General features: G+C 42.3%; 1 protein-coding gene across 2 annotated transcripts; it reads right to left on the reverse strand.

Moving 5' to 3' along the window:
* Window positions 1-7,321: 7,321 nt before the first annotated feature.
* On the reverse strand, window positions 7,322-41,903 carry DBX2 (developing brain homeobox 2). 2 transcript variants are annotated; one of them, XM_085650620.1, is made up of 4 exons: window positions 41,398-41,903; window positions 20,647-20,739; window positions 9,689-9,876; window positions 7,322-8,122 (listed from the first exon to the last, which is right to left on the reverse strand). In XM_085650620.1, the coding sequence occupies exons 1-4, from the start codon at window positions 41,714-41,716 to the stop codon at window positions 7,766-7,768; spliced, it is 957 nt and encodes a 318-aa protein (XP_085506746.1). In that variant the 5' UTR covers window positions 41,717-41,903; the 3' UTR covers window positions 7,322-7,765. The 2 variants fall into 2 exon arrangements, with proteins under 2 accessions (XP_085506746.1, XP_085506747.1); XM_085650621.1 differs by lacking the exon at window positions 20,647-20,739.
* Window positions 41,904-72,089: the final 30,186 nt, after the last annotated feature.

Genomic DNA, 72,089 nt, shown 5'->3' on the forward strand with positions numbered 1-72,089 from the left:
GGGCATTTTGGGCATTTTGCACTTTCTTGAGGAAGGATTGGGCGGAGGTGTGGCACACCCCAAGGGCACTGCTACAGTACTTAGGCGTTTTACATGATGAGGGACGCTCAGTGGCGGCGCCAGGCGCCACGTAGCAGCGATAACTTTAGTCGCCCAAGCCAGGGACAAGGGACAAGGGGGACAGTTTTACAGTCAGGAAGGCTTTAAAAGGTTGGCAGCGCATCTAGGGGACAACACCCGATTCAAGGCGTCCAATAGGAATGGAACTACTAGCCGCCCTACTGGGGACGCTTGACCCTGTTTGCACGACAAAAGGCGAAGCTTTATTATTCAGGGCGGCCTTTTCACTAGCCTTTTATGGCGCATTTCGTGTTGGGGAATTGGTCACCCAGAACAAGCAGGACACACAGGGGGGTTTGCAGTTAGACCATGTAAAAATACATGGCGACACCCTCCTAATATCCATTAAAAAGTCTAAAACTTACCAAGAGGCCCACGGTGAGGGGTTAGTTTTGCATAGAGAGCATGGCAATCCATGCTGCCAGGTAGCACAATTGGAAGCATTTTTGGGGCAGAGATCTTCTATAAGCTGTGGGACTTTATTAATCCATGCAGACGGTACACCTCTCACCCGGTTTCAGTTTAAGAGGGTAATGGACATGGCAATTAAGCAGACAGGTTTAGATCCTGCTCGCTTTGGAACTCATTCGTTTAGAATAGGGGCTGCTACCGAGGCAACAGCAAGAGGGTTATACAGCAGCAATGTCAAGAGAATTGGGAGGTGGTCCTCCAATTGTTACAAACGTTATGTGCGGCTGCACATGTTGTAAGTGGGCCGTGTGCGCTGTACTGATGCGTGTCTTTCTGCTTAATCTCTACAGTTTCTCGAACCTGTCACGCAGGGGGGAAACGGGCGGCTCAACATCCACAACGAACAAAGGAAGGACATGCACCTCTGCCAGCGTCAGGAACACAGGTGGTTTGGATTATTGGCCATTCCTATGTGACACGTTTGAAGGCATTTTTCTGTTCAAGGAACTACATTCACAGGGCGGAGCAGGCTGGTTTAAAAGTCTCATTCCATGGGAGAGGGGGCCTTTGTTTGAGTCAATGCAGGGGTATTATAGGGGATTTGCTGAGTAAAAGGGGTTCCCGTCTGGATATCATTATCTTACACCTGGGAGGGAATTATTTGGTGAATCTGGGTAGAAGAGGGCTGGTGGAATCCATAATCACAGAATTAGGTTGGTTAGCAAAAACATGCCAAGGATGCACCATCGCATGGTCACAGATGGTACCTAGATGTCAATGGAGGGGGGGGAGTCTGTAAGGGCACCGAACCACTCAGTAAGACGTATCAACAACAAGATAGAGAGGTTGTTTAGGTCTCCTCATTTGCAGACTATCGCCCAGGGGTGTATCAGGGGGGACCCGTGCTTCTTAAAAGACGGTGTCCATTTATCAACTGTGGGGAATGCAATCCTCTTGGAGAATCTGCTGGCGTGGTTGTTGGGCTTGAGGGGCAGGGCATGACTTCCTAGTTAGCCTAAGGTTAGGGGGGGCCAGATAGTCGGGCAACTATGCTGGCCTGTGGCGGTAAGGTCATGATTGGTGAGCAGTAAATTTAAGGTCCTTAGGAGCCGGCGCCATTTCTTGAATGGGGTCGCCCAAGGGGGAGGGACAAGTCGTCCCTCCTAGTACTCTCCAGGGGCAGTTACAGCCGTTGTGGGTGTATGGGTGCGGGGGAGGGGGGAGTTACACTTTTCCTAGGCTGGTTGGCTGCCCCGCACGTGCACAATGGCGCCAGTTAAGGGCGCAGAACTGCAAGGGCCCCCGATGGAGATGGTATACAGGGCGTACGGGGGTAACTGGGGGGAAGAAGTACCCTCACGGTGAACGGGCCCTCTGCGCATGCACACTCAGGCGGGAGGGCGGGGTTTAATTGATAAGGATCTGACACCAGTTATTGACCTTGCCATAGGCTCAAACATGGATACGCAGAAAATGATTGCCATTATGATTATGAATGATGTTATGCTTAGATTCGGATAGGAATAACTTGTATTAGATTTATGTTAAGGATAGCCATCTGATATCTGTACATGTCAAATGTAATCAAATGTCAGTTATATGATTATCTGCATACATTTTTGTAAAAATTAATATTCATTGTTTGATTAATTTTGTTAATAAATACGGCCGGGGGTTATCTACGACCCCCTTTTCCAATTAAACTCTTGTTCCTGATATTCTGTGGCTCTGAACAAGGGAGGAGGGTGTATAGGTAGTACCAGGCCATATAGAAAGGTGGGGCCGGCATCGGACCTGCTGATAATATAGCGGTCCTGCCGGCCCCCAACGACCCAACGGAGGCGGGCCTGTCGCGCACAGTAGTGACGCGACAGGCTCGCCACCCCCCGATCCCCCCCCCCACCCATTGGCGAACCAGGTCGTGGCCCGGAAGTGAAAGAAATCACTTCCGGGTCACGCAAGTCGCCAGCTCCCGCCCCCTGAGGGGCGAGTACTCACTCGCCCCAAAATAAAAGGCTGGGGAGCAGAGGAATCTTCCTCTTTGCCCTCCACACTCCCCAGCCTTGTCGTGCGACCTCATAAGGAGGTTGTAGTTAGATTCGGATATGAATAACTTGTATTAGAGTTATGTTAAGGATAGCCATCTGATGTCAAATGTAATCAAATGTCAATTATATGATTATCTGCGTACATTTTTGTAAAAATTAATATTCATTGTTTGATTAATTTTGTTAATTAATATGGCCGGGGGTTATCTACGACCCCCTTTTCCAATTAAACTCTTGTTCCTGATATTCTGTGGGTCTGAACAAGGAAGGAGGGGGTATAGGTAGTACCAGGCCATATAGAGCCCAGCAATGAATGCATGCATACATTATTGTGGGAACCTCTGCTCCGCTCTGCTCTGAAAAGCTAAATAGGAAGGAGCAGATTACCTACAGGCAATCTTTATCACTCAGGGTTCCATCTATCCCCTCCCATTCCTTCTATGCTGAAGTAATCGGTAATCCTAAAACAGACAGACATCTTTTTTTTTACATTCTTTTTGTTTGTCAAAATTATAAACTTTCCCTGAAACTCCTCTCCTAGGTTGGAGTTACAGAGTATCCCATCACCAAACACACATTCTGATATAATCAAGCCAAAAAAAGAAAGATTCTTTGATAAGAAGACAATATAACTCTGGGAGGGAACTTAAGTATGGGGCAAGGAAGATGGCCCCAGGAGTAATGAAGATTACCAGTAAACAGTCTGCTCATTACTGCCTGGGGGCTTTTTCTTTTCTTGTTCCGTGTGTGTTGAGAAAATGGCAAGCTGGTGCAGGCGACCAGAAATATACATTCTATCACTAACTGTGCGACACATATATACCAACTCATGTTTAATGAACATATATTTAAACAACATAGAATCAAAATGTTGGTTTAGCGGAATTTTAAGACCCAGAATCAACAGATACACCCAGGATCCAAATCCATTTCTCTTTTACCTTCCACTTGAAAAGTTTAATGAAGAATAACAGTAGAAGTAACAGCCCAGGAGGCCATTTTGTAGATATCAACAATAGATATCTCTGAGTATCTGCTCAGGAACCAGCATACCTCTAGTGAGCCACCCTGAATGGCTGAAGGAAGATCATAACCTTCCAAAATATACCATGTAGGAAGTACAGATCTTCTCTATTCACTAAAGGTACGAACTGAAGAGGGCAATGAAGAGCCCTAAGTGCTATAGTATTATCCCACGGAGGTACTTGAGATCGAGAAACTGGTCTGACTACAGACGAAACCTTCAATAAATTAAGGGCATAAGGCACAAAAAGCTTCAATGAGTTTCAAGGCTCTCTAAAGGCTCTGATCGCACATCACTGCACCCTCAAGGCGGATATCACTAAGCTTATGTCAAAATCTTCTAAGCAAACTTGTAGAACCACACCTCCCACGAAATCCCAATGAAGAACATCTTTCCCTGAACAACAAAATCAAAAGTTGGACTAAAGATGATCAAGAGATCTTTGAGCAAGTTTCCTGAATGCCAGAGGCATCTGCACCACTTCATATTCCAACACTTTACCTACTGTTGCTCAGGTTGGCCTTGAAATCGTAAAGCTGACTCCTTCAAAGTCCAAATCTTTCCCTACTGCTTAGGTTGGAGAGGGTATAGCAAATGTGATCTCTCAAAACTCAACATTTTCTCTACTGTTGGTTAAGTTGGAATAGGAATAGTAAATCTGACCCCACCAAGGTCGAACATTTTCTCTACTGTTTCTTACATTGAAGTAGTAATAGTGAATTTTATTCCGCCAAATTGTAACCGTTTGTGTAAACATTTTTATGTTGATGTTTTGTTGTTATCGTATTGTGTTTTTCAGTTTTTGTTTTAGTCCAGTTCAATTGTTATTTTTATTTCAATTTTTATCAGTTTGTACTTTGAATGGTAGTAAAGTTTCCATTCTTTTTGCATCCATTTTTAACAATGTTGAAATAATGTTTTATGTTAGTATGTTTTAGTATTGGTTCTTGTTTGTTTTCGGTTTTTAGATATTTTTTCAGATTGTATTTGATACTATATTTGTATTTTAATTGTATATTTTCTAAATAATTACATTATTTTTACATTTTTTATTATATGTATTTATTTGTATGTGTTGTTTAAAACTATTATAATGTTAAATACTTTTAAATATATGTACTTACCTATATTATTCCAAAAGTTTTGTATGCAATATTTTTTGTACTCAAAATGTTTGTACTTTGCATTGTATGTAAAGTCAATATTTTTGTTCATGCTCTTTCTTCTGCAATATTTTTGTCCATGATATTTTTTCCACAATAGTTTTGTAGCATGATATTTTTGATCTCGATAATATGTCGTAAAAGCATCCAGGTATAGAGAAGCCAATTGAGCCAACAAAATGGCTGCTGTTATATCCCCTTGTAGCTGGAGACACCAAACAGCCAGAGCTTTGGACTGAGCTGTGGTCCTTAGCAAATCATAGTAAATTGTTTTGAATTATATCCAATGATGCAAACACTTTGCCCAGGAAGCTTGGCCCAATGTTGTGCAAGGTTTTGGACTTGAGTGAGATAGGTCTGTAGCCAATTTAACAAGGACTGTGTTTCTGAAGCAGGTTGCACATTAGAGATATGACTTTCTCTGTATCTTCTTGGGTGGCTGCATGTATTAACCAAATGTCAAAATATGGTGCAAATCAGTCTTGACCCTGTTCCTCATGGAATCAAGTTAGCCTAGCTTTCTTTGAGAAACATATTTCATTTATTTCTTGTTCTGGTACTGTCACCACTGCTTTTCTGGTTATTAGTTCCAGAACTTGTGCTTTTTTGCAGTTCTTTACAGTGTATCTAAAGGCATGGAGAAAATACGGACCCCATATATAGAGATTGCAATGAAAACACCATTTTGTAACCTTTTCAAATAATTGTAGGACACAGCATCTGAGATAGACTGTCACCAGGTGTTGAACAAGTGAATGATCTGTACACTCACCAGAAGAAAATAATTAAGTCAAGTTTTAGACTTAATGAAATTATTGTGATAATGTTGCTTCTCTGTGCAATGGTTCTTGGAGAAGCAGGTAAAAGTGGAAGACTGATGAATCACTAATTATTCAGTCTGGTGCCCCAGCACAGGTTGACCACTGTGTGGTGTGAATCAACAATTCCTATAAAACGCAGAATCAACAAGTTTTTTGTAAGTGTCATTTGTAATACCAATTGGTTTTGGTAAAAATCTTGGAAGGTGAATATGTTGATCTTGGGACAAAGGGGAAACATAATTGTTATTGGTACTTATAACCCTATCATCTTTTGTGTTAGAGGAGTTACTCTCTTTATAGTGATAGAAGAAATACCCCAGGACAATACTTGTTGTTCTAGTTTCTCATGACAAACCATTTTAGGAGTAGAGAATTGCATTGTGACAATTGTCTACATCTTTTTTAGCCATGAGGTAAAAAATACAGGAGGTAGTCCAATATTTTGTTTATTACTGTGGCTAGGATTATGTTTGCCAGTAAAGTAGATTTTAAACCAAGTTAAAACATTTATGTGTGGATCAGTTTTGTAAATTCGTGTTAGGTATCAGAGAAGAGAGTTGATAGATATAAGAGAGTTATTTTACAAAGCGCTTAATGAAGCAAGATCAAGCTTAGCGCATGACAGAACGAGTTTTGGACTCAATTTACTGCCCAACAGTTAATCAATAAAAGTACAACTAATTTGTTATTAAGTACAATTTCTTGAGTGCTTTGTTGAGCGAGCAATTCAAGACCCAGCATCGTGACCATGAATGGTCATTAGCTGAACTGATTTCATGTGTGATTCAAACTGGTCAGTGAAATCAAAAAGGATACCCAGATTTATTGCCTTTATCTATGTAGCGGGGTGGCCTAACTCACATATATGGGGTGGAATACCCCCCCCCCCTTGTCTACAACCCTCCCACCCCTGCAGGAACTGCAAAAACAGAAGTTGCTGTTCTGAATTCCTGCATCTCTGAAAGAATATTATAGGTTTTTGCAGAATGTTTTGCGACAAAATAGAGAAGTTCTCTTCTGAACAGCACTCTCCTATGGCAAAGCTACAGATATTTGTAACTTACGTCTATGAGAGGATGTCTCTCCGTGGTCACAGGAGGTGGGTCTCTCTAGCACTCCAAAGCCTGATTACAAATTGAGGCGTTATTTAGCGCACATGATAAATAACGATACCATGAGGTACGTTATTTATTGTGTGTAATGCATAACACCTATCACAAGTTTGTGGGGAACAACATGCGGATTTTGGTGTTTAATTCACCAAACTCCGCATGGTACGATAAGTACTGTACAACTTCCCCTGTTTAATTTAGGCAGGTTTAGCCTGCTGAAGTATTTAATGCATCCGATAATTATCAAATGAATTAAATACAGCCAAACTTGAAATTCCGACCCATGCATAAACAGGGGTTTAATCACGGGTCAGAATTTACCAGCCTACTCGTGATCAGGGCATAAGAGGAGTCAAACAATTATTGTTGTACTTGTATTCATACTGACGCTCTGCAGTCCTCTGTTCATGAAGGGATGTCACTCTGAGTTTCAGCACTAAAAAGTTCGCTTATATCCTTCTATGAATTAATTAACTAGAACAAGTAATTCACATGGTTATGGGAAGAACCATAGCTTTGTGAGCACTTACTTCATCATCAAGCATTTGTTATTTTATGCATCGTCCATCAACTAGGGTATGTCAGAAAGTGTACTTTGCTATTTAGATTTTATTTGCAAATTTATGTCCGTGACACAAGTATATACAGAGAAAAAGCAATATTGCAATGAAATCTTATAATCTAATATTAGGCATTTTAATATAGACACTATGCACATACATAAGATGATTCTATTACAAAAACAATAATCTAGACACTGTCTGTTTGCCTTCTTTTAGAATAATACAATTTTGATCAACTGTTATCAGAGACAAAATCCGAGTTTCAATTTGCATTGTGAAATATAACATCATATATTACTCCCCTGTCCTGTCAATTTCAAATCGGGTTACCCATGGGTAAAATTAAGCCAAAGTCTGCATTGGGCAAACGTTTTGAAGGGAGAAGTTGTTTATTCGTTATATGTTAAATTTCATATTCCAAAAATGTTAAGTATTTCACAAAGTTATGTCCACAAATTGTTGTGAATATTGAAAAAACTCTTTTTGATATTCGGGTTGCTCAATTAGTCCAAAGAAATATTGTTATTTGTGTGCAATAATGCGGGCATTTGTTTGTCTCCAAGGTCTTTTTCTGAACATAAATAAATTGTCCTCTGGCTCCAGTCCACTTTTTGAAATGGTCTGATGGGGTTGCCATAGTGCAGGAGTTCTGATGCTGTTGGAGGATGCTGTCTTCTTTGAGGAATCAATCTGTTTTCCGGCACCTTCTTTGTTGATGGACACGGAGAAAACAATTTCAATGTAGGGTTGGTTAGGTCTTTTTCTAGAGTGTCTTCCTCTAAAAAGTACTTGCTTGCAAGCCCCTCCTTTTCTTTGGAGTTTCGCCATTTCATCCTTCTGTTTTGAAACCAAATTTTTACCTGTCAAACATAAAAATTGAAACTTTATTCCAGGTATACCAATGGAATTACATTATCTTGATTCGTAGACGTGTTTTACAATGCCTTTTCCCCTATCAGAGACATCCCCAGGACAATAATGACAATTATTGACTAAGTGGAACATGATCAGGGTGACAAATAATTTTTGCACTTTTATAAGAGTAACAAAAAATATTTAAGATTCATGAGCTAATCACTGCTATGGGGAAGCCGTTTTAGGAGGAGCACTGTATTTGTGTGATTTAATAATAACATATGGAAGTATGATTATTGATCAAAATCAAAACAAACAAAATGGAGATTGCCAAACCCCTGCATAGAGGTTGGAGAGTCAATGATGTCTGCAATTAAATGATCCCTACAAGATTTGTTTTGAGTGCAGTGTGCAGGGGTTGTTGCATGAAGGCAAAGAATTGAAAATAATTTGTGGTAAAGTAGCAGAAGAGATACAGAAAGCAGAGAACAAAAGGGGCAGCAAGAATCTATAGTTGAAGATGAGTGAGTGGTGTGAGGGGAGTGGAAAAAATTGTGAACAGACAGATGTAGGGCAGAGACATCAAAGTTGATACAATGAAAGTCAAAATGAAATTCCTAAGACATGAGAAACACATGAGAGTATGGAAAAAGTTAACGTTTTAATGAGATTATGAAAGGATGTTGCACCCAAAAGCATCAAATAGCTTAGACAGTAGAAACATATTAAGCAAAAGAAATATTTTGGAGAGTCAAAATTCTCTTGATTAAAGCATTGTTAAATGGCACAGCAGGCAAAGACTGTCTTAGGTACTGCCAATTCATAAATATATCTTTTGAATGTTTTATATTTTATTTGATCCTGCGCCTAAATGGTGCACTCAAACCCATCTGCCCCTAAAAATAGGATAAAAGTCACATTATTGGTAGATGAATGAAAAAGAATAACGATTTGAGAGAAAAAAAATGGAAAGAGGAGCATTTCGAGAGGTTTGGCTGTTGAAAAACAAGCCCAATTTACTGTCGTTTTGGCGTAGAAACTATGTAGTCATGAGATCACGAGGTGTAATCTTGCACACTTAACATCCACTTCTTGTCAAACGAAATTATTGTTCATGATACATTTTAGTTATGAGTAAAGTGATTTCTAGATACAGGCCTTTTTCCCAACAGGGCTTCTACTCCGAGAAATTATTAGTAAAGGGGTGGGGGGCAGTAGGAGGGGAGTATGGTAGTATGTCCCATTCCCACCTGTGAAGAATGTGTAAAGGATTTTTTACGTAGTCTTTTTGTATTTTGATCAGGAATTTTTCCTCGAAGGTAAACTCATCCTTAACACTTTAAATCTTATCATTTGTATCTTAACCTCAACAGTTATTTATCAGAGCTTACTTGCATTTTCCACAACACATATGCAGTTCACTGTCTAAAATCACACTCAACCCATCCATTACAAATTGGTCCAGCTGATCCAATCTACACCATTTATAACTGGTCAACAGAATTTCTACCTTTTTACAGTCCTGTTCTATCCAAGTTTATTTATTCATTCTTTGTTTTACATTAACATACCTGAGTTTCCTTAAGGCCTAGATTGCCTGCGAGCTTCTTTCTGTCAACCTTGCTGATGTACTTCTGCTTCTGGAACATTCTCTCCAATGCTTTTCTTTGATCTTCTGAAAATACCGCCCTTCGTAAAATTCCTCTTCTTGCTTTGGAATTGACCTCTTGCGTCAACAGTGGCAACAGGATCTCTTCTCCTGGGTGAACGAGAAAATGAAAATTTGCTGCATGAAAAAATAACTAAATGCGGAGTACTGATGCACGGCAGTAAAGCCTTTTATGAGCAATAGCAAACACAGAAAAAGACAAAGGAAGCTATTGTCAAATTATTCAACAGGTTTCAGTGTGTTTAAAACATCAGTTCCGGGTATAAAACCTCAAAAATATTTTTTATCTGATTTATGGAATGTTTCCCATTGACAGCCTCCATCCATTTCTGTGCCCTGGTTGTGGTTTCACAAATCCGATACAATATTCTGCCTTCTATTTTAATTTATGTCTTCACAAATGGAATACAGTATGATTAAACCCAGAACTTTACCGAACTACTGAATTTAATTTTGTCATTCAAATTGATTGATTAATACATTTCCCATGGAAGAATTTAGACTTCAAAAAATGTGATGAGTTCTACAAGTTTAGGCATAGTATTTCTTCCATAAACTGAACGGAGCTCGGGGAGCATATGACCCGTGTTAAATTAAGATCTACCGCAGATGACATTTTGTAACTGTGCGGCTCTGCTGAAAAATGTCTTGATAGTTATAAACTATTGGTTCCTTGACACAGATGTGTGAGGTCCACTCGACCATGTGTCATTCTAACTGTGGATCAAAGTAGCCTCCTCTTTTGTGCAGCACAGAAATATGGCTGAACCAGTAGACATAGTGTGTTTTATACATGGATAATGAGTAATTAAAATCTGTGCAAATTGCCGTAAGAATTTTTGTAATAAAAATGAAAGCATATAAAACTCTCACAATTCTTAGTAAAGAAAGAGAATGATTAGGTAATATAGATAAAACATCATGGTCTAGGTTTTTTTTATATGTAACTAGAGCACATTGTATATGTCTAGATTTTATATAGCCCATTAAGAGGCACTTCCAATTTTAGCACATAAAGAAAGCGAGACAAGAAAAGGTAAAGTAGTATTCTTGGCAAAAAAAACAATTTCGTTAAGCAGAGGATCTCGGACTAGCCCCTTTGTAGGTGCATTTAATGATTTACCCATCAAGCAGACAAAGTTGTCTCAATGATGGTGTCAAAATATTAAATACAGCCTTCAACTTTTAAAACCTTCATGGGTGCTGATCTCCCTTTTTTTAAATTCACAAACATTTTCCAGGTAAGTCCTGGGACTCGCAAGTTTTCAGGTAAACTCCTGGATAACGTTTTTCATGTAATTTTTTTTACAGTAATATATTTTCACATATATGGAAAGAATGTGCATTTACAATTGCGCTTGATAACTTTTTTCATATTTTCTCTCCATGAGGAAATAATTGTTTTCAGTGGAGAAACTGCTTCCTCTACACTGCCACCATTTTAGAGGTTGCTCCTTTATTCTTCCACCTCCCACCCTGTAAAATGATTTGCTCCTGCCTTTGACAGAAGTAAATCTCAAACCTTGTCCAGGGATTAAGGTGTCAGAATCGATTTTGTGAATACCCAGGAACATGTTCACAAACACACATGACATTCCTGCCCTGTGATCACCCCAAGACTTTGTTTGCATGTTAACTCAAACAAAAACTTCAAATCAAATCAAAACATTTCTGCTTTTTTTATTCTTTCTGTTTTTTATTTATGAGAACATATTCTTAAAATGTACACAACCAAAATTGTACAGATCCCCGCTATGATGTCTGTGGCTTTACATAGCTTATAAGCATTTACTTCAGTGACACGAGAGAAACATCATACAGTACTACGTCTCCCCTGGTACAGTCTGAACCCCTACAGTCCACCAAGAATCCCGAGCCATCCATTCACGTCCAACTCCACATTTGTTTCCATGTCTGCCCTACATTCCTGTGTCCAAGGATGTGTAGTTCTAGCCACCCCTCAGATTTGTAAGATCTCAGCTCCATCTTGGAAATCTCAGTCCCATCTTGGGGCCAAAAGACTTCTGGGACGAGGGGCCATCCAGCTGTGGACAGGGGAACCTATCCAGTATCTCTACTCAGTAAGAAAGACCTCCACCACCTTCTTGTCCCATCTAGTCATTCTTACAGGGACCTCCTCCGTTAGGTCTCATTCAATGAGATCTCTTTCCCATCCCGCTGCTGTGAGACCCTGCAGACGTAGCCATCGTATGATGATTGTGCACCTTGCCAGACCATTCCCAAACTTATAAACTTGCATCTTAGTTTCCAATTTTGAGAAAGGGTGCTTATGTTAAGAAGGCATTGTGTGGGTGATAGTGCTGTTATGTAACCATGGTCCTACTGAAGCTGTCAACCCCTTTCCTCCAATATTCCGCTATCCCTGTGCCTGTTCATATCATATGAATGAATGAGCCACTCGCATTCCTGCATCTCAGACAGGCCAAGAATCTCCTGGGTTATAGTTTGCTTAGGTTTTACAGTTTCATATAAATGTAGAGTCGACAATTAAACTTACTTTGCTTAAATCATGCATTGTGGTAGGAGCTTTACTATCCTTCATGTCATAGCCCAATTTTTACCCATGATGGAGTCTTCTATGCCCTCCTGCATTTTGTGCCAAACCTTGAGGGGTGTTTGCCATTTGTCTGCTTTTGAAGCCCTTTACGATTGGGATACCATTCTTTGCCCCCCTCTCAGGACAGCGCAATGCCTGCAACATCAACAAAGGACTTTCCCACAGGGAACCCCGTCCAGATCCCAGATATTGTTAGTGTTTTGCACTTGAAACATTGCAGGAACTGCCAGATGCTGATCCCAAAGGCATCCTGTGCCTGTGCAAATGTAACAAAGGATCCCTCAGGGAATAGATCCTCAAGTGTGTTGAACCCACCTTCATCTACGCACTGAGATTTCATTAGCTATTGGTCTGAATGGTTGTAGTAAGTATAACCAGTAGACCTGCAAAAGGGAGTTTCAAAGAACCCTGGCCACAGATATCTCCCAGGCCTTTCATGTCTGCCTCATTATGAGTAGTGTCCGGGTTGCTTCACCTTCATAAGTGAGACATTAATGACTCGTCTCCCCTGGCACCCTGCAATACCTAATTTTCCCAATAGCTCCTGTCTTCTAATCAATTGATAGCATGTTGCAGGTGGGATGCAATATCATATACCTGTCCAAGACTGCCTTTCTGAGTGTCTAATTCCAGGGTGTCCATGCATACTCAGCTGTTTCAGCCCGCCCATACCAGGGATGCCAGAAGCTGATCAACTTTCTTGAAAGATTTTCTAGGCAATATACAGAAGGAATTCTGAAGGACACATAAGAGCAGTGCTTAATTTGAGCCGGTGGTTTCCGGTGCTCAACACCAGCACTTAACTGCCTAAACCTGCACTTATGACAGCTGCCACATGGCAGCGCTGTTTGTGTAATTTAAAGAGGAGCACAAAAGCAGTTGTTTGTTAATTCAATATACGTTAACAGCAACTACTACCTGCCACCCAAGCCATTCTTAAAGCGTTGATATCCTCGAACAGTCTGAATTGTCACCCTTAAGTGTGATGGTTAGTAGTTCTGTAAGTACAGTGGCAATGCATGGTGTAAATTGCAGTGGCCTCCTGACGAGGGCCCGCACCTATTTTTTTTTTACAAATTAAGCACTGCAAAGGAGTGACTCTGTTCGCGCAGTTGGTGATCCAATTGTTGAAGTTTCTGATGTTCTGTTGTGGGTTGTTTGATGAATTGAGGTGGGTGGTGTTGAGGGTATTGATTCAAGTGTCCTTTGAGACTCAGCTCCAGCATTGGTTGGGCGCGTTGGGCAGACTTGGAGTGTAGGTCATTCAGGGTTGAGGGTGTAGAGCTCTGCAATGGTGTATCTGCCCCCCGTGGGAGGGCCAGGAACCGTGGCGCTGGGTGTGGTTCAGGCACGAATGGGCACAGATGGGCTTGCCTTTGGTGTGTCTTTGGTGTGCTAGCAACAAAGGCGTGCTGCAGTCTGCATTAAGTAGTGGGCAGGCGGGGCTTCTGTTAGCGGGAAGAACAGTGAGCAGGAAAACTCGTGTGGGAAAACCCAGGCAGCGGAGGTGTCACTTGGTCAAACGGCAGCAGCTGGATCAGGCTAGAACAAGCAGGAACTGGAGGCCAGAGTGGCAGGCTAGGTGCCCAGGTGACATTTACCAAACTGATCGCTTTGGCAAGGGCAACTATCCTATTACTTGCAGCAATATCTCATGTGGACTCCAAGGGCTAACCAGTCTGCTCCTCCAATTCAAGGAAACACACAATTGGGGTTGCAGTAAATTATAAAATGATAAATGCAAGAGTTTGTAATTTGGGTTTTAAATACCACACTTTTGGAGGATTGTCATCAATCAACCTAGTCAAATTGGAAAATGTACTCCTCTGTTTCCTTCCACTTGTGACCTTCTCTAATCTCTGCAACTGCTCATATCTCCTAAGTAAGAGGAAGGGGAGATGGAGAGTGGCAGAGGAGAAGGCCAAAAAGGGAAAGAAAGACTCCCAGTTAATGACCCAAAGTGATATTTTGGGGATTGTAACGCAACGCAGCGAGCAAGTGACCTTGCTGCGCTGTGTTACATGGAAAGGGCAGGAATTAAATGTATTTATTGCAATCCAGTGCATTCCTGTCCTTTCCCTAGCACTGGAGCACAATGGGCTGACTAGCGTCAATGCAGGCACTCTTGACAATGGTGCAAGGCGTGCCTGCATTGCATGTAAGATTGTTTTTTTGCAGGAAGGAACACCTCCCTGCCCAAAAACAATCCTGAGAGGCATATTACTTTTTTGCAGCATACCTAGAAAGAGGAAGTAACGAGGAGAAAATTAAGATTTTGAGAAGGGGCATGGTTTGGCGCATCCCCAGATTTGCCACTTTTGGTAAATCTGGGAATGTGCCAAAAACCATGGGAGTTGCGTGGGAACACCCAGGCAACACCCATGGAATGCCTTCGCAGGGAAGAGTAAAGCAAAGCAGCGATTTGCACTGCGTTGAGTTACTGCAGATTTATGAAACCACTCAGAGCCAGGCAAAGTGGCCTAGAGTAGCTTCATGAATCTTATTTTTTAGTTGTGTCACTTTTACACCACGTTGTGTGGTGCAAGAGACACACAACAGGGCTCATAAATATGGCCCCAAGTGTCACCTCCCACTGGATGCTGCTAAGGATGATAACTCCACACCACTCTTAAAATCTATAAAGAGACTAGAGTACAAATAGATAATTTGCCTGCATATAGCACTCCACACCTTCCATTTCTTGGCACTATCAATAACAGATGTCTGCGTAGGCAATAAAAGCCTTCAACTTACTGAGCTACCTGTTGGCTGAAGATGGTAAGCGAATTTTGGTTACACCTATGAAGTTCCTACTGGAAGAAAGTCAGATGGTTTCACCAGGTTTATAGCCACGTTGCCTATATGTGAGAGGCTAGAACCAGCTGAGTTTATCACAATATCGTGGTGTCACAATGAATACATTCACCTCCATATGGAAGAGAAATATCCATGCACACAGCCTGTGGTATCAAGCAGTGATATAGCTCGCCACGCCAGGTACTATTGGTAAAGAAGCTTTTGACTACACTCTTTTGATGATGGAAATACATGTCATGTCATTCCGACTGTCCTGTTCTGACATGTGGCACCACTGGAGCTATGAAACAAAGTCATAAATATTGAATACTTAGAGGGCTGGTTCAATGTGGCCTCACTTGAGGCTTTCTGGGCGCAATCTGGAATCCCATGCTTGTGGCACCCACTACAGTTGTCTAGCATTGTCTTGTCAAGCCATCAGCCATGAATACTCCTTCAAGGCTGCATTGATTATGGTTGATGGATGGTTACAATCATCCATGAAGCCATAGGCTAACAATAGTTCAAGAGAGGCACGCCTAAATCATCCACTACATATACATGTACATTTGAGCCATTTTTCCGTACTACAGTGGTGTAACGCAACATGATGAGGGCCCCTTAGTCTGTCTTAGCTCACAGATATTCATGGCCTTGAACTGAATGGGAGCCCCTTGAAGGGGTGGCGGCTTCCTGCTGTATAACCCCCCCTGCACCGTAGGGGGCTACAGTGGCCTGCATTACACCCCTGCCGTACTATGAGCTGAGAGGACCATACCATAGGCAGGAATATGGGTGTCGGCACGTATTTTGTGATGTTGCTATGTGCACCTTAAGTGGCTAAGGGTATGCCCTGACATGGGTCCCTTGCTTGCTGCGCCACTGGATTTAAGCTAGCCTGGCTGAGGAAGGGTGGTATCCCGAAACCGGTCCCAGGATGCTTGCTTCTGGTCCAGGGAGGACCTGGCCTGGCAGTTCAGGTTGGACTGTTCCCATGGGGAGCAGGGTCAAGACGTTAACCCAATTTGGACCCAGCTATATGCAAATCAAAGTGACAATGGATTAAACCTCGATTTGTGACTGGGGTGAGTGTTTAAAGAATGTAAACACTCCGTCCACAGTTTATTTTGTGATGTTGACAATTATCGTCATGAAAGCTACAAATGACAACACCACTATGGAAGGTATGCACATTATATGGTAAGGGTTTCAAATACAACACACAGGACCAGGCAGCGATCATATAGGGTCAGAATATTTTTTATTGGCGCTGTGCTTTATCAGCGCCAATGAAGTCATCAGTTGGGGTAATCCCGACATAGGAAATGTCTCTAAAAGGTGCTTGTGCATATTCAGCCAGAGCTTCTCTTTCTGTTGGGGCTTAGACCCCAGAGTGGTGCTGAAGAGCTGGACAAGAAATAACAGCAGATATAAGAAATAGGTTGAGACGTGAGAGGAGAGGTTGTTTCCCTCTCGTGATTGATAGCACAAGGCAAAATTTAAAAAAAAACACTATTAGGAGCAGTCGATCTATGCAGCTAAGGGCTGCCCCAAAAAGCATGGAAAATTCTGGGTAAACTGGGCCAACTATAGGGGACGGACAGGCGGAGTGTAGGCCGGCGACACCGGAACTCCAAATACGAATCAGAAAGGGCAGCGAGCGCCTTGGAAGAAATGCAATTTGATGGAAATAGGGGTCTATGTGGTGGCGGTGACCTCCGGTAACTTTTTATTATTTCTCTCTGTACCCACGGCTGTGTCGGGAAGGAGGATGGAAGGGAACTGTGCTTTATTTATGGTGCAGAAAACCAATAAAATATGTTATAGAAAAATAAAAAACACTTTTAGGCTTTTACCCTCTTGAAATAATTAACTGATAGGCCCCCGATTCTGAGCCAGACAGAGAAAAATTACCACATGAAATTTCCCTCTGCCTAATACAGAGTGGGTACTTTTTTTCTTTAAATAGTTTTTTCCAAGTGTGGGAGAACCATCAGCGAATTTAAGAGCCCGTAAGTCCGGCCAGATGGTTGCAGCAGCCAAGCCACATTCCCCATTTTTTTGACCGAAAAAATCTCCCGTCCCTCCTTTAATCCCCTCATCTCCTACACAACCCTGCACCAACAGGTCTCTGCATACATCTACAAATTGTTCAGAGAAGGTAGTAAATGTATGCTTAAAAACCCATGGAAACAGGAATTGTGTTTATGACTGAAAAATTGGTCCCACGCGGTAATTCTCATTTCTGTGCAGTATTACTCATAATTGCACGGTATTGTTGCAGATTTACAACATGGTAATGGTGAAATTGCATGTGATTTAACTATTACCCAAGTTCCTTGCAGCTTGTGATCAGGCCCATAGTGTTCATCTCCCAAATGCAAGCTACATTAAAAAAAAACACGCAATCATTCATATCAAAATCACGTCTCATCGATACACCAATCACTCTACCACCTTTAAACAACGGTTCGGCCTGTTTTTAAGATCAGTCTGACAGTATATCCTGGTAGTTATTTTCATAAGGAAATTTGATTATTTTACACTACAATCAAACTTTAAATCAGACCCATAACAAACTGCTAAATTCCAGTCAATAAATGCTCCAAAAATGTAAAGGGAGCACAGATTCCGAAAGTGCTAGGCGACCTTATATATGATGGTATAGTGCTAAGCAATGTATGCAGCACATGTCTAGAATATCTATTGCTTTTTGTTCTGATTTTTTTAATCAGTAGAACTTCTCCTGCTTTTTTGTGGGACAAACCCACGTGGCCTATGCGAATCCGGCAGAAACAATTGGCAACTAGTCAATGAAGCTTCAAGAAGGAGTACTGATATAACTCACTAATTCTGTTCACTAGCCCTGACTATAGAAGCAATGCTACACTGGCAGTGGTTAAATCAGTATTGAAAGCCTAGGAAAGTGCTTCACACGAGAGATTCCTCCACACCAGCGGCCCTCTTTTTGACTGAGCCGAATGCTGCAGTGTAAAGGGCTGGGCGCATTAATGCCGCGGAGGGCATGCTTCTTAAAATGCATTTCTGCAAAACAAACGAAATCTGTCCTTTTTCCGATTTTTGGTGATAAATGTCTTCTTAATTTGTGCAACGGCCATCGTGCATCTTGCTGTAAGACCACCTCGAAGGAGCGAGTAAAGGGCTTAGTCACGGTTTCCATTTAATAACTGGGACTCAATGCTTCCCATTGAAATGGACAATTAATAGGTCACTCTCGAGATGGGACTGTATCACTCCTGGTTAGAGCACAATGGGCCGGCTGGATAATGGGCTCCGCGCATTCAGCGGGTCCCTGTGTGCATTCGCTTCATACACTACGTCCCTTTTCAGGTAGAGAGCGCTATATGGGAAGATGAGCTAAAAAGAGTCTATAAAAGTCACTTTCTTTCATCGCTTTATTCCACAGCCATCGGGCTCTAAATGGTGCGCAGAAGTTGGCTTGGAATGTGGCACAGAGAAAGGACTAGCGCACAGATCCCGGCATTATGGCGACACAAAGGGGCAGCTGACCCTTGTCCAGGCTTTTTCAGCCTGCCGTGGCTGCTAGAGTTCATGCGCACAGTGAAGGATTGTGGCGGGGTCGCGTGTGGATGAGTAAAGTGAATGCACCCATTGGTCACAGCGCTGTCCTCCATTGTGGGCTGGCCCGGTCCTTGTAAAACGCTCTGTGGGAAAGTGTCAGCCCCCTGAAGAGATACCCAGAAACCTTGCAGCTCATTAAATGGCCGGCGTTTAATGCCTGCCTAGACAAGACTCCTTTGGGCTCGCCCACGACTTTCCCTAAATGCCCTCAGTCCCCCCACAAGCAAGCAGCAGCGGTCCAGTCTCACAGAGGGCGCACTGTGCAAGACCAGAGCATCGGTCTATAATACTGTAGATTGCCGCTCTGGCCTTTCACAGTGCACTCCTACATTTCCATCTTATCCCCACATTGTACTAATCTAAAACATTTACAAGAGTAACCCAGAAATTGCCTTTCTTTATACGATCAGAAAAACATTCAAACATTGGCATTTCACAGTTTTATACATTTGCTGATTCATTTGTTGTGCTATTGTGCCACAGATACCATATTGATGGTGTCACGGTGCGTCAAGTTGCAATCCTCTATTAATAGTTGGTGATGTATGCGGGTACAGGGGGGTCAGCAGTCGGGCCTTCGGGTTGCAGGGGCCTCCACCAGTGGCAGAGCTGTACTGACCGGTAGACGCGTCTGTGTGGAGTAAGGCTTTGCACTGAGAATGGCTGATTTTGCCAAGGGCAGTGATCGCCTGGGGATTGGTTGTGGGGCTTGAGGGCACGAGACAACATCAGTTTTACTACCAGACACTGTGGGGTGTTTGTTGTTAATCAATGTGTTGATTGCACAGTACTTTTCGACCGTCACTTCTAAATTCTCGTGGTAATCTTCAGCGGCAGGATGTGCGAGGGGGGCCTCCTGGTTGCTGGGATCAGCGCAGAGTGAGTTTCGTCAGGGCACGTGAAAACGGCGGCAGTGCGCGCCTTCCTTAAATACCGCGCAGTGACGCCCAGAAGTGCCAATGGGGAGGGTCGGCGAGGGAGGCTGCGCGCAGCAGGATGGTGGCAGTGAGGACGATCACGGGAACCGGAGTTCATCTGTACAATTGGCGACAGTGCCGCTAGTGTGGAGCCCAGTTGCAGTGTGGGACAGTATGGGTTCCAGTGATGGCATCGGAGATTCCAACAGTGGCAGAGTGAAGATGCCTGAGGCCCACTGCCGAGAGTGCAATGATGGTGTGGCGCAGTGAGCAATCCGGTGCCAGCGACAGTGTGCTATAGCGTGGGCACGGGGAGGTGAGTGCTGCAGGGGTCACCATCTATGGTGTGGCACAAATTCGCACAATGGTGTAATGCGCAGCAGCAGAGTGCGGCACCGATGATGTGGTAGGGTGGTGTCCAATGATGAAGGACGCAACATAGTCCAGAGGGGTTGTGTTGCTCAAGGTTGTATGGAATTTGTGGGGCCTTCCGCTCAATGTGAATGAAACCCACATTTGCTGTGCACAATGTGTAAAGATGCATCCCATAAACGGAGGGAGTGAGGTATGGATGCGCTTTGTCAAATATCCTAAAGCCTGCTGGGAAATATGGCTTTTAGAATGTTTAACAATTCTAATATTATCTGCTGTCCTTAAACTAATCTTCCTTTTTCTTTTCATATGAAGGGTAATGTGGATACAGACCGGTCTTGTGAAGTGAAAGGCACTCTGACAGCCTGGCGCGGGATGGGGCCAGGCTCAAGCTGCAGAAATCCTGCCCGATTGTTCAGGGTACTTAAGGTTGATAAATCTCTGGAGGCCTCCTGAATGGGCGCCGCTGTGATTTTTATTGAGGAATTAGCTCTCTGCCATTGCACCCCCAATTAGCTTCCCGCAGCACATTAAAGCCTGCAGCTCGGGCTTAGAGACCAACTCAAGCATCACTGATGAAGCATAAAAACTTACTTGGAAAAGCAGTGGGGGAGGCCGGCTGCTGCCAGGACCTACCGCAGCAGAGGGAGCAGGGAGAGGCGCCCGGAAAGCAGGGCTTGCAGGCCGCTGGAAAGAGAGCAGAAGAACGTGCACAGTGTCCATTATTACAGTGTTAAGTCACCTCAATATATTCACAAATAGTCGCACATAAATGTTTCTTTGTTAAATCTTTTTTGTCTACGTAACAACTCATCTTAAATCTTTTTTGTCTACTTAACAACCGAACTTAAATCTTTTTTGGCTGCTTAACAACTCATCTTAAATCTTTTTTTATATCAATTGTGTATACAGCGAAGCAGGGAAAAATCCATATATTTTTATCATCCTTAATTAAGGTGATATTCTTGTATCTAAGATCCCATATCAGTTTATGGCTAACGGGTACTGTTTGATGCAACATAGATGCATGAATCTTGCTACATTTAATAGACTAGGTGTCAAACTTCAGAGTCAGTTCATTGTCTTACTGCCATGGGATGGCAAGATAGCTCAGTGAGTTGATGCACGAGTTGCAGGGATTTGTGTATTCTAAGGGCCACAGGCTTGGGGTCAATACATTGAGTACTGAGCCGTTTGGAGAGTGATAGTGCTATTTAAAATGATCATACACTAACTAGTCATTCAAATAAGTATTGTTTAGTTTAATTATCCATATTCACCATTGCTCTTAGACCTACACATTCATTGCTCTTTGTCCTACTCTTCTTCATCACAGTCTTTACAAATTGAGGTACAGTCCACCACCTAGGCAGGAACAACCTCCTGTTGCTAAAATTCTGTAGCTGGCCTTCCACATCTGCTATTGTGGTGTTAAAAAAGGGATGCAACCCCATAGTGATACTGCAGCCCCCAAAGCTCCCCAGAGGGCTTAAGCATGCACATCTCCTAGAGGATTGTGATGAGAAAGAGATAAGTATTAGGGGCAGTAATCTAGGCGCTACCGCCATGACCCTCTTCCTCATCCTAATCACTGCAAAGTGTGGTGTCCCCAAATAAACACATGCTTCAGAATGATAAAGCGTAGTGTAGCATAACAGAGTATTAAATGGCTTATCAAAACAGAATATATAAAGCACAGAAGCAATAATACAACCTTGTCTGTTGCAAATTGATCTAAAGGGCTTATTACACACACACTAATGAAAAGTTATCTCTGTATAAGGCTTAGTGTGAAAAGTACCAGGAAATGCTCAATGTGTGATATCATGCAGTTGACAATCTTTCCTTAAATGTTTTACTGATCATAAGCATTCCCTCTGTACTGAAATACATGGACAACAGACTGAAGTCTAACTTTCTCAGGTGACCGTGGCATCAACATAAAGCCTGTTCCAACATCCTTTTAAGTTGGTGCTGCACTATTTTTCTAAGGACAATAGTCCTCATGTGATAAAGAAACCTGTGTCACTCTTCACCTGTCAACTTTTCGGGCTGCCTTGTGAATTTGCTTCCAGTGGTCTAAAAAGTCTGTGAATGTACCAGTAGTAGCTCTCCTATTTGGGCAGCAGGGCTCTGCCTCCTTATTTCAGCCCTTTTCTTAGATTTTTAGAGCAGTAGTGAAAAATTATGTCTACCCTTGCTGCTGCCTAATGGAGTAAACCTGTCTGATGGCTGGTGCCGGTGCAGAGAGACTCCTGCACCAACAATCAAACAGATTGTCAAGGGTTGATGAAGTCATTCCTCAGGGCCTCCCCGTTAGTGAACTCTCCAGTGTCACTAGGATGGTAGCCCTGGGCATTTTAGGCTTAGACCTTGCGGTGCCCAGGGCTATCTGTCAATCAGATTTTCACCTTACCCTCTCTCGTCATGGGCGGGGGGTGGCGTTAGGAGCCTCACTGATTTAACCACATGACTCGTTGGGGGAGGTGAAAAAGAAAGAAACTGAAAGCTGGAACGTATGTATCAAAGTGCATACTCCATCTTCCAAATTCCTGCATCAGTGCCTGAGGCAGGAGGGATCTATTTTCCTGCCTTGATGGTCTATCTAACACTGACAGCTGAAGTGGAGTGGTGCAAGCAGCTGAAGGCAAGTAAACTCTCTCAAATGTGTGCATGCATGCGGGTATGTGTGTGAGAGCACGTGTGTGTGTGCATGTGTGTGTGTGTGTGTGTGCATGTGTGTGTTTGTGTGAGTGTGCGACGGGAAGTGAGCATGAATAAGTGAGAGTGAGTGACAATGTAACAGTGAGTGTGAATGGGAATCTCAGAATGAGTGAAAATAGGTGTGACTAAGTTAGAATGCAAGAGTGAATTAGAGTAAGAGTGAGAGTAGTGAGTAAAAGTGACATAGGACCTGATTTAGATCTTGGCGGATTGGTTACTCCATCACAACGGTGACGGATATCCCATCGGCGGAAATATAAATCCCATAGGAAATAATGGAATTAATATTTAGGCGGACGGGATATCCGTCACCGTTGTGATGGAGTAACCCGTCCGCCAAGATCTAAATCAGGCCCTAAGTCAGTGAGAATGAATGAGTGTGGAGAGAGAGAAAGAGTGTGAATGTGTATGAATGGCAATGAGGGTGAGTGAGTGAATATAAGTGACCATAAGTGAGCGAGGATGTGTGTAACGGGCACATGTGAATGTGTGTGAGTGTGTCAGGGAAAGTTGAGTCAATGAGAATGAAGAACAAAGGACAGATTGAGAATCCATCTAAGTCAGTGGGTGAGAATGAATGAGAATGTGAGACTGTGTGGGAGCAAGAGAAAGTGTCAGGCAGTGTAAGAGAGTGTGCAGTGGAGGAGTGAAAGCGAGGGAATGGAAGTGAGTGAGAATGAGCATGAGTGAATACATTTAACTGAGTATGAGTGAGGAGAATGTGTGTGGGAGTGTGTTATGCCTGTAAATTTGTAGCAAGAGGTAAATATTGGTTTATCCAGGCACCAATAGCAAAATGCTAGCATAGTGGAGATCATTTGACATGAAGTTACCCATGAAAATATGCTGTCATTGGTACACTAAGTGTAATTCTTGTCATATGAGGCAACTGTGTTAAAATGCTGGCCCTGGCATGCTAGACATAATTCTTGGCAAATAGGCACCCATGGCAAAATGTTTGTGCTGACATACTGGAGGTAATTCCAGACATTAGACAAACCGATGGTACTGGTACCCTAGAGGCAATTCTTAGTATATGGGATACCTGTGGCAAACTGCTGGAGCTGGCATACTGAACGTAATTCTTGGCATAAGGGGTTGCCATGAAAAACATCTACGAATGGCATATTGGAGGCACATTGGAGGTAACTCTTGGCATGTTGGAGATGGCAGACTGGACATCATTTTTAGCATTAAGAAAAATTACTGGTGCTGGTACATTGAATATAATTCTTAGTATTAATTTACCCATGGCAAAAGCTGGAGCTCACATACTTGTCTTAATTCTTGGAATAAGTTGTACCCTTCTAAAAGTCCTGGCACACTAGCGGTAATTCTTGGAATATGGGTCACCCCTGGAAAATACAGGACATATTTCTTGGCGTTTGGCGGACAACCATGACATATATGGGTGAAACTGAATTGCCAACCATAATAAAATGCTAGCATTGACATAACGGAAATAATGTTTAACATATGGGTCATCAATGAATATGTATTCAGTCAATAGCAAAATTCTGGCTCTGGCATATTGTAAATAATTCTTAACATAAAGGCACAACCATAGCATGTGAGGAATTTATAACAAAATGCAGCCCTTGGCACAATATAGCCAATGAAGCTTGCCGTGCTCTTGAGTTCCCTTTTAGAGCCTATGGAATTTGAACAAATTTATGGAAATACATGTGTTAAAAAATACTGTTTGATCGTTTTTTTAAATGGTCTCGGTAGAACCTAACGCAAACCCTCCTAGAAGATGTCGAGCTTGCTTGCTTCACTTGCTCCCTTGAATTCAGGGCAAGTATTATGCCCCACCATCACCAGCTGCCCACTGGAACAGCTTTTCCATGTTTTCTGATACTTCACCCAAAGAGCATCAACCTCTGCTGTCCAATTTGTGTGCCCAAAATGTACCTTCATCCACAGATAAGGCAGGTTACTGCCTCCTCTAACCAGGCTGTGGAGAAACTGGTGTTGGTTTTGGCTGATTATAATAAGAGCTACTAGGCACCGAATAGTAGAATGAGTAGTTTTAACCAGGGGAGCATACCACTGTTGCAATAAGATAAAAAGAAACATTTGATTTACGTCGTAAGGACAGCTAGGACACTAACTATCATGGTTTGCACTGGATGAGTGCGATTAAATCACAAGCGCATGACCACCCACAGTTTATAAGCATATACAGAAATAAAGACACTAAAACAGTATGCCTGCAGACATCAGTGCATGATTGCCTCGGAAGAAAATATTGAGTAGCAAGTGTTACCCTCTGACACCTGTAGCACACTCTGGAATGAAGAAGTCAGTTGCCATCTCAAAGAGATTTAGAAGAAACCCCATCAAAAGCAATCCACGTGAACCTGTTTTGCATTGCTATGGTGGATCCGTCCAAAGCATTCTCGATTCTAGATCTGCTCAGATCAACAATACCTCTAGGTATGAGTCCAACTAACAAGAACGCTCAGACACAAGCTCTTACACTGTGTAACTTAGTGTATTTGCCCTACCAGATTTTAAATATAGTGACTGACCAATTTGTTTTGATTATTATTTTAAGTATTATTTCAGCAAACAAATCTTTTGTCCCCAACATTCTTGAAAAAAATGTATTTACATAATATTGCATGACACATGGGTGATTACAGTTTTCTTAATACTTAAGATAACATAATGAGAATGACAAAAATCCTTAAACATTGTTTTCGTAGGAGTCCACCCTGTCAGATTTTGCCCTTATGAGACCCTCTGAACTAAGTACAAGGTCCAAAGATGTCAACTTGTATAACCCTGGAGATTTGTGCCACAGAACAAAGAGACTCATCCTCTGGGCAAGAATGAATGCAAGTGGACTGCCTGCTCACAACCAAGAACATAACCCCAATTATTTTAACTAAGGGGAACCTTGAAGAGGAACAGCTTTGAAAACTGAGACCGACCACCCAAAAGTACAGGGACTGCTCTTTGGAAATTGCTTTTCAAACAAAGTTGTTTTATATTCGTTGAAGTATGTATCACTGTAAGAAATTGGGTTACTGGTTGAGTGGGTGAAACCCTTCTCAAACAGAAATCATAATTCTCCTCAGGGTGATGTCAGAAGCAAACCCTAAAATAACCTGCGTTCAACCCACGGGTAGCGTGGCACAAAGCAGTTAGGCTTAACTCAGAGGCAATGTGTAAATTATTTGTGCAACACTTCAAACAGTACAGCAGTGAAAACACACCACAAAAGGAGCCCACCACAGAATTAGACAAATAGAGTGATTTGTAATAAATAAAACAAGACCAAAGTGATGAGAATCCAATAAGTAGAACCAGAGATATTCAATTTTAAAGATTTTAGTAAAAATAGTGCCAAAAGGCATTCAGTACCAACTGTGGATTTCTGGTCGCGCTGGACCAAGACAGAGTCAAAAGTTCAAGCTTACTACGATGGAGCACAAGTCGGCTACGGGAACCCAATTAGGCTCGCTGAACAGAGTACCTTAAATCCTGGTTTGCGGAGCATCGCGAGGTTACACGTCAAAAATGCATCACCCAGCTGAAGTGATGCATCGGTTCCAGGTTGCAGTGAGGGTGCACTACGAGGTCCTGCGTCGTTGTCATTGAAGATCCCGTCGACGAGGGCTTGCAATGCAAAGTCCAGAGTTGAAGATGTGTTGCCTAGCCGGAGTGATGCATCGGTTCTGAGGGGCAGCAAAGCTATGAAATGGAGTCTGGCATGATCATAAAGGCTGCCACAATGAAGGGGGCAAAGGCCCGCGCCGAGGATGTATTTTGTAGTGGCACAGGTCTAATGGTCTTTGTGAAAGTTCCGATCCACGCCGTAGTACTGGTTCTACTCCAAGTTGTGGTGCAAAGCAGAGGAGATGCATTGGTTCTGCTGGATCCACAGAGGCTGGCAGAGTATCTTAGGCACACTTCCAAGGGACCAGGACTGTGGTGGCACCACTTGGTAGGGAATACTCACAGATGACAGAGTCCAGGTCAAGGAGGAAGGTTGTTGGAGCCTTCTGTTCCTGAGGGTTAAGTAAGGCGGCCAGCCTACAAGCCCTTGGAGTACACTGGGGTTCTTTGTGCAAGAGATGCAGGTTCAGTCCTTCTCACCCATGCAAAGGGCAGCAGGTCAGCAGAGAAGGCAGCAGTCCAGCAAGGAAGTAGTCCAGTAGAGTTTCAGTCCTTCAGCAGCACAACAGTCCTTCTTCCTGGCAGAGTGTCCACAGGTCCAGAAGTGTACTGAAGGGTTGCTGTCTGAGGTACAGAATGTATATCCAGTTGTATCTTTGGGGGAGAAGCCACTAAAGGTTTCCCTTTGAAGTCCCCAGGCATCCTGCCTTCTCTTCCAGACCAACTACAATGGGTATGCAACAGTTTTTGTGGAGGCAGGACACAGCCTATTCAAGTGTAAGTAGAGCTGGGTCCAGCTCCGCCATCCCATCCAGCCAGAGATGGCCCATATAGGCATACCTAAGCTCTCTATTGTGTGTGGCTGTCTAGAAGGACTACACATGGCCCAACTGTCAGCTCCATCCAGTCATGCGTCCAGAGACAGGCTACAGGCACTAAATGGCTCAGGCAGAACATTTCAACTTTCTAAAAGATGCATTTTTAAAATTGTAATTTGAATCCCAACTTCAGCAAAAGTTCGGATTTTTATTACAATTCCAAAGACACCAAACATGAACTGGTTATCTACTCTTATTTGGAAATTGCAGCGCATTAAATCTAATAAGGTAACACTAATATTAGTCTATGGAAGAGGTAGGCCTCACAGTAATGGAAAACAAATGTAAGGGGTTTTCGCTATCAGGACATATACAACTTAAATGTACATGTCCTGCTTTCTAAATAAACTGCACCTATCCCGCTGGGCTGTTCAGGGCCTACCCTAGGGGTGACTTATATGTATAAACAGAGAAGGTTTGGGCCTAGCAAGAGGTTTATCTTGCCAGTCTGACATGGCAGTTTGAAAACTGCACACACAGGCTACAATGGCAGAGCTGAGACACGTTTAAAGGGATACTTAAGTGGGTGGCACAACAAGTGTTGCAAGCTCACTTGTAGCATTTAATTACAGGTACTGGATCCATATAAAACCACTTTACTTGGGACTTATAAATAAATTCAATATGCCAATTGATTATAAACCAATGTTACCAGGTTTTAAGGACTGAGTAGATGCATTTTAGTACTGAACAGCAGTGCCAAAGATGTCGTATTGATTTATGCACACACTTAAGATCACTTCGGTTTATAATTAAGAAACAAGTTTAGGTACTGAGTAGGCCCCGTCTCCTGGGTCTTTATGTGGGTAAAGCACCCTCATTTGTATTCCCCTAGATATATGGGTTCGATTCCGTGCCAGTAGTATTTGCTACTCCAGATTTCCCTCATCATATTACCGAGGACGATGATGAGGAAGAAACACAAGGATGTAGTGAAATTTTGAGACGCATCTAATTCCTTTACCTGTGAACATGCTGGCAATCTACCCCATGTCTACATATTATTTGTTTAATGCTTCAATAAAACAGAACAGAGGTCTTAACTGTAAATGTTTAGAACAACCTTCTTAAAATTGATTATTTATTATGTTGATTCAAACACAATTGCTACATGTTAGCCTACCAGGTAAGCAGGCTTCGATTTCAGTAAAATGCAGATTTTCGCATTGTACGATGGGCAATAATGAATTAAAAATAAAAGAATTGTTGTGAGCTCCTCCCACGCATCCGATACCATGAGTAGGGCGAATCAAAGTTAATCAAAACGCACAGGAATCCAAATTCACCTGTGTGTCGCTTCACATGATACTTGTAACCGAGCTAGTGTGCATGACACCGAACAGAAGAGCAACGTGTGGACATTTCTTAGTCAATACCCTTCAATTGGGACTTTCATCTCTTGCAGTCGATTCCTTTTGATGTAAAAAACAGAGCATTTCCCTTCTGTCTGAGTATAGCCTATTTTGCATTTGCATGTGCCCTTCAAGACAACTGTTCAAGGCAAATATGGAGGGTGCATGTTTTTGCAACTATTCACTGAACTGACCCACAATGCAAATCTGTTTAGAATTCTAGATGTTTGCATAGGTTCTGTCTACTGAAAACACAACCGCTAAAAATGTAGGTTCTTAAAACTTTTAAACATACAATAAAGGTGAGGATGTGTCTTAACAAAATTCATAAAGTATACTGTTCCGTAAAGGGTCCTAGATACTGTATTTAACCATGTGGATCCAACGAGGCATTTGAGTTGCATACTTGCAAACCCGATTGGCGACAAAAAGATCTGTTGCAAAGAGCCCCCCTTGAGGGGCCCATTGGGCACTGCAGTGCCGGCCCGACAAGGCGTAGGGCCTGATGATGAAGCATGCCACCCTTGGGTGGGTGAGGGCTTGTGCTCCATTGAGCTAATGCTTCCACTGACCTAATCGGATCTAGATATTTAATACACTATCTATGACCCTTAGCGGAACTGTATACTTTATTAATTTTGTTATATTTTGGGAGAGTGTATACTAGACAAACATTTCTGTCAGTCCTCCTTATATGAAGATTTGGATGTGTCAGTGCAAACCTACACACATACATAAGAGTGGTAACAATCACAAAAGCAGACATGAAGATGCTCGCACACAAACGCATACATCCACATGCACATTAATGGGCAAACAAAGAGATACACATAAACATGTCCATAAGCAAACAAAACCACAAATATGTAAGCATGTACACAGTCTTGCACAAGCACAAGGAAACACGCATGGATGCTTGATACAGAAATTTTAGCACCAGAGTATACCTCAAAAGTAAATGCATTCAAAGTTAATCAGGCACAAACTCGGTTTATGTCACAGGACATTTTCCTTTCGAGTCTGAAGAGAAGAGCTGTAGCAACCTGCACTGAAATAAAAGGGACAAATACAACAGCAATTGACCTGCATTAGTGATTTGTGCAAATGAACATACCGGATGAAACACACAAGGGAGATTTGTGCATGCATAAGATTTGCACACAGGTGCAGCAAGGGGGTTTATATATACACTGTTGCACCCCGCTATTGCTCCACATCCATAATTCATTGCAGAGATGCAGAGCAATAATGCGCGGCTTCAGTCCATGCACCTCTATCCTTGCACCACAGTAAAGGTGCGTTCGTGATCAGCATGAGTGCAACTGTAGATTTTTGGATTTGTAAAGATAGAGAATTACATTTTACAGATTACACGAAAATCTAGGACAATATTTCAGTCAATCTGTCATTTCAGCCCCCGACGTGTACAGCTAACAATCCCACAGTACCCACTACACAGTCCCAGTTATAATTTGTAAGAGTCAATGGGACCCTCAGGTGATACCCTCCATGTTATATTTACCAGTAGAGCCCTCTTCCGGCCAGTAGCCCCTCACATTCACTCCCCTTCTCACTGATCTACATCTCTCCCATACGTTTGGAAGTCTACTGAGATCAAAATAACTACATTGATGTGTAAATAGGGCAGCCATCTTTGACTTTTAGTTTGTCTTCTACTGCCATTTTACTAGCTAATATTATGTGGAAATCAGCAACGTTAACTAACATATACATCTTCCAGTTTTGATCCACTTATTCAGTTATTTCAGGGTAAAAGTCATACTTGGAAAATGTACAAATCAGGTCAAATCCATATAGATTTCAGTTTGTGTCTGGATGTTTGTTCAGATTTCTGTACTGGCAGTGTTAGGTTAGACTTTTATTGTGCTGTGCCGCTTATTGCCTAAAGGCCTATGGTAAAATAGTGCATTCCACGGGCCCACACACCAGCCCATTTAGCAGAAAATGTAAGTTCTTACAGATGAATGTACATTGAGCACAAGGCTCAATCATTGCACTTCAGAGCTTTTACAACTCAGACTAAAGTTGTTCTCTTACTAGGAAGCATGACCATACCTGTACATTTATGTTTACCTTTTCAAACACGGAAAATAAATACATGCAATACTAGTACTGTCATTTTAAGACCCATACAGGTAATTATGTCCTCTGTATAACAACTAACTAATATGCCTCCCCCTACCCATATTTTCACTGTCCCAGGTCGAGCATGTGTCACCTCCTTTTGGAATCTCAGTGATAATTTATGTGCTCTTTCAATAAAAGTCTTCTCCTCTTGACCAGCACTACCATACCTTAAATTTTTCACTGAGTTATCTATCTTACTGGTTCACTTGGCAATCAGCTGCAGTCGCGCAATCTGCATAGACATGTAACAGAGTGACTATCATTTACCTTTTAAATCCTTGCTATTGCTATTACCAGTATTGTGTATAAATCACAAAAGCAAGGTATTATATCCATCTTCCAGTTTAGACCCACTTCCTGACACATTTATTAAACATTAATGTTCTAAATTATTGCTTCACACCTATACGCACAGTTCACAAACCTTTGTCTGAATATTCATAACAATGGGCCCGGTTCAGAGTCCGCCGACAGGGTACTCTGTCGCAAGAGTGACGGAGTACACTGTCCACCAAATTCTCAGTCCACCTACCCAATTTTGAGTCAGGCAGACAACCAGGTTTACACTGACCTTCCTCTGAGGGCCATGGGTGGTAAGTCATCTGCCCGTCTGCGCTATTTGGAGTGAGCGATCAGATGATTTTATTTTTTTTGTAACTGTCCGTCTGTGCCAGGAATAGCTTGCCATATTTTTTAAGTGAGCCGGTAGGGGGAAAGGAAGCAGAACGCCAATCATAGAGATTGTACAGAGGAAATGCTCCATTGGAGGGACAAACACAAGATTGACAAGCTGGGTCACGAATATGAAGCAGGCAAATGAGAGTGACAAGGAAAGCCAACCAATGATTAGCAAAGGTGGGTTCCAAGCCTCTCTATCTTCTTGGTAAGCCAATATATTCCTCACAACCAACACCGCATGCGCTCTCTAGTAGTCACAACCTAAAAAATTACCCCCACACCATAGGAGAAAACTCCCAAGGTAATAGGGTCATTAGTATTTATAGTTTTCTAAAACACAAACTTCTGCTTTAAATTGTATTCCCTTGATGGAAATTAAGCATGCATGCATGCATGGCATAAATATCGCATAAATATTTTTTTCTCAATTGAGATGCAGGACCTCTGAAATCTTTTAGACTTGCCTGGGAGAACAGCTTCTGACAGTTCAACCGGTTTAATATGATTCTGGCGTTGCACTTCTGATATTCTATAAATGTACAATTCGTAAAAAGCAAGAATCTCTGCCCCATCGCAACAGAACTCTGTTCTTCAATATTATCCATAGAATTTCATAAATATCTTTGCCAGATCATCCATTCCCATGACTGGTTCTGGGTTGTTTATTCATGCAATATTATCTGCCTTTTTACTAGCTTTTATTTTACAAGCAAGGACATTTCCAACCTTGTTGTCTTCTTCAAAGGTTTTTTTGATGCATTGTCTGCTGATTTATGGTTTCTGTTGGCAATCTCATCTTTTTTACTTTCCCTTTCAGTTGTCCTACATCTCTTATATTTTTTCGTTAGAGGGATTGCAGGTTACCTGATCGTGAGCTGCACGCAGGAGTCCCTCCCTGTCTAGCATTTCTCTGGTTTTGTCCCATTTCTTCTTTGCCCCAATAGAAATCAGAATGCTCTTCAAATATGTGTTGAAGGCACACCATGTTGTGGTATCATTAGTAGATCCTGCATTGTTCTAACACATACTATGCTTTTGCCATATTGGGAAGACTATGAAGCTCCTCCAGTAGCGTTTAACCATACCGGCGTTTGATGAGAACTTCATATGAGTGGAAAAGAATTTACGTATTATAGCAGCTCCTCGCCCCCAGGCTTGATGGGGGCATTAGATTAGATCGATGCCCACTGGGGCAGTCCGCCGGATGAACTTGAAAGATCTGGCTATGCAGATGGAATGAAAAGATCTCAGAGGGAAGAAGTGCACAAACAAACCCATGGCACAGACCCAGGAAATCGCCTGGGAGGATAATTGCAAATATGCAAGAGTAATGTATGGGTGGGTTATCACTCCCTCTTTCATCGTGCCAGGACAGATGACTGCCACATTTCCTAACAGTTAGCTCGGCAGAGTTGAAGAGATCCTTGTGGTCCTGTGGAGGACCTACCTATGGACACTTGAGGACCTGCCCGTGGACACTTTTGCTTTACCAGTACTGCTGTCTTTGTGTGAGACAGAAACTCTCTTTCGGACAGGTGTGGTGCTGGTAAGAAATAGCGCTACAGTTGTGAGCTAAGCTTGAAAGACACATGATAGTGGATTCAGTAGTGAGAGGTCATGGAGCACTGACCCATCTCAGGATACTTCTTCATAGTGAAATATCCTGTGTAATAAGGATGCGTTTTACTGTCTGCTGGGAAAAGGATAAGCCCATTGTTGGTTTCCCCACTGGACTAATTGTGTTCTTATAGGGTTGAACAATGCCTCCTATCCTGCGCAGCGGACAGGAGAATTGGAAAGACAACTGCTGTGTGGTATCGATTTGTCTGCGAAAAGGGACCCCTCTTTAGGCCTACAGGTAACTATTTGAAGCATAATCTGCTCTCCACTGCCTCTGACTGGGTGGTGGTTGAACTGCCAAGAGGGAAGGTTAAAGGTGTCACAACTGCATTTGGGTTATGGAACGCACAACTAGGAGTACTGTAGTAATGGGGAAATCCAAGGTCACGTATTAAACGTCACACACAGAATAAGGACACCATTTCTTCCTCTGACATCCAGGCTATGGTGCCAGTGGGGGCTCCTCTGCTATGGCGGAGGAGCGTCGTCCCACTGCTTTCAAGCAGTGCGAGAAGTGGAAACATAACTTGATAATAACTTTCAGTTATTATCATGTTATGTTTCCTTTGCGGGCGGCAGGGTGGGTCAGGCTGTTCTGTTCATGGGGCAGGGGCGGAGTGGTTTGCCCACTACAGTGCGCAATTACAGTTTGGTTGGCCCTCTTGAGCCACCCAAAGCAGTCATGTGCACTTCCCTGTTCTCCATGCAGGCTGCATTACAGACTGCATTGATAACATGCCCACCCCTACAGCCCCTGGCTGAGCGCTATCTCACGGTGCTCAAACCAATCACAACGCTCCACTGGAGCGTTGTGATTGGCTTAGGGGTGGTAGCCTGGCTGCCTGCTCCCTGTTCCTGGAAGCAGACGCAGGAGAGCAGGAGCACAGAAGAGGCCGGGACCATCCTGTAAAGCCCGCTCCCCCCCCCGCACAACACCCCCCCCGACCTCCCCACGACACTCCCAGTAACCTCCACGGGGACCCGCACCCACCCCCCACCCGCAAGCCATGCTGGCCACCCCTATACGGTGCTGGAATCCCAGACATGAAGGGCAGATTGAATCAAATACTCCTGGCAGTATTTTAAATGCATACAGGCCTGGAAAACCAAATAACAAAATAGACACCAAGACCTTGGATATTGGACTTCTCAGTTTGCTGATAGAGGAGGACCAACTGAGGCAACACTAGCTATTATAAAATCTGCGGTGTTGCACTGAGGCAAACCCATCACTGTTTTGCAAAAAAGAGTCAGATTTCTGGAGTATTGTGCAGAGGCTGCTGAGACAAATTGGGAATTGCTGCCACCACACTGGTGACTAATGACATCATATAAACTAGATTAGCTTGCAGTGTGACTCTGGGGGCCCTTGTTTTCTGCTGCTGGGGATCAAAGAGCTGGGAATCATAGTTGTGCTCCTATTCTCAGGCAGGCTAAAACGCCATGTTTACTTTCTTGAGATCAGGTATATTGTTTGAGGGGGTAAATACAGGGGAACCTTGCAAGTGTTTAATCACCAATGTACATTTATTTTACCTCCTAGTTTTTCTAATATTGCGAGTGATGTTACCTGATTGGTGGCTTTCTCTATTTAAAGTCTGTTTGAGTCTTGCTTGTACATCATTGTTTGTGTTGAAGGCGTGCATTATTTTGATACAGTATATTTGATGGGAGCGTTAGAGTGACAGACACTTCACGTGTGGTGTAGCCAGTTTGAAGCATACTGGAACTTATATGCAAGTCTTTCTGTTACTGGAAGACCCATGAATTGATTTGGGATTGTTTTGAATTGGCAGCGGGCTAATTGGGGCTGCGAAAGGTTGGGACTCAAGCCTGCCACATAGTACATTATTGTGGAATATGAATGGTGTATGTTATAAAATTAAATGTGGACTGGTTTTCCAGTTTTCTCTTAGACAAAAGCCATTTCTAGTCTTCTTCCAGGAAACCCATCCGCTAGTGAATGAACATCAATTTGTAGGTAAGACCGTGTGCCCGCTCTTGGCACATGTGCATTCCCAAGAGAGCCCTGGGAGGTTGGGATATATGTTCAAAGGGTGGTTCATTGTGTTTTGTCATGGAAGTGGCTGGATCGCAATCGTCACTATGTCATGGTCGGTGATCAATGGAGTCACAATCAGGTTGATGTGATTTGTGCGACACCTGAGCTCAAAGCGGAAACTATAGGACACTTCCTGCCTGAGCCCTGTGATTCTGCTGACGGGGGAGATTTTGAATCATATCACAGCAGTCGACTGAGATGGATCAGGCCAGTATGGTGCTGTAGGTCCGGGTCTTACTAGGCTGCCCAGAATCGCCACAGTGATGGGCTTGAGAAATGTTTGAAAAAACATTTGCAAGCTAAATAAGCAATGCTTTATTAATGTTGGCGCTCACGACTCACATTCCAGAATAGATTAAGTAATAGAGATCCTGCCTAGGTTTATACCTCATCATTCACTTTACTGGTTACCATGGTAGGAAGACGTGGTCATAGGGGTTACAAAGGAAATGTGGTTCTGCTGTTCCTGTAGTTTATTTTTTACATAAACTTCACAGTGTTTGCTTAACAGAGTTTGAAATTTCTTCAACTTTATAAATTAAATTTAAGGGGGGCCGCACAATTCATGTATTGTACAAAAGACTCAACCAAGCAGTGCCACTCACACAATAATGTGAGACCATTTGGTGAAGTGTATGGTTTACAATTTTAGTTTGGGCGGAATTAAACATCATGTTTGGAGTATATCATTTTGAACACACATTCTTTAAAAAAAATATATATATTGTTCCATGAATATATGTTCATTTTCAGTTCTAATTGTAGCATTGAGAAGATCGTAGGTACATTTTTTTTCTGGAATCATATGTGTTGGGAGATAAATAACAAATAAAACATCACTGTTTGAAATCAATCATCTAAAATAAAATAGAGATGAATTGCTTCTGCATTTATTACTACATAAATGAGGCATTACAAGCCACGGCTACTGGGTCTGCCCTGTCTACCACACGACTTTAGAGATAAGTGACATTTCTGTCTGGAAAATGTAATTGTGAATCATTCCCAAAAAATGCATTTATTGACTCTCTAGAACTGAATGTTTCTCTTTTCCCAAAGAGTCATTATTAATAAAAACCCAACGAAAATGGAAATTCTACATGTGACAAGTAGAATAAAACAGAATCATAAATATTTGGAGGGATCCCAAATGATGGATGGAATCTTGTTGAAAAACAGCAGGTCACACCAAATCTTAATGCTATAGTTCTTTAGGCCCGTTTTAGACATATAAAGTTACAGGGATAATATTTTGAATAAAGGTACATAATTGCTAAGTCTTCTCTGCTATGCATTAATGTTGCTAAAGTAACACTTGTTGATCTCTGTTATTTTACTTAACGCTGTTAGTCCCCTTTGAAATGGAATAAGAAAGTTCTGTAAAAAGCAAGATACAGATAGTGGCATATAATTCTTTGAATGTCAAACTTCTCTAAGGGAAGCGGCTATTGAAAAGTAGCCTTTGAATTTGTAAACTTCTAACCTTTTCTACTGGGTACAACCACTGTGAACAAGCTTCAAATATGAACCTCATCGGTGGGATGCAACAACAGTGTAACACCTTAGAAGAATGGCTTGCTCCTCTCTTGGATAGACTCTAACTTTCACCAACTTTTACCAAGGCTCCTTAGAATTAAGTTCCCTCCTTAGTCTCATACAGTAATATAAGCTTGGTACAGCTATAGTTACCACTCTTATCGACTAATCGATGGTTTAATAGGATCTCACATGAGTGCGCAAAGACAACCTAGCGCTACCCAAGACAAATAAAAAGAGTATAAACTGATCAAGATGATTAAGTACCTGCCAGTACAAATAAAAACAATAAAATATAAAATACGAGAACATATTGTGACTGAATAGAATGTTCTTGCAGTGAATAATTAAAAAGTAACAATAGAATAACTTGTCTTAACATATTTAAAAATATATATAATTATGGGAAGAAAGTAAAAGATACATTTAATCCATAGGCCTAGAAGTGTTAGTGTTAGTAAAGACATATTCAAATAGAAAATCAGTGATTTTACAGACACAAAAATCAAAGAGAATGTCAATATTTAACAGAACATTTCGAAAAAATGCTCATTGTGTCTCTATCAACATGGGGAAATGAAATATTACTGATGCCTGATGAATTTATGTCCTCTCACTTTCATAGAAGTCTACATATTTCTCAGTTGTATTTACTATAAGAATGAAAGTTATTCTCAATCTGAAGAAACCAAAATGCAGATATCAAACATACATCTCATATAAACAGTTTTGTAACTTGCTTTGTAATTCAAGAGTGTACTTGGGAGTAGAGGTATCCCTCATCACAACACAACCTTATGTGTTATTCTGAATAACCTTACACACATGAAGAAAAGCTCCAGGCAGGGTGAGTAATAACTCCTAGTTTATTCCTGAGAAGAAACTCCAGCCGCTACCTTCAACTGCTCATCATAACTCACCAGCACACTTTCCGCAACTGCAATGTATATTCTATATCAGAACCCTTTTCCAAGGAAAGAGAGTTCATTGTGGAGACTAGGTATCCATGGATACACATATCCAAGTCCAGGTGAAACACAAACACAACTATAAATATGCATATTACCACACCTTCATTGTAGCCCCATCAAATTCAAAGGTAAAATGCTTAGCTAGTATCATTGAGTGCTTCAGGCTGGTTAGTCTGCGTACTCCATCAAAACGTTGTCTATCACATTGAGTAGTTTTAGCCACTCTGAAGTTAACTTATGATGCCATGGCAGGAAAGTCCAACCCGCTTAATTAAGATGCGCCTCAAATGTCTTACTTTCCATAAAGAACATAAAAGTAGCTTATTTTACTTAAGTTTGGAAATGTTACTTTGTTTGATGTGTTGTAAATTTCTATATCTCACAATGTTAACAACAGGAGAACACTAGATGGACGAATGCAACCTCCTTGAAGGATCCAAAAAGTAAGTAGGTGCAATATGCCCTCCATTCAGACCTATTTAGGGATGTTTCCTGAAGGTGGAGGTAAGAATGTTCTCTCAGTGGACTTAGAAATGTTTATGAAGGTTGAATAAAACTTACCTTCTTGACAATTGCTCAATTTGAACTTTTTGAATAATAGTTTTAAAAAAATTATAATCCGAACAAAATACAGATATAGTCCATGTTTGAACCAGGCCTTCGTATGCTGAAAGAGTTTGCATTAATTTTCAGAGTGTTGATTTGATGGGAATTTTCTTCCATGTGTAAATTGTTAAATGGTGAAGGACAGCATATTCTGTATTTGTGACAACTGCTTAATCCAAGAAGTTTAGATTGTCTTCTGTGGAGCCCCAAAATGTTTTAGGACATGTATGCCAGAATATGAATTATGAACTTGGAAGATATTTTTCAAGCAATAGATCCGATTTGTATGTTTCAGGGAAGGTTATTTTCAATGAATTGTGTGCAGATATGTTTTTTAAACCCCTCTGCTCACTTTTATTGCAGTGTGCATCGTGCCCGCCAGGGTTTCTCGCATTGAACCTTCGCTGTCAGCTCTTTGGGGTTCAACAGCTTGTCAGTACGCTGGGGCAGCAAAGCTCATAAGACATTATAATACAAGTGACGATCAATCAACCGTCGAAGGCCACATTAATCAAAATGTTTATGTTTCAAGCAACCCTTCTAGAGTTATAGGTCGCATTTGGAGCACGAGCAACAAGCCCGGCAGGACTCGTATCAGAAGGTGATATAAATGATTGTGAAAGAAAAACATCTAAATATCTTTTAAAAACCAAGCAATTAGGAAAAATGTAATTTTCTTAACTAGGACGAAATGAAGAAATCAGTGTAATGCTGTTCTTGGTGCTTCTGAATTAAGTAATGTTAACAAACTTCTTAACAAACTATATTACATGAACATTTTGCACCAGGATAATAATGAAGTAAATTAGTTTTGCACTAATATTGCTGTTTACGAGATAAGATGAAACACGCTTTTTCACAACCCTAAAGTCAGCTTTTAGCCTTGAAACTGAGTTCACTTTTATACCATAAACTAACTGAAGCAAGTCAAAGCACTCATTAAAAGTGGTATCATTAACTCATTTAATGATGTTCATTTAACTGACTGTGGAACTACCTGAATCTGTGACTTTCAGTGTTCACAGATATCTTCAGCCAGAGTGGAAAGAGTAATCCACTGAGACAAAGTACCACACAACCACTTATTTCTTTCCTTAATAAATTAACACCAAAGAATACAGCATCAGTTTGCACTAGGTTTGCACAGCTGCAAAACTATGGGTCGGATTCACAAAAAAAGGACTGTCTACCAATTCACAACTGTGGCATGCAAATGTAGACAGATAGTTTATTTTAGTGAGGATAAACAGTTGATATGATCCGTGATTCTATAATCATGGAGAACCCACAAACGAGGATCTATAAATGTAAACTTGGTAAGTTAAATATCTATGAAATTCCTCATTTTCATGAAAGTGGTGTCCATGTGATAGACAACTTTAGAAAGAATGAGTCATTGGTTCCCAAAGACCAGAACACATAAGATCTGTTGTGTCAGGCGGCTGTGGCCTTCCAGATGATAGGTAAAGACTGTTTTAGGGGCACCGGTTGGACAAGGTTCATGTAGTTCTAGCTGTAATGTGTGCTTCGGGTCTGGCCAGGAAGCACTGGATTTAATTTCTAATGAGTAAATAAGACACATTACATACGCAGACTCATTTCTAATGCACTATGAAGTTATCTTAAGAGCGCTGGCACCAGGAAAGAAAGAGCCAAAGAAAAAACTGAACTGCCCAGCAAAGAATGGATTGCCCAGTAAAGATTAATAAAATTAAAGGAAAGCACTTGTGGGGTAGATCTGAGGGCCCGACTTTGTGTGTTCACTTGCAGGTGTATCCGTGCTGACCTTCACCTCTATTTATCAATCATTTATTCATCAATATCTGGTTATTATTAAACAGCCCTGCAAAACAGATAAACCAGACATCACGCAGCCTCTTCCGCCTCCTAAATGCTGCAATGTTCCGCCGTTTGCCTCCCTCACATGTCCCTCAGTTCCCTGGGAGGTGTGTCCTTCCGGCCACCTACATCTTTCTTATCACAGTGGGGAAAAGGAGCCAAAGTAGTGAAGCATCGTTCTTGAACTGTCTTACATTTAATTAGGTTAATTCCGCCTTTTTTCATCAGCAACCCCGTTATTGACTCAGAGATTTATAGAATATGCATAAACGGTGCTTTTCCAGAAAGCAAGTGTGTTTGAATCCAGCTTCCTGCAACATCTCAGTCCACTCCACTCCACGCCACTGTTGCCCCTACCCCCTGCCCACCTCCTGTTGCCTACCGAGGGTGTAAGCTGATGTAGGGTGCTCTGACGCCCTAAAGTCTACAGGGTACCTTCATGCCATCAGAAGCACCGCAGGGCCTAGTTAGAAAGCATAACATTGCCTATTTCTCTTTCATCTCCGTGCCTCTAACTTTACTCTATTCGGTGTCTTCTTTTTATATTGAAAATTCAGATTTTCTACTTCCATTTTTGGGGAATAAAAATTGTGCATTTTTAATCTTAGCGCCGCCGTATTGGGATGGTGTAGTTCTGATTCAAGTGTCTTAGACTTAGATGGCAAAGGGGCTTTTCACAAACGAATTGCCACGGATGCACAATTTAACATTTGTAACAGAGGAAGGTATAAGAACTTAAAAGGCCTATTTCCTCTCTTTCTATGCGGTAGAATGTTTGAAAAAAGAGACATGTTTCAACCGCGTGTTTTAGGTGCAAGGTTGGCTCATCTGATGCCGCCCTTTCTACCACCGAGCTCCCTCCACTGCCGTTAAATGTAATGCTGCGGGGCCTGTATAGAGCGCGCCAGCAGCACACACGGGCCTGGTCTATGCTCAACCAGACTTCAAAACTAGCGTTTGAAAAAGAACACTACAAAAGTAAAAAAATAAAAAAAACACATATAACAAATCCATGACACGAAGGGAAGCATATTTTCACATTTCGAATTACTATAGCCACTCAAAGACGGAAAGAAGACAAGAAACGACAAGAATAAGAGAAAAAATGAAAATAAAATTTCCCTATATTAATATTCTTTGAGTGGCTGTAGTCATACAAAGTGTGGAAATATGCTCCCCTTTGTGTTGTGGATTTGTGAATAGAAAGGTTACCGGCCTCAAGGGGTTTGGAAGCGTTGCACGGGGCTGGACATCGATGTAAACTTAATTTAGTAACGAGAGGAGGATAGCTATCCGTTTCTCACCTGTTAGACAGTGGAAGCCTCCTTCCCCGTCTGCAGGTGAAGCCGGCAGCCGGCCGCCGGGGTTAACAAGCTGAAAGACCCATCTTGTCGTGTACGGACCTCCCGAGGGGCCGATTTGTTCCGCGTTGGGGCAGAGTTTGAGCGGAAGCGGATTGGCAGGCGCTGCGCGAGCTCCAGGGTCTCGCTGCTCGCCATCACCGCGCCGCAGCAGGTTCTCGATTAAAAAACTCTTGCCCAGGTTTCCGAATCCCGGTGTCCTGGCGAAGGCAGAGCATCCCAGGATATCCAGAGGATGGCTGCTAGCTGGCATCATCATCATCGTCACAGTCTCCACTGAAGAAGAATCGTCCTCCTCGCAGAGTTCCTCTCTTTTACTTTCCAGGCAGTCAGCAGCTTCTTTCACTCCATTGCCCAGCGACAATCCTTCTCCCAGCTGCTAATTGGAAATGTTCAATGTTTTGGGCACAACTCATTCAAAAGGCTTGCCTTGGGCGAGCGACTCCACTCTGTGCTGCAATGGTTCAGGGAATCAATGGCTTCTCTTTTGAGATAAGGCAAGTGGCCCTCGTAGGGTAGAAGGTGTGTCCAGGCCATTCATTGTGTGAAATGGACTAAAAATGATGGACGTGGGTAACAATAAACTGCAGTGCGCGGCTGTGGGGCTGCAGAAAGCTATCCTAAGCTTTTAAATGAACTTCCGCGTCACAATTAATCTAGTTTGTTTTGTGGTGGAGTTCATGAAAATCCAAATTCCAATTCTTTACGTGCTTGACATAAACTTTGAGAAACTATTTAAAAGGCATAAGTGTGCTCCTTTTCCCTAACATGGACTAGTTTTTGATTTAGCACATTTTTAAATGCAAGTTTTATAATTGCACCTTGCCAGGAAACGGTCTTGTTTCTGCTCTGTTTCATTTTAGATTTCTAGTACTTTTGCTGTTTTCATACAGTTTTTTGCATCAAGCATCCTTCATTACGTATTTAAGATTCCAGCAACTAAGACAACATCTGACTTTCTTCTTTGAGGGTGCAACTTAAAAAATGATAAATTCTAAAATGTTATTTCATTACATTTATTAAAAGTCTTGGAAAGTTCTGATATTAGGATGAGATGTAAATATGTAGGCCAAACGAATGACATTTAATTTAGGGAACCTATGCAATAAAGCATATGCTTATTTACACAGATACAAACATGTCCCTCTACACAAACCTGTATAAAAAACATCACCAGAAACACATAGATATATGGAGACGTATACATAAATACGCACACAGACACATAGAGGTACTCATGTATGTGAGCATATATATACATACACACACAGACACCTTTATCCCACACATACATGCTCACAAAGACAAACATGAATGTACTGGTGGCCAGCTTATTTAGCCCATGGTTCTTCATTACCTTCCATTTTCTTTACTATTTACATCTACGTGTTGGCTTTCTTAATCAAGTCTTAAGCAGCCCTTTTTCTGAGATTCAAGAGAAGATGCCCAGATGCTTAACTGCCATTCTACATAGTATGAGAATTTATTTAGGTTTTATGCCTCTAAAACTGAAGTAATTTACCCAGGTAAGGATCTGTTTGTGTTCTGAGATTGTTGGTCTTCTTGTCTTGATGATCATTCATTAAGGAAAGGAATTTAGGCTTCTGGTTGGACAGAGAACTTGGGTTAATCACCCAGGTAAACGCGGTGATACGAGATCGTGCCAATTACAAATGAAAATCTTGAAAAAAAAATATTTCCTTCATCTCACAACTCTTAAAACACTGCATTTTGAATTTCATCATCATCATCGCTAGGCTTGATTAGCCAAACGCCTGCTACTCAGGGCTCCCAAACACAGCTCTACCTAAGCTCCAAGGGGTGCGAACGATGGCTGTTTGACTTGTTGTTTATTCCAGGAAATGTTATAGATTTTCTGTTGCTTGGCGTAAACTGTATTGGCTCCCACTAGCTTAAATGAGTCAGCATAAGACTTTTTGCTCAGTTTACAAAGCCTTTTATGAAACCGAAGCCAGATTATGCCAATCTTTATTTTCAAGATTTTTTCCAAGGTGCCCAATTCATTCTCGATCTTTCTTCTCTCAGTCCTCCAAATTAGTAGATTGAGGGATGAGGACCCTATCGCTGTAAAGGCTTGTTCTGTATAGAATACTGTTCCTCTCTCCTTGTGTAAAATTGAGGACCACTGCAACTTTAGAAAGTCCCTTAAAACATATTTGTTCTGTTCAGGTTGCCTCTTCCCTCTGCTATTTGAGTCAGGCTCAGCATGAAGATGCCTGTGGGTGAATGAAGTGCCTATTTTGTAAAAATGTAAGTGCCAGAGCCTTAGGAGTTTCTCAGGAGGCCTCTGTGGTTGGCACTACCCACTGTCCCTGTCAGCACTGCCAAACACTAACCATCACACAATACAAGTTTGACATCTTGACCCTTCCAGCTCACGTAACGGTGTAAATAGGGTCAGGAATTATTGCATTTATGTTTTTTAAGTATACTGAATACATCGTTCATGAGATCTGCTCAAAAACATACAAACAGCATCCCCAGTACACTGTATACTAAATAAGTGCTGGTGTTTACAAATAAGTGCTGGCGCTAAGAACCAGCAAACATCGGCACAAATTAAGCAATGGTTGGATGCCATGCTTTATAATTACCAACTTAGGTTGATGATTCTTCCGACAGGAAGGCTGGACTGTGAGGATGAAGGGGGTTATTTAGAGATTCGCAGATGTGAGGTATGTGCTAAAAGTTGGCAGATGTTCCCTACGCATTATTCAAATCTATACTTGGCTATAAACTCTAAATAAAGAACATCTACCAATGTTTGGTGGATGTCTTGCACCCATCAATATCTAAATTACCTAAGTGTAAGCAGGTCTAAGCTGCACTGATGGCATCAGATGCTATTGATGGAGGGTTCAAGAGCTATGTGGTGGGTGGTAGACAGTATTTTCTTTGTGTCTTTGCTGGTGTCATTTGGAGCCAGAAACCCGAACTGCTAGGGCACCTGAAGGTGAGTGTGAGCTCACCTCACCCCCCCCCCCTTCTGCTCACCAAACCCATACTGTCATAGTCTTAGCTGTGAGGTCAAAAGGAAAAAGTCAAAGGGATCCATAGAGTAACAAAGGAGAATCTTTTTTTTTTATCTGACCCAGCACCATCCACCAAGAGAATAGTGAAACTAGGAAAGTCTTTTCCTTTGTGCGGTGGTAGGATATTTCTTAAAGATCAAATATGCTATGGCTGCACCAGATGGCAAGGAAAGGTAGAGTGAAGGAGTACACAAAATGTGTATCTTGGAACCAAGAGAAAGGACTCAATACTTTAGGGTCTAAATAATATATCTTAGAAGTCTTCTTCATCCGGGAGAAGCAGTGTCACACATGTTGAATCAACAGCACAGAGTTACAAGAGACTGCTCTCCATCGGATTCTGGGACCTGGAACCAGAGAGATGCATTAGGATTATATGGTGGATCAAAGGCCTAGATTGTTCATACTTTGTTTTTAATTCTAGATTTACCTTAATTTATAAATAGTACTGTTATCCAGTTCATATTAGTTGTTGTCCCTTTTTATTCCCTCCCTTGTTTGATTTTAACTATTAGGATATATGTGTGGCGCCTGCTATTGTCATGGTCTAGTAACATCTGTTGCCTGATGTCTTCTCCACCACTAGGTGCACCTACTACCAGCTCTCTCTTCATTCTCAAACTCTGACACATGGTTAACATCATGGACATAATCAGTGAGGCGGTGGCAGGGCCATAACTGAGGTGTAGCCTGCCATTGCTTTCTATTTTCTGTCCTTGAGCCAACCCCAGACTACCCAGGAAGAAAAACAAGTGTGTGAAGCCTTGCGTGCTGTGCAGCAGACAAGCGGGGGGACACAGACTGGCCTAAGTATCAGTTGCAGAGAGTATGTGCAGGATGGCAGGGGCACCAAAGTGCCAGCCAATGACTGGCCTGCTTTTGATCTTCCCCCCTACAGCCAGAGAAAGTGATCATGCATTGCTGATCGCCACAGTGCTCCAATAGTCGATTCCAACTGCTCCGCTGCAGGCTTGCTCCTCTGTGACAGCCTGTAGCTGTCATCTGACACCATAGTCATAATTGAGTTCCCCAAAGTAATGTTCTATTAACAATAGCGTCATATAACATATTTCAGGAAGGCTCTCATTAATCAAGAGATAGGTATGTGTCATGTGTGGCCTGACCTGTGGGACTAGTTTCTTCACCGTTCTGCAGCCCTCGACCCTTCAACCACCCTTACGAATGTATGTATATATGTATGTATGTATGATGTATGTATGTATGTAGGAATGTGTGTATTATGCATGTATGTGTATGGGATTTCTATAACACAGACCATTCCAAAAGGCACTGAAGCGCTATACATAGTCAAAGAAGCATACATTCAATGAGTAAGTGGAGAGGACACTGGACTGCAGACAGTTAAGGCATTGTGATGTAGTGTTATTTAAAGAGGTGAGCCTTGAACTCTTTCCTAACTTGAAACAGCATTGGGGTGGTCCTGATGGATACAGAGATGTTATTCCTGATCCTGGATGCATAGATGGAAAAGGACTGCTGTCTTGTTTTCTTATTTTACACTTCTTTGTCTGATGGTGTCCTGGCTGGCAGCGGATGTGCTAAGATCCACCAGAGATGATGAGCTTGCCTGGTGCTAGTGATGAAGGCATATGCATGCTTAGCCTCCCTCCAAGTGTTGTGGACAACTCTTTTCATTAAACAGGGAATTATGCTTCATTGCTGCCTAATGTAGTTGATTGACTGAGTAATATTTACCTAGACATCTTTTATACACTATGTTTCCTCCTGACCCTATGTGAACACACAGCTGATTCTCACTATAATTTGAACCGCTACATCCTGATGGTGTGGTCATTCAACCCTTTAAAAACTGAACATCTCATAGAAAATCAGAAGAGCTACAGAAACATTAAGACTTTCCCTGACCCTATTCAGGAAGGACCTAAAGGCCTGACTCTTTGACTGAACCTTCACACCCAGACAGATCGGCAGTCCCCCCCCCCCACCCCCACCCCCCCCAGCACCTTGCGAACCTCACGGGCGAGTGGCCTTGCTATACAAACCCCTGATTAATTGATTGTTTGAGCAGTGTGTATATTAACACCAGCCCCACCCCACCCCCATCCAGATCTTTTCTAATACATCTGTGGAAATAATCTATACTAAAAATGCTCAACACAATGAGTTTTACTCAGCAATCAAACGGACATGTGTTGCAGCATTTTGTACCACAATGTACTTAGAACACTTTCTTTACTCTGCCACTGTCTGATTCCTTCCTCATTGATGAGCATGGACATAGACCTGTACTCAGTTATAAGTGCCCACATAATGCTTCAATTCCTTCACTAATTCCTGTAAAGAGGATTTTGTTTCAGCAGACTCCTAATAGTGGTCTAAGTGTATAAAGTCCAAAATATATTCTTAAAATGGGTGGTCCTGAACACCTCTTCAAGTCAAGATATGACAACTGCCTCTTCACCACAGATGCTTGGATTACAAGCAACCATCTAAAGGCAAGCACCACAAAGGCAGAGCTCACGACTTATGAACAATGGCACAAACATCAATCTAATAAGGCCAGAGGAAATTGATGCCCCATCAGCCATATCAAGATAACCGATGGGTAATCTAGGACTGAGATCTCGCATGTCAACCAGCACACTAGAAGCATCTTCCATACAAAGAAAACACTGTGACACATCTTCCAATATCTTGGATACCAACAAAAACTACAAGCTTTCTTCACACTTGGTAACTCCAACATTGATGATGCCAATAGCCTATACATTGGTACCAACTGTTTCATCATACACAATTACAATGGATTCAAAACATTTTGACAAAACTCTTTTTCTACCTTCACCTCAGAAAACACATGACGGCAATTCTGCATGCACGTCACCGGTAACTAGTAGCCACGCCACATGATCAATGTTGAAGGCATTCTGCATCATCAACAGAGACTCCCATGGAAAATAAACACTACAAACAAATAAAATGTAAGTGACATAGACAAAAACAGACTCTGCACTCTAAACTACCATCTCAGATTGTCTTACTGTCAGGGATCTAGCAAGTTTGGAACAATCTGTCAAGGAGACTAGCAGAGTTTAGGACAAGGCAAGGTGACTGGGTGTGAGGGGCTTGCTCTATGCAGGTGTTGGAATTGAAATGTGTCACTGTCAAATTACTCATGCTTCACATGGTATTATGTTAGCATTTATGTAGCTATGTCATAAATTATTCCTATTGTATATGAATGCAATCAATAAGTGTAGACGTTGTGTGAATTAAGGTTAGCATCTGTGCCGCCATCTTCCCGTTAGTAGACGCCATCTTGTACTATAATCGAAACTGCTACTTGATTACTTCAGAGAAATGGTCCTGGTAAATTTTGTTTCTCCATGCTCAGCTTTGGCTTCTTTTACTCGCAAGTGTTCTCATTAACGCATGTCTTTCCCGTTAGATAGAGGCCATCTCCCACCTGTCTGGTGGGGTGGATAAGCCAGACGACCTTGGGCAGTAGATAGCTTGTGTCCGGCTGAGGAATCGAAATCTATGCTCTGTACCCCCATTGTATTACGACATTTACCAGTGCTTTTCCATAGTAGGCGAGTCTTTGTGGGCTCCGCAACATACTTAATGTAACTTTATGCTTTTATAGTCAGTCCCTCAACTGATATCCCATAGGGCTGGTCAGACTGGACTCTGCAGCAGTGTAACTCTGTGAATAAACCAGTTCGATTGTATTCTCTACTGCGTCATCGACTCTTCATGTTTTGGAAGGCTAGTGGAGGTCGAGAGTGACCTGGGTGACCCTATTTGGGTCATTTCCTTTAGTTGGCGCCTGAACAGGGACTCCACCAGATGACCCACCCCACCCATAGTCCTGTTGTAGGGGTCAGGGTTGCGTCCAGTCAGATGGTCGGATCGGGGATCCCCACATGACAGAGCCTGGTTCTCGTGGCTGCCTGCCGGTCTGATCGGGTAGCTCCTCTTCTAGTGGTCATCTTTACTGGGGTCCTCAAAAGGCAAAATCCTTGGATCTGACCGTTTGGTCCAAGGAGTCGGCAGTGGGGAATAATCTTGTTTGACTTGTGTGCACCAGGTGAGTTTGCCTTGATTCTTAGAAAATATGGCGCCATCTTGTTTAACTTGGTGGGTCTGCAGACCCTTGTGATACGGAGCGTTTTTGAAAGTTCTGCCAGGCCACTTGTTGAATTTGGCTTATTCTTGAAAAAAGCCTGGGGCTAAAGCCTATCTTGTCTTGGTGCAGTCTGCAGACTGTCTTGTCTTGGTGCAGTCTGAGGACTGACTTGTTTTGGTGCAGTCGGTGGACTGCTCTTAAAGGTTCCTTGTCTGTGTGTGTTTTATTTGTGTGTGAGTGTGTGCTGGTGGTGTGAATAGGGAATGTGTCTGATGTTAGGATGCCTTGTTGGAGTAAAATGTGGTGTCTGTTGTGCCGCTGTTGTTCTGTTGAACATAGGTTGGAGGAGAGGCAGCCTGCACCTCCAGAAGGTGCTCCAAATGTTGACATGTATGTGAAGCATGGTATTGGCCCTATTATGTTTCGTACATTATGGCACAAGTATATATACCTATTGGGAGCTTACGTGACAGACGCGGGGAAACGCAGACAATCACTAATAAATAAAACCCCATCAAATGGAGGACTTATAAAAGACATTGGAGTTGGTAATCCTTTTTAATACATAACCACTATAAGTCATTTGACGTGGTTCTTGGATGAGAGCACCAATATCACTAGGAGAACCCAAGACCCAAGTTTTCTGGTTCCGTTAGAAGCTACCTGGCTCAGACTACAGCGAATTGTAAACCTCATAATAAGGTTGGCAATATCAAATCATACGCTGACACTGGGAGCTGGATCAATCATCCCCCGAATGGAACCCCTACATTTGGGATTAATCTATTTGAAGATACCTTAACAGCTGAGAGTGTATATACTTTTAGTCTTGATAAAGATGGTCTAAATCAGGAAACCATCGAAACACATCGACGCCTGCACACCATAAATCCATCCAGTTTTGATGTTACTCTAGATGTTGACGGACTGCAGTGCATCAGTGTTCATCTTTAACATTTCGCTATATGGATTTGGTTTCCAATGACAAAGAGTAGTGTCTTTTTTAACTCTCGCAAAGTCTTTTTATTGTCTTTTTAATCTGTTATTGGGAATCAATTTGTTGCAGCCCCATGTGGAATGTTATTTTGATGCTGCTGCTATCACACACATGGTATTTTGTATGAATACGTTTTTAATTTTGTGTATTTTTATTAATAAATTGTCTTTACAAATTTGTAATTTATGTCTATGTGCTAGTACACTGTTTTTTGGTCAGAACAGTAACCCTCAAGATTGTATGTATGTTGCTTGGAGTGATTGAGTAGAGAAAATTGGTGGTCAAGTAAACCCTTAAAGGACAATTCTTTGTTTTTTTCCGATTGAACCCTAGTCCTTTGGATGATAAAGGGCCCCTCTCACTTTTCGTAAGAGACAAGTATACGAAGGACAATACTGAGCTTCAGTGGCCACTGGAAGGTACCTTTGATGATCAGAGATTGAATTATTTGTAGGACAAATTGTCTGCTAGAAGAAGAGGGCAGTCGATGTTTGAAACTTTATAGGTGTGACAGAAGGAAGTAAGCAGAAGCGTATACGGGCTGAGAAGGAGTCTAGGAAAAAGGGGATGCAGACAGTAGTTCAGAAAGCTGTAGCTTATGATAGAGAGCAAACGGAAAAAGGTATTGAGTGTGCTGATAGGAAGTTTTGATTACAATTTAATAAGTCCTATGTTGTTCGAGAGGATGATGATCCCTTTGTGGAGGAACTGTTCCTCACCCCCCACCTCCCTATGCCCCGCAGAGGATATACCCTGTTGTTCCGTCATCTCAGTCTCCTGCTCCTCCTCCGCCTCCCTCTGGTCTTTCCGTGGACTTGACTGCTTCGGCTTCAGCCCCGCCTGTCTCCCCTCTGCCTTCGCAAGCTGCGGGTGCAGTAGCTGTAGGTCCTCCCGCTGTGTCTGCTGTCCCCGCTCATGTTTCTCCCCCTTCTCTCACCCCTTCCACGCAGTCATTGCTGACATTGGTGCCCGTCCCTTCATCCAATGTGTCTTTCCCATACATTTTATCCCCGGCATCGTTAGGTGTTGGGTTGGACGAGGGAAATTGGGCTGTGGCTCAGGAGCGAATGGGGCGGCTGCTGATTCGGTTGGATGTGGGGAAAGAGTAGAAGAAGATGGTAGCTGATCAGGCTGCACATTGGGCATGGAGTCCAATCTACAGTGTAGAGGATGTGTGGAGCGTGTTGAAAGAATTTGAGCCATTTGCACAGCAGTATGCTCTTAAGCATATGTCGGCTACATTGATAGGGTTGTGGGAACAGTGTTTTGGAGCCGCGGCACCACAAATAATATATGACATTCGTGACTGTGTATACGCTGCTGATATGGCCCCTAATGATGTTTTTAGTAATGTTGCGACGATGATTGGTTATTGGGGTAGGTTGCACCAGAACTGACCGACAATCGTGTTCCAATTCCAGATGAGGGAGGTTCACCCTATTTTCCATCCTGAGATCCTAGAACGGCTTAATGCTCAGGCTGTTGTTGTTCAACCATGGGTGAAGGCCCGTTTTCAGGAACAATGGGTTTCTACTCTGTGGAAAAGGAGTGAGGTGTTAGCCCTCAAGAGTCAGCTGCCGGACCCTAGGAAAAACCCAACTGCATATTACAAAGAATTAACAGAGGCCGCCTCATCGACAGTGATGACGCTGGCCAACATTGAGATGTTTTTCGGGTTGCTAGTACCGGTGGATATATGGAGGCAGGTGCATACGCAGGATCACAGGGTGGAATTGGGTGGCTCTTGGGATGAGATTAAGGCATGGGATGAGTAGCGAAATCCCGGTGAGAAGCCAAGAGTTGTGATTTTGGCTTTGCCAAGTCGTGTTATTACTTATATGCATTCTCTTATCCCACCCAGAATTGTAGATCGGGATAAGTTGACAGCATGTCGTCAGAAGAAAGAGGAGAGTGTGTCTGATTTCTTTACTCGGTTTGAAGGAGAGTTCTTGGATTTCAGTGGACAAGATTGGTCAGTAGAAGGTGGTGTCCGCTTATTTGTTAACAGGTTTGTTACGAATTTGCTTCCGGAGATCGTGGCTCAGTTACAGGCTTCTGAGAGCACTTGGACTACTGCCTCCCCTTCGGTGATATTGAGTATGGCTCAGTACTATGAGCATCGAGAGAATGAGGAAAAGGACAGGGTAGAAAGGAAGAGTAAGGATCTGAAAACAAAAGTTCTGATGCAGCAGGTTGCAAGGGGGTCTGGAAGGGGACGAGGCACTGGTCCGGCTCAGAGGTCGCGTGGTGCTGGTAGAGGCAGCGCACCTTTGGGGCAGAATCAGTGCGCATATTGTAAAAAAGAGGGACACTGATTGAGTGAGTGTCCGGAGTTGTTGCAGAAAGTTGAGGTACCCAGAGATTGGGGTTCAAGTAAAAAGGGCCGTGGTGAGATTGGTCGGGATGAGGTTCAGGGTGGTGCATCCTCGTGGGGTCGTTCTGATCAGAACTATTTTGATGACCCACAGGGAAGGCAGTATTATCATGATGGTTATGATATTGATGAGGCCACAGGGATGTCCTACAGTTAGGACAGCCAGGGACAGGGAGGTGGACCAGTTCAGATTTCTGTAGATCAGCGTGGTCCTTATGTCACAGCAGATTTACATGGTTCGGCACAGAAATATTTGGTGGATAAAGGTGCGATAAATAGCTCTGTTTCTTGTTCACTGGTGCCCGGGGCAGCCCTGTCTGGTTGCAACAATGTCTCAGTAGATATTTCAGGCGTTCTGGCTGTGAGCTCCTTTTCCCACCCTCTTGCTTTGACTATTAGTCTTTTTACTGAGAACTTCCCATTTTTGTTGACGACGAATTGTGGGGAGAATTTACTGGGATTGAATTTGTTGAAGAAGTTGCATGAGATAATTTATTGTTCCCCAGATGGTATTTACATGACTCTTGGACCTGATGTGGTTGGTGCAAAACAGTGTTTGGCGAAGGATGCGCTGCTTCCTGTTGAATTTAAGGATGTGCCTTCCTCCTTGTGGGCAACAGGGGATACGGATGTAGGGTTATTGCAGAGACCACCCGTTTCTATTTCAGTGAAGGATAACGCTATGCTTCCTCATATTCCCCAGTACAAAATATTGCAAGCAGGGGAGCGAGTTCTATTGCAGATTATACAGGACTTGATCAAGTTGGGGGTGGTTGAGGAGACAATAGCGAACGTGAGCAATAGCCCTATTCTCCCTATTCTTAAGAAGGTACCTTTGGATTCCCCAGATGCACATCTTGATGTCTATCGCTTTGTGATTGATTTGTGGGAGGTCAACAAGATCGTCGTCCCTCAGTTTCCGGTGGTTCCCGACATCACTTCTCTTTTAACAATGATTCCTTCCACAGCCTAATTCTGTTCTGTAATAGACTTGAAAAATGCTTTCTTTAGTATTCCCATCCATCCAGACACCCGGTACCTATTTGGCTTTGCCTTGGCTGGCAGGAGCTTTTCATTCTGTCGAGCTCCTCAGGGGTACCCCTGAAAGTCCCAGTATCTATAGTCAGACCTTGAAAAGTCAGTTGGATTCCTTCTCTCTTCTCACAGGTAATGTATTATTGCAATATGTGGATGACCTTCTGGTATCCTCTGATACTGAAGGAGGTTGTAGGGAGGCCACGGTCAAATTATTATTGCATTTGGCTCATCATGGACATAAAGTGTTCCTTTCCAAGTTTCAATATTGTCGACAAGAGGTCACCTATTTAGGTCACCTACTGTCGAAAGAGGGTCGGAGGCTAACACCTGAACGAGTTGATGTTATTGTTAAGATGCCTGTCCATGTGACTCAGTGGGTTGTGCGTGCTTTCATAGGCATCACCTTGTATTGTCATCACTGGATACCCGGCTACTCTTTATTAACAAAACCTCTGCTTCGCTTAATAACTAAAGATGTGCATAAACCCTTGCGTTGGATGCATGAATTTCAGCATGCTTTTGAACAATTAAAAGTTGAGCTTTGCTCTGCACCTGTTCTTGGTACGCCTGACTACCAGAAGCCTATTGTGTTGTAAGTACACAAAACAGCTGGGTGTGCGATTTCTGTGTTAACACAAGCCTTTGAAGGTAAGCAGAGGCTGTGTGCTTATTTCTCTGCTCTTCTTGACCCTGTCGCCAGAGCCCTCCTGAGTTGTTTAAGAGACCCTGCGGTAGTCTCCATTTGACAATCGACAGGGCTCGTCCTTAATCATGATCTCACGGTAATGGTACCTCCTGCTGTGGATGTACTTTTGAACAAGACAAAGATGCAGCACCTCACCAGTGCTTGTCTAACTGGTTATGAATTGACTTTATTTGCACCTCATGTTACTATCAAAAGATGTGCCACACTGAACCCAGCCACGTTACTACCCCTCCCATCGGAAGATGAGGACAAAGATGTCCATGATTGTCCATTCCGTACTGTAGAAGAGACGAAGGTACGGGTAGACTTGACTGATGTTCCCTTATCTGACCCGCAAGGGGAACTATATGTCGATGGCTCTTGTTTCAAATTGTCAGATGGCACCACTACAGCAGCGTATGCCATTACCACGCTGCGTACTGTAGTTGAGACATCACGTGTCCTTTACCAATCAGTGCAGGCTGTGGAGCTGGTAGCCCTTTTGCAAGCATGTGAGTTGAGCGAAGGCTTGGCTGTTAATATTTATACTGACAGTCAGTATGCCTTCGAAGTGGCCCATAATTTTGGGCGACTCTGGGCAGAGAGGGGATTCTTGACTTCACATGGCACCAGGATTCAGCATGGCCCATTGATAGAAAGGCTTTTGACAGCCTTGACCCTTCCTAAATGATTGGCAATAGTGAAGTGTAGCACCCATAAAGCGATTACGGATGATGTGGGGAGGGAAAATGCATTTGCAGATCAGATAGCTAAAGAGACGGCCATGTCGAAGATGAAGAAAATGTTTGTGGCAGGTCCAGCTAGATGGATACCAGAAATTACTATGTTTGAGGATACACTGGATTGTGTCAAAGATATAGGGTGAGGCAACAATTGAGGAGTTGGTAGTGTGGTAGGAGAGTACAGGACGTTTAGATGACGAGGGGTACTGGACTGATAAGTCCGAAAAGCAAAGATGGATGTTACCAGATGCATATGTATTTCCTGTAGTTACAATGGCACATGGTCCATCCCATTAGTGCCAAGGGGATATGTAAGCTATTGGATCCTGTGTGGTGAAATGATAATATCCCAAAAGTTGCTTCTCATTTAGTAAAATACTGTATGGTTTGTTTGAAGCATAATCCTGGAAAAGGTACCCCCACACCTCCCGGTAATTTTGTGCCACCTTCCTTCCATTTTGAGGTTCTCCAGATGGATTATATCGAAATGGAACGAGTTAACAATTTGAAATATGTGCTAGTGGTTGTCTTTGCATTCAGTAAATGAATTGAGGCTTACTCTACTAAAGAGAACACAGCCATAGCAACGGCAAAAGCTCTTATTAAGGAGTTTTTCCCACGCTTCAGCTTGCCCCGTTTTATTTGGAGTGACAATGGAAGTCATTTTAATTCAAGGGTGATCCAGTTGGTGTGCGATGGTCTGCACATCAAGCAACATTTTCATGCAGCAAATCATCCCCAGTTAGCAGATTTGGTTGAGAAGTACAATGGTACTCTCAAGCTAAAGTTGGCAAAGATCAAGGAGAGTACTAGATTGCAATGGCCAGATGCATTACCTCTTGCCATACTGTCCACTAGGGCGACAGCTTATTCTAGGACAGGATTATCTCCTTATCAGGTGGTCTTTGGCCGTCCCGCAAATGTGTGGGGCATCCCTAGACCTATATGCTTTTCAGAAATTGATTACACTTTGCTTGTAGATTGTTTGTATGCATTGACTAAAAGCTTGCGTTCTATTCACCAACAGATACATGAAGCTTTGCCTCCAGAGCTTGAGGGGCCCCGGCACACCATACAGCCGGGTGATTTTTTCCTAGTAAAGAATTATCGGAGATGAACGTGGCTGGAGCTGAGATGAAAGGGACCCTTCCAGGTTCTCATTGCAACGAGGACCACAGTGAAAGTTGAAGGCCGGAAGAACTGGATTCATTCATCACATTATCGGCGAGTCCCACCACCTCTCCCCTATGATAGGTGGGTTTCCGAAGGGAAAGGGTACCACGAGACGGAGAAGGTTTCACGTTTTGTACCTGTTTCAGATGCCCAGCAGACTTGGATGCAGACGGAGAGGAGAATGATGCTGCTCTGAATGCGGCAGTCCCCCCAGAAATAAGGACTGCCCAGGCCTCCTCTTCATCTGGTCCACAGGAGCTTGAGTCTCAGTCCCTGACCTCTCCTGAATTTCAGATTATTTTCCGTAATGAGTCAGTGCCTGGAGTAGCAAGGTACAATGCTTCTGATATTAGATTAGGGATCAGAGGATTGGCGCACTGCCCGTGACGCAGGACAGGATATGTTGAGGGTGTTTTCCCAAATGAAGGAGAGTGCCCTATCCTGAGAACAGTGAACATTTGCAGGCGGGCTGCAACAGTGTAGCTCCACCGTGAAGTGCTCAATAGCACCACCGAGGGTTGGACAATAGAAGCCTGGCGGGGAGGCTTGTGATGGACCCAGATCTTTTTGACGTTTTCTTTTTTTTTTTTTGTTGCCTCCATAGTTGGCTCCAATACACGACCTCTTTCTCTGGTGATTCGATTTGCAGTTTTATAGTAAATATGTATCTATTTGGTCGTCCCATTGCAGAAGACAAACAGCCTTTTGCTGCCCTGCGTCCGGGGCAGATAGGTTTTGGTTGGTTGGTCAGAAAGATGTTCTATATTGTTTTTATATTGCTGTTCTTATTGGTGGGAGGAGGGATGTTTTGGGTATTGGAGTGTTATGATAATACTCCATTGTGTGTCTTATATCAGATTGTTCCTTTAGATCGTAACAAGAGAGCGATGCAAAGTAATGTCTTCTTGGACATGCACAGGAAATTGTTCGGAGATAGCACAGCTTGTTATCCCAATGATTCTGTTACAAGTTTCGGTGGGTGGGGTTGGATCCTAGAAAAGGTGATATATTTCATTGTACTGCTGATATGTTGCTATTTTTTGATTCAGTGCCTTCCTTTATGTTGCTCGTACTGTGCTACTTACCTCTCTCCTAAAAAGATCTCAGTTCACGACACTAATGCAAAAATAATGTTTCAAAAGGAGCTCGATACCCTTATGCAGATCGATGAAGGTGTTTTTGGTTCAAATACTTCTCTTGCAGATTCTGTTCCTGATATTAAGTGTACGGATGATGTTTAGTGTTATTCTCCCTTTGCTTTCTGCTGAATGACATTCCAGATGATATTTTTGGTCATCAATGATTCAATATCCATTTTTCTTTTGTATGTTTATTATGCATATATATATCCATATATAGCTTGTTGTTGCTTGTGCTTCAATATCTCCCCATCCTGTAGACTTGTAAAGACCCAAACCTGATAGCACAAAGAAAGTTAGCTAATAAATGCTAAAAGAAGGGTCTGTTGGAATTGAAATGTGTCACTGTCATATTACTCATGCTTCACGTGGTATTATGTTAGCATTTATGTAGCTATGTCATAAATTATTCCTATTGTATATGTATGCAATCAATAAGTGTAGACTTTGTGTGAATTAAAGTTAGCCTCTGTACCGCCATCTTCCCGTTAGTAGACACCATCTTGTATTATAATCGAAACTGCTACTTGATTATTTACGAGAAAGGGTCCCTGGTAAGTTTTGTTTCTCCATGCAAGTGTTCTCATTAGCGCATGCCTTTCCCGTTAGATAGAGACCTTCTCCCACCTGTCTGGTGGGGAGGACAAGGCAGATGACCTTGGGCAGTAGATAGCTTGTGCCCGGCTCAGGAATTGAAACCGATGCCCTATACCCCCATTGTACTATGACATTTACCAGTGCTTTTTCATAGTAGGCAGGTCTTTGTGGGCTCAGAACATACATAATGTAACTTTATGCTTGTTAGAGTCAGTCCCTCAACAGCTATCCCAAAGGGCTAGTCAGAGTGCACTCCGCTGCAGTGTAACTCTGTGAATAAACCAGTTCAATTGTATTATGTACTGCATCATCGCCTCTTTATGTTTTGGAAGGCTAGTGGAGGTCGAGTGACCCTATTTGGGTTATTTCCTTCACAGGGACAAAGTTTTTCCAGAGAAGGGGTGTTCTTAAATAGTACATAAAATATAAATAGTAGCAGAAAGCTGGGAAGGAAGCCGGACAGAAGCTTGGGACTGAAGCAGATTGAAACAAGCAGTGAATAGGGAACTGGGAAGTCTGCAGTGGAAACTATGAAGATAATATGAATACAAATAACAGGAAGGTGAAGGCAGGGAAATGATGGACATACTATCATAAACAATAGTTTGTCTGCTTGAAGTGCTCTCTCAGTGATATGAAACAGGTTTTACAAGAAGGCAAGGTTCAGATTAATAACACAGAATTCAGGTAGACACCCAGCAGCTTCTATGAAGAAGGAGGTGCTGAGTGGTTCTCCGTGCCAAAGGCACAAGCCTTGAGGTCGAACTGGGATCCTTGGAAGCAATGAAATTCAGATTAACAACGTAAACACACAAAAAGATAATAGGAAGCAATGGAAGGTACACACAAACAGGAACTACGCTCAGAGAAAAGATGGACTGGAAAACATGTCTGGGACAGGATGGAAATACACAGAACTGTGAACTCTGTAAATCTGCAGACTAACTAGGAGAGGACAGGAATATGTGGTCAGAACAGAAAAACAGAATACAGGACAATGAATCTGCACATACAAGACACATAAGGATGAATGTAGTCAGAACTAGATATAAGGCAAACACAGGAACAAAGAGACGGGAAGATCAAGAGACAGGCAACAGGCGCATAACTATTCAGAACAGTAACATGGAATAAAAAAATGGAAAATCAAAGGGCAAATCTGGACAATAGCAGCAGGTTCAAACAGAGCGCAACTTGACTCAGCAGCAAGGTCAGTTGCAAGCCGCTGCACTCTGGCCTCACCAGACAGAAATAGCAGGAGGCTCAGGGAGGAAGGAGCACATGTGCAAGGAGGGAACAAGGTGCAAGGAATAAAGCAGGTACAAGGAATTAGGTGACCAACAAAGAAGGGAAGGTTTAACTGGGACTCAGAAAGGAAAACCCAGGGAAATCAGAAAATATAAGAAAGGGCCAAGTAAGAGAAAAGTCCAAATTGCAGAGCTAAGGGGTCAGAAAGGTGTAGAATCAAAGGAATCAAGATAAAGACTGGAGTGCTGCCACCAGGATGTGATTGGGTGGGGTTTGGAGACAGAAAGGACTATGATGCATCAAGAAGGCAGTGTGGACACCTGGACTGAAAAATGAAGTGCATCTGGAAATTCAAGGTGTAGAAGTGTACATAATCCTATTCAGGGATAAATGCAGGACCCCAGAGATACTTTGTGAGTTTCACCTGGTGGCGGAATGTTAAAATCCTAACACTTACTGTCTTGAAATAAATTCCATGAGAGGATCCGCTTTGTCTGTTCAAGCAACCCGACTCTAGAACCCCTTGCCACCGTGGGTTCAATACATTGAGGAACACATAAAGTGCAGATGAGAGGCAAATACATCTGGTTGATCCTGAGATAACTATGTCAACCTCTAACCCTAGAACAAAACACAGAACAACTACTCACATATCAGTATCAGTGAGGTCCAGTGCTATGAGACAGTCCCAGCCAGCAGATCATGCAAAGAACACAGACACAGGCATGGCCATACCATGTTGGAAATAACTGTGCTGGCACTATAGACAGCAATGATCCCACTATAACTAACTAAGCAATGCCATCTGAAAGATATGTCTCCCCACCCAGTACTAGATGTGCCAGCTAACATTCAATACCTGATAGCCGCTCCCTGACTGGTGCAATGGAAACCTAAGCCCCTGCCCACTTAATAAATTATGTCCACCCACCTCCTACTTTCAACCATAAAAAGGATGACAGTAACTTTATCATTCAAAAGGTCCCCCTTCTCTCAATCTGATATAATTTCCATGTCATCATATGACAGCATACATCAGTTAAGTTCTTGCTCCATTCCATTAATGGGACAAGCACATAATCCATGAAAGAAGTTGTTGAACTCTGATGACAACTGAAGAACACTCATACAAATATTAACTCAATATCAATCAACCATGTTGAATGTGACTGACGATGTCTACTACACTGCTGGTCACTGAAAGACTTGCATAGTCCACTCTGGAGGTCTCAAATAGTCACATACTCTGACATCTCATAATGTCAATGATAACAAGCATTTACAATGCAATAGGTCTTGCATTGACGCGAGTTTGAGCTAGTGGCATTGCAAATAACAATGCCTTTTATTTTTGTTTTCTTTTCAAAAACATAATACATAAAACATAAATAAAAGGTATTGTAATTTACAATGCCAATAGCTTAAACTCGCGTAACTGCGAGACCTATTGCATTGCAAATGCTTGTTCTCTTTTGTATGTGCATGGAAACATTTCTAACAAAGGGTCAAAAAACAAAAATAACACCCTTTCAACAACGCACCCTACACAGTGTAACATGCTGCCCGTGTAGGCAAGAGCTGCAGCGCCCCACTTACAGGACACATATGAATGTCCCAATAGAATACACACTTACTGTTGATTTCGGCACTTCCATGTTCAACATTCAACATAGTAGAGGCACTATTGGGTGAAAAGTTGCAACTCCGTCTCATCTAAGAGAAATTAAACTGGGGAGCAGAATATCAATTGACAAAACAAAATAATTATATTTTAGCAAACGGTGGATGTTGAAAGTTTTAAAAATACATTTCAATAAAATCAAATCTTTGCAGGTGAAAATTGCAATTGTAAATTATTTTCTGTATTTAAAGTCCTGAAAAGGTTTAACTGCTTTTAACTTCGCTGTTTAATTAGTCAGTACTTGGTAGCAAGGTACTGTCCTTTCAAATCACCCGGTGGGGGGGGGGGGGGGGGGGTGGAAATTATTGCCTCCTAAGTAGTTAGTTTTAGCAGCCAGTGTGCTCGGCAAGTTTATTCGTGCACGTGGTGGATGATATCTTATCTAAAAGGCCTAAATAACCTGGTGTTTCATGTCCAGCTGATAAGATACACATGCCAGAGACGTGCTCTTGTTTCATCACCTTGTGCACATCAAAACCCAGGCCAGCATGTCTTTCGTGAAAGGTGTGGCATTTCCAACGTGCAGTTTCAGAAAGTAAATTAACCCCTTGGGGTGATGTGTGGTACTTGTGCAGTTTGAACTTTGAGTTTCAAGATCGCGTTTGTTTTTTGTCATTTAAAAAATCCGGATAAAGATGTAAACCCCGAGTGTTTCGGAGTCTATTGTTCATGAACACCGTGGCAGTTAAAAGCAAGCACTGGCAATGCGAATAGATCTTGGCATTGAGATCCATGATTTTTAGTCCTGCTGCACAGCATTGCTTACAAAAAAAAGGCTTTAACATGAACGGCCATATCATTTTGTTGACGCACGTCACCCACACACCTGCCTACAAAATGACCCGAGTGATTCTTTTTATTTGTAGTTACCCGTGCGCACCTCTCAAAGCCAAGCATCTGCAGCCCAGGGACAGCCATTCGTGTATTCCACCCTTTCCCCGGCTACTGTTTGCACGGTATGGCAGTTTGCGCATATCTGTGCTGGGAAAGGCAGCGCGGCGGTACTCTGGCAGATTGCTTTCCTAATAAGCCCTATCGCTTTGTGAAATCGGGCTGCTGGAAAGCCACTAGAGGAGATGGCCTGGAAGCTGCAATCCATTACATAAACAGCCTCTTGAGCGGCTCTCCATTTTTGCCAAGGCCACTTTAGTTTTTGAACACACTCCCTTCTGAACTTCTTTAAGCCACTTTGTGCCACGTGAGTAGCCACCACACAGGTCCGTCTTTTACATCGCATTTCCTCATTCAAAAAAAATAATGATTATTTCTAACCAGTGGTGCGCGCGCACCACAGAGGAGCCGACACGGGAATCGAAACCAGTGGTGCGCGTGCACCACAGAGGAGCGGGGGGGGAGGGAGCGCTGCTGCGCGTGCTGGCCACCGGTGGGAATGGGCGGAGCCTAATTGCCTAATTGCGTGCATTATTTTTATTAAACAAACACGCTAAACCCAATGGCAGCCAGCGAAAGCCTGATCACACGCACAAGCGTGTGAGCAGCTTTCAGAACCCCATACAAAAGGGCTCTCGCTGCGCGAGCTGTGCTACGCACTGCAACGCAGGCGCGAGCCCTAAAAAGGATGAATATTTCAGTGCATCTTCGCAGATCATGATTGCAACACAGCCCTGGTGGGCCAAACTCTGACTCATTTCATTCCTTCTCTATACATGTTCCCTCCTTAATAACTGTAAGATATCAGAGTGGATGACATTCTGCCACAGCCACCACAGGGCACTGACATGAGAACAAAAAAATTACAAACATAATAAATGGGCCTACAGAGCTAGCCAGAGTTGGCTGAACTCCACAAAATGATCAAATACAAGTCTTTCTCTCACATACCCTCACCTACCAGATTTCAAAGTGCTTCATTCCGTAACACAGTAACAACACCCCGGTGGTTATCATGAGAGACATGGAAACACTTACCACTTAGTCTCAAAACAAAGACCATATCTTTTTAATCATACACCCTACATGGCATAGATTGCTCTCTGTGTGGGTACCCCAGCATCTCACAAAGTGAAGTAAATACTATACAAATGTCATAGTACAGTAAAATACAATGTATCACTTATTTGTCGTTTTTTCAATAGTTCAGAGTGTGGATAGCCAGACAGTTGTGAGAAAAGACAGTGAGTAGAGAGATATGGTTGGAATAGAGGCAGGTAGGATGAGAGATGAATCAGGAACGGGAATGAAACAGCTTCGGCTGTGAAGAACAAATGGATGCAGTCATGTCAGAAAGCCTGTTCAATATGAATGAGTCTCTTTTGTGTGTGTATATTAACAGTTACGTTTTCAGAGGTCTGTGAAATAAAGTTGAGGCTTTCTAAACTCAGTAGTACATTGATGTCCATGACTAAGTCACTTTATCACTTTCTCTGGTGTCACAAATAGGCGTTGGCAAGCAGAGGTGATAACTAAGAGCTCTGAGGAAGTCTACAGTTCACTGCATGACTGTGAAAAAAGAAGCCAATTTTCACCTTCATGGAAATATTACTAATGAAAGATGTTAGCCAGCTGAGGACTGTGTCTGACACGTCAAATAGGTTGTAGTTCTGATAGCCAATTATGCCAAAGGAAGACAACAAATTCAACAGGATGAGAACAACTTGTGGGCCTCTTCATGCTTATCAAGCCCATATCTCCTAATGCAAAGGAGTAAAATTTCAATTTGCTTGCTACGATCAGTAAAGTCAATACCTAATTCAATGAGGACATGTTTCTATTCAACATTGGTAAAACCCTATTTAACATTTTTGTCACATCAACTCCCTTTCCCTTCACGTGGCCAGATCAACACTTTAGGCAGACTAACTCCCAGTTCTACGGTTTAACCTATTTGAATAAAGACCTTCAGGCCACTGAGAAGGGCTCTAGAGACTGCAGAATTGAGACAAAAATCTCCAAATCCACTTAAGCATAATCTTTTTGCCAACATCATTACAAGACAGCAGATTTATTATAATTGCCTGAATCCCAGGATGCTTGTTTCCGGTCCAGGGAAGGCCTGGCTTGGCAGTTTAGGCTGGACTGTTCCCATGAGGAACAGTATCAAGATTGATTTGCATATGGTTGGGTCTGAACTGGGGTGGCGAAGTGAGCTTAAGAACGCAATGGATTCAACCCAGATCTGTGACTGAGGGTGAGTGTCTGGAAAGTTTCAGCACTCTGTCCATCATCTCCTTGTGTTTTCTTTGTTCGCCCTAAGTTGGCAGGGTATGCTCAGACCTGGGTACCTTGCTCACTTTGCCACTGGATTTAAGATAGCCTGGCTGAAGAGAGGTGTTACCCCAGAACCGGTCCCAGGATGCTGGTTTCCAGTCTAGGGAAAACCTGGCTTAGCAGTTTGGGCTGGACTGGTCCCATGAGGAATAGGGTCAAGACTGATTGGCATATGGTTGAGTCTGAACTGGGGTGGTGAAGTAAGCTAAAGAACGAAGATGGATTCAACCCAGATCTGTGACTGGAGGTGAGTGTCTGAAAAGTTTCAGCACTCTGTCCATCATTTCCTTTTGTTTGCTTTGCCTGAATTGCATAGCATCAATATATATGCAATAGACGAAATTCAGATGAGCAGAGCATTCCATTCTGTTATTTATGATGTCCCCTGAACTTTTGGTGTTCCACAAATTTCCATCTTTTCTCCCATATAAAGATGCGGGGTGTGTTAATTGACCAATTTAGTACATTGATGCATCAACGTGAGAATACACCCACTTCCATATCCATCTGACATCCATTAGAGCATTTGAGATGTTCCGCTTATCAACTCATTAGACCATGCCACACTAAAGCGTTCATTTTAAAGGTGGACTTGAGAAGAGTGGTCCAGACTCCTGCTTTTATTTGATTTGATTTCTGAAATGCACTAGTGAGTGGGCTTCCTAAATCCTCGCTGCTTCTGACATGGCTGAGCTGCATGCTGCACACACCGAGACTGTATCATGAATGGGTGCACTCACTCTGAGGAGAGCTGCACACATTTTTAAAGACTTTTCAATGTCTAAAGCACATACATTTAACTTACGGTTGAAGTGAATGAAATAATATTTTCAGAATGCACTGATACCCCTGGTGCATCCTGGCGCTGAGGAAATAGCCTGCTCAGAGGAAAGGAAACAGCATTAGGGCCCAAAGGTTGAAAACAAAAGACACATCATTGATGGACGGAATGCAGAACAAATCAAAACATTCCCCCCCAGTCAAGAGATCTGGGTTGAATCCATCATTCTTTTGCTCACGATGCCACCCCAGTTTAGACCTGGCCATATGCAAATCAGTCTTGACCCTGTGCCTCATGGGAACAGTCCAGCCCGAACTGCCAAGCCAGGTCCTCCCTGGACCGGAAACAAGCATCCTAGGACCGGTTTCGGGGTTTCACCCCTCTTCCGCCAGGATAGCTTGAATCCAGTGGCACAGTGAGCCCGGGACCTACGTCTAGGCATACCCGGCGCACTTTGGGTGAGAAAGCAAAAGACACACAATTGATGGACGGAATGCAGAGCAAATCAAAACATTCCCCCCCAGTCAAGAGATCTGGGTTGAATCCATCATTCTTTTGCTCACCATGCCACCCTTGTTTAGACCTGGCCATATGCAAATCAGTCTTGACCCTGTGCCTCATGGGAACAGTCCAGCCCGAACTGCCAAGCCAGGTCCTCCCTGGACTGGAAACAAGCATCCTAGGACCGGTTTCGGGGTTTCACCCCTCTTCAGCCAGGATAGCTTGATTCCAGTGGCACAGTGAGCCCGGGACCTACGTCTAGGCATACCCGGCGCACTTAGGGTGAGAAAGCAGAAGACACACAATTGATGGACGGAATGCAGAACAAATCAAAAAATTCACCCCCAGTCAAGAGATCTGGATTGAATCCATCATTCTTTTGCTCACCATGCCACCCCAGTTTAGACCTCGCCATATGCAAATCAGCCTTGACCCTGTGCCTCATGGGAACAGTCCAGCCCGAACTGCCAAGCCAGGTCCTCCCTGGACCCGAAACAAGCATCCTAGGACCGGTTTCGGGGTTTCACCCCTCTTCAGCCAGGATAGCTTGATTCCAGTGGCACAGTGAGCCCGGGACCTACGTCTAGGCATACCCGGCGCACATAGTGCGAGAAAGCAAAAGACACACAATTGATGGACGGAATGCAGAACAAATCAAAACATTCACCCCCAGTCAAGAGATCTGGGTTGAATCCATCATTCTTTTGATCCAAGTTTTGAGAATGTTCCTAAAGCTGTTAAGGTTGTTAGTTTGAATAATCACAACAGAAATCCCTCTGCTTGTATGCTAATACGTATAGCGCTAAACAGTCACTGATAGATAAAAGACAGCCCAAATATCCTGACCTTCCAAATTATGATATAAACAACATAATATGCTAACAAGTCACATTTATTTATTTTGTTTTGTCAAAATAATAGAAAACATGATAAATATCAAAGTTCCAAGCGCATCCAACATCACACACACACGACCTCTCAGTCAACATAACCCAAAAACATACCCAGACAAACTCTTATTTACTATCAATTCAACAATCACTATACAACAAAACGACAATTTTTTTAAAATATATTTAAAAATGGTTGCAAAACCCTCCCACCATGAAGGCGGATACAAAAATTCAAACGTATGATTAAATAGACTCCATAAAAGCATCTAAGTATCAAATGATCAGTTGGTCATACAGTTCATCATCCAAATTCTTCTCAAGAGGGTGGATGAAAACAGAGAAACTAAGATCAACTCCAGCGCCGACGCGCGTTTCGGTATCTAACCCAGCTGTGGGTCACACCTTCTTCAGGGCGCATGGGTCATGTGGGAGACACACAGAGTGATACGCCTAGAGGAAAGCAACAATAATAAGCGGATACACATATTCAGAATTAAACATTCAGACAAATCAGGGTGTGGGGATACACAAAATCCTTGTAACAGGAAAGACTGATAACTAGAAAGGCGCAGTTATGGGCTACAAGATTAGCAAATAATTACTAAACAAAGGTGCGTGCACACTTGCAAAACACAAAGAAAGTGTGAAGCGCCAGTGAGTTCTCTGGTTAAAAGCATGCAGATAACCCTAGAGACTTCTGTGATGCACATGTGGTGCAGATTGGGGTGTACAAATTCTCCCTACTTCCACGGATAGAGTAAATTCACAGATACACGCACATACACTCATCATACGCTTGGGCCCATTTCACTAACATATACTCAATTACTCTATCAGCACTGAACCTGTGGAGAGAAAACTTCTAAACACCCTGCATCTACACTAAGGTCGATAAGACCTAATTGACACTGTCTTGAGTCATGATTTAACCAATAATAATCAACAATAATCAAAATAGAGTACTCAATAATTGACAAGAAATAACCACCAACACTGTATTTCAAATAATGGTAATTTATCTAAAATTAGTTCAAAGAAAATCAATTCAAAAGCAAAATCATTATTCCCATAATTACCTATTCTAGCTAAATGTCATAAACGGGTCAGGACAGGTCTCTCAGTAGAAATCTCCCAAGTCACCGTCCTCACAGCATCGATCTTCACCAACGCAAGTTCGGAAAGAAGTGGCCTCAGAATCCAAAATGCAATGACACAGACCCTCTCTAGGCTAACAATATTTATAATAAATTTAACAAAAGAAGGCAACATAAAATATTTTAGATATCCGCTGAACCGCTGAGCAGCGCGAGCAGGAAAGGATGTAGCATTGCTACATTTGGAAAAATCTCCGCTCAGAAAAATCACAAAAATAAAAAGACGGAAGAAGGAACTAAAATTTGCAAAATGTTTCTTTTCATGTTCATATTTCCTCGGAACCAGCATTGTGATCACAAAGTTCATTGTGGCTCCTTTGTCCTCCAAGGACACTTGGATGTCCGCCCAGAGCTGCTGTCCTCACGGAAAACTTTTTAACCAGGCGAAGACTGTGGTCAGATGACTCTCGACCATGTTCAGCAAGGCCTTCTCATCACAAATCGACTACTCAAATACAGGCTTTGAACGGCAGCCATCTTTCACTAGGCCAAAACGTACCATCTTAATTAAAAGAGACAAAAACAACGTTACCACAGCATAGTGATTAAACAGTGTTAACCCCACTAATACCCTTATGTGTATGTAATTATCTAGCCTTTGCAACACAAGAAAAGCATTAGTACACGACATTTTAAAAGCGTTTTTGTGCTTTAAAATAAACAGCACTCAGCAACATTTATTTAATTAAACCCGCACATTATTATTTAGCAACATTAATGCATCCCCACGTATAGTTTTCTCTTATTAGTACGTATTGATTAATCAGAACATTTACACAAAACAAATAATTAGTAGTTATAAATTAATAATTTTAATTTCTTTCGACAATAGACAAACCAGAGCTTAAAAAAACCCAATAGATTTTCAACAGAAAACTCTGCTCCAGCAATCCCCACTTTGGTAATATTATCACCAAATAAACAACCCCAAAAAAAAAAAATTAGTAAAATTTTAGTCCCATTTTAGGAGAAATTGGAAATGTCTTTTTCTCCTTACACAACACTATACACCAGACTCCCTTTCATCATCCCTCTTTGTTTCCAAATACACACTCTCCCTCAATTCTTCTAATTCTATTTCTTGTGGTTCTCTTTTCAACCTTTTATTTCTCTTTTCAATATTTCTTTTAATTAATTTCTTTTTCCCTCCCCTGTTTTTACAACACAAACACACCAATCTTAGTATCAATAAAGCAACAATTATACAAGTCAAAGGAAACAATATCGTACCTATAATAGTACTACCTATTTTTGCAATAAAACTCTTAACAGCAACTATTTTATTAGCTATTTTAGTCCAAATACTCTCAGCTTCCAGTGGTACTAATTCTTCATGCAAATCAGTAATATTTTTTATATAGACCTTCAGGTCTTTGCTTTCGTCTGGAATGTAAGTGCAACAATGTTGAACTTTCAGCATTCCACAGACCCCACCCTCCTTGGCTAATAGAATATCAAGGGCAAGTCGATTTTGCATAGACATGGCACGTACGGCAATCAATTCCGCATTCACCAAAACAAACCCTCCAGCGGTATTTGTCGATAAGCGATCCACCACTGTTGACAGTTTCCGAATTCCATATGCATTCAAAGAAATTCCCACTGCTGGAATTAAAGCTCCAAAAATGTCACCCACTATTTCAGACCAAGTTTCTCTCTTAAAACGTGTTAATAAATTAATATGTTCTACATCTTCTATTCTATCTATATGAAAAATCTTTGGAAAGACCAGGCCCACATAACACGTGCCATACCAATGGTCAGGCAACCTGTAATAAGCCTTGTTCCCACAAACATAATACACTCCTGGGAAAACTGGATCCTCTCCTCCTCTAAAACCCCATCCTGTTGCAATGAAGTATGTATCATGACACTCACTAGTCCCAACAAAGTATGTATCATATTGGGATTTCCTTCTTGTAATGCACAGCTTACCCTTCTGTGGTGCATCTAAAGCTAAAGTTGGACTAGCTCCATTTCTCAATTCTTTTCCCATCTCAATGTCCCAAATTGTCTCACTCACTTTGTATTTCCCTGCCTTTTCATGCATGCTCAATCTCCTTTCCTCCACCATGTTTAGGAAAGCTTTCTCCTCTTCTTTCAAACTGCAAGTTAAATTATTCTTAAAAATGTAATCTAATGTTAATTCTTCTTTTTCAATGAAAATCTCACCAAAAATGTTAGCTTCTTTAGCTGGATTCAGCTTTTTATTCATAGGCAATTGCCCAAAAATACTATCTTTGTTAGACATCTCATAATCTATTTTCCCTAGCAAATAAAAAACACTACTTAACACACTACAAGAAATTCCATACGTAGCTGGTAAATGGTGATAAGTAACAACCTCTGAAACGGATGCAGGTAACTGCATACAAACGTAGCAATCCCTAACTTCCATTGTCTTCACATATTCGTACAACAACTTTGAAAAAACATTACTAGAAAAATCATTAATTGACCTATCTTTATGTATGTAAGTATTACTAATTCTAGTTGGAACTACTTTTTGTGAACTTTTCTCTACATTAGTCTCATTCTCAGTATGCATCTCAAATATACCCATTGTAACCCTAAAAGTAACTAATAAAGCTAAAACACCCCATAGTAGCATTAATAATCCAGTACAGCAGCAGCACATTCTACACCATCTTTTCAAGAAGGCACATTTACTTTGGTTATTCTCTATATTAGCCATTTTACTACTTTGACCGTGTCTTTTGACTTAGCCTCTACTACTCCACTACTGCTATTCTTTATTTCTGGATCACTTCAGACAGCTGAATTTCAGACTTTCTCCTTTTCACTTTTCTCCAAGTGATTTCTTCAGTTCACTCAATTTGGATATTCATCACTTTTCATTTCTTCTTCAGCAGCATCAAATTGTATCAGATCATCAACAACATCCTGTGCATCCGACTCTTCTCCAATGTCAGTCAGGATAACTTTTAAGATTCCAACAGACTTTTCCTCTTCCTCAACCACTTTTCTCAAGATCCCCTCCGGATTGTCTCGATTCACTGTTTCTTCTTCTTCTCCTTCAGACAGTGCCACATAAGACCATTCCGGTGATCTGTACTTTTGGTTGGGTCTTCTAATTCTCTTTATCTCCTCGGGTTCTTTTGATTTCTTTTGCTCCTTTTTCTTCACTTCATTTTGACTCGACACCTCATTCACTTGTTCAGCTTTCGATGTATTTGCTCTTATCAGTCTGTATCTCAGCCTCTTTACTCTGTTGTTAGGCCAAAAATCTCCTCTTACAACCTTTTTCGGTCTTGTTTCTGTATTATTTCTTTCTCCAATCCAAGTTCTCTTTCTCAGAACTCGACCTTCTGATTTTTCATTCTCACTTTCATCCGATTCTGTTTCAAATGCCTCTTGTTCTTCAGCAGTTTTCTTTCGCTCCACAGTCTTTTTCACCACTGTTTGAGACTTCCCTACTTCTTTCCCTCCTCGAGTCTCCGACACGCAATCTTCTTGCTGTCTACTTGTCCCTTCACCTAGCTTATCAAGAATGTTCCCTACACCTCCTCGGGGATCTTCCGCAATCTGTCCCTCTCTATCTTCTTCTGACCCTACTTCTTCAGGTATAATCTCAAGTGGTTCTTCAATCTCCTCTTCTGATTCAGGAGTAGTCTCTGTGGAATTACTCTTTTCTCTTCTTTTTCCTCCACTGCTTTTTGGAACTTCAGGCTCTCTTACAGAATCTGATCTCCCTTCTGAGATTCTCAATGGTTCTCTTGAAGTCTTTTCTGCTTCCTTTTCTGAACTTCGATTTTTTCTCACTGGTTCCGTGTCTTCATCATCACTGGAATCTGGCTCTTCAAAATACTCCTTGCCAGTCCCATCCTTTGGGTTTGGAACTCTCAGAGTATGACTCGCATGTACCCAGTTTTTTACACCAGCACACTTCACTGCAGTTGTCGTAGTCAGAATAACTTGTCTTGGCCTTCCCCACCTTGGAACCAAGCAATTTCTTCTTCTGTGTACTTTAATCCTCACCCAGTCCCCTGGACTCAGATCATGAGCTTGCTTCTTCTCAAGTGTGGTAGCTTCTTCTCCAACCTGGTAAAACACAGAATGAACTGCGCCAGCCAGGCCTTTACAGTAATCCAAAATCCTGTCATCAGTTATTGTCATCAACTTATTGACAGGTACAAATGCATGACGCATTGCACGTCCCATCAAAATCTCGTGCGGACTCAACCCAGTAGTTCTATCTGGAGTAGATCTAATAGTCATTAGCACTAGAGGCAAGACATCAGGCCATTTCATTCCAGAGGCTAAACACATCTTACCAATCCTGTTCTTGATTGTGCCATTTATCTGTTCAACCACACCAGAAGCCTCTGGCCTGTATGCACAATGTAGCTTCTGCTGTATGCTCAATGCTTCACAATTCAAACTCATGAGCTCATTATAGAAGTGTCCACCTCTATCAGACTCAATCGTTACTGGAAACCCGTACCTAGGAATCAACTCTCTTAACAGTAACTTTGCCACTGTTATTCCATCATTTCTCCTAGTCGGATAGGCCTCCACCCACCTTGAGAACAAACAGACTACTACTAGAACATACCTCAATCTGTTCACTTGGGGCATTTCAATGAAATCTATCTGCATTCTCGTGAAAGGACCACCTTCTCTGCCTATCGTTCCCAGACTCACCACTATCTTTTTCCCAGTGTTAAATTGCTGGCAAATCAAACATCTCTGACAGATGCTCTCTGCAATCGTCCTGAACTTTGCATTGTACCAAGTCTGTTTAAAAGACCTGATCATCGCATCCCTTCCCAAATGTCCCTGGCCATGATACATCCTTGCCATTGTCGACAGCATAGAGTTAGGCATGACTGGTCTGCCATCTCTATAGACCCAAACATGGTCTGTTTCTCTTGGGGCACAACCTGCCTTGATCCAGTCTTTCTTTTCTTCCTTTCCTGCCTCATCCTGCAACTGTTTCACTTCATCCCATGTTTCTAGGACATTAGTAAACATCACAGAACAAAAAGACATTTCTCCTTCTCGTTCCCTATTAATTGAGTGATTGTTCTTAGCACAATACTGTGCAATGTCGTTGGCAAATCTGTTTCCAACTGTCACAAAATCATCTCCTTGTCCATGAGCAGCACATTTCACAACTGCTAATTCTTTAGGCAGCTGTATCGCCTCAAGCAATTTCCCAATCTCTTCAGCATTCTTTATTGGAGTCCCACTCGACGTCAAGAAACCTCTCTGTAGC

Source organism: Triturus cristatus, chromosome 4_1 (assembly GCF_964204655.1).
Source record: "Triturus cristatus chromosome 4_1, aTriCri1.1, whole genome shotgun sequence".
Classification (NCBI taxonomy): Eukaryota; Metazoa; Chordata; class Amphibia; order Caudata; family Salamandridae; genus Triturus; species Triturus cristatus.

Bases quoted from the DNA above. Each gene is read 5' to 3' on its own strand.
- DBX2 (XM_085650620.1), bottom strand. From the start codon at position 41,716: ATGATGATGATGCCAGCTAGCAGCCATCCTCTGGATATCCTGGGATGC. The intron at 20,740-41,397 runs GTGAGAAACGGA...CTCTCTTTCCAG, and splicing joins AGGCTTCCACTGTCTAACAG to CGGCCTGCAAGCCCTGCTTT. The intron at 8,123-9,688 runs GTATGTTAATGT...TATGTTTGACAG, and splicing joins TAGGCCTTAAGGAAACTCAG to GTAAAAATTTGGTTTCAAAA.